A 72,089-nucleotide genomic window follows, 5' to 3' on the forward strand; every position below is an offset into this window, starting at 1 on the left:
TTAGAACGTTATTTCTACCCAATGTTATTGTACAACGCACACTACCCAGTACTCTCATGGGTTTTTCGGCTGCATGATTATCTCATGCTTTGCTCAAGATAGGAAAGATTAGGTCATACCATAGGATTTGGTATTAATTGTGCACTAAGTCATCTATTCCTGAAATCAATAAGGTAAAACATAAAGGAATTACAATGAGTAAAAGTGAAGAGGGAAGCTTTTAATTCTTTATACCTGTTTTTACTTATCATCGGATTTTTCTTCATTAACGCCATCAAGATAAAATAAAACTTGTGTTTTCATAGAACAAATTCACCAAGAATACGCTGGTGCTTTCAAATTTTAGATGTGTGTAATATGTGAAGAGAAAATGAAGAATATGTCTTATTATGTCGCATCTGTAAATGATTCAAGTTTGACGGTATTGCCGAGAGAATGAGAGCTGCAAGGCGCTGTTGCGAGTTTGTCTCAGCAAGAGATTTGAGTTGCCAATTAGTGATATAAGTGTTGCAGTTTTGACAATATTTTGCATGTTATATCATTACACATTCTGTAAATAAATAAACAGAATTCCCATTATAACTGCCGAACATTTTCAATCCAATATCATATAGTATGTCTGGACATATCTGATAACGAAAAAATAATAATAATCAGATGGATGCATCTGGTATCGTTAGCTCAGATCTAGACAGGGCGCGGGGAATTCAGTCCAGCAAAGAAGTTGAACTCTGTGGACAGACTTCGCATTCTTCAACTCAGCCTAAGCTTTTAGTCAGGTTGTTTCTGAATATTGTTTCTAATTTTATTTTATGAATTTATTTTCAAATGAAAGAGATATCAGAAACTTTTTTGAATGATATAAAATGATAATCTCATTGAAGTATTATACAACAAAGAGTTAAGAAAGATTGACTTCCTTTCAGGCTGAGTCAAGTATGGATGCAACATTTTCAGACATATTCTTCATTTTCTCTTTACATATTACACGCATCTAAAATCTGAAAGCACCAGCATATTCAGGGTGATTTTATTGTTTAAAAACACAAGATTTTATTTTCTCTTAATTGCATAAATTATGCAAAATCCGATGATAAGTAAAAACAGGTATAAAGAATGAAAATTTTCTCTCTTCACTTGTACTCGTAATTCCTTTGTTTTATCTTACTGATTTCAGGAAAAGATAATTTAGTTGTACATTTAATAACGAATCCTTTGGTATGACCAAAACTTTCCTATCTTTTGCAAAACGTGAGAAAATTGAAGAAATATAAACATATTGCTAGTTTTCTAAGCTACAAACTAAAATATGACACACTATGTGAGCGGCCCACCTCCTGGTACCAGCCAATCAGAGGCTGCCAAACAAACGTCTCGTAGGCACAAGAATCTACCTTATGTGAATCGACTTTAAATAGATAGGCAGAGTTACACCTACCACCTTGTTCAAGAATTTGATTGCCGTATTCCAGCTATGCTGAAAGTAATTCCTATTGTAAAGGACCGAAGGTTTGTATATTCAAGAGGAACAAATCTGTTTTATTCACATTCACCTTTAAGCCACCCCTCTCTAGAGGCTCCTGCCACTCTTCAACCCTTCCCTGTAGGTCTTTCTAATTTTCGACAGTAATCACCAGATCATAGGTGTACAACAACTCCCACAGCTCTTCATTCCTGATCTCTTCACTTGACATATTTATGACATCCACAAACAAAAATGGACTTAATGCAGACCCCTGTTGTAATCCAACACTAACTTCAAAGTTTTCTGCTTCCCCAACTGCTGTTATTACTTTTGTGCTCAATTCCCCAACTGCTGTTATTACTTTTGTGCTTGTACTTTGATATATCATCTTGACTAGCTTAACCAACTTTTCTGGGACTTTCCTCTTCCTCAAACACCAAAACATCACTTCTCTTGGGATTCTGTCATATGCTTTCTCCAGGTCTATAAATGTACAATAAGAGCTCCTGGTTTCTGTCTAGCCTCTTTTCCTGTACCCGTCTTACTATGAAGTTGGCATCCACCATCCCTCTTCCTCTCATGAATCCATTTTGCTGTTTCCCAATCTTTACACCTCTCTTAATCTCTCATCCAGTATCCTCTCTAATAACTTTCAATCCATGCTCTGTTAGTTTAATTCCCCAGTACGTACCACAGTCCATGAGATCTTCTCCCTTCTGCTTCTATATATATACCATTATACTCTCATCCCATTCCCTTGGAATTCCTTCCTCTTCCCATATTGTTTTCAATAAATCCCGCATCCATTTTCCCCCTTTGTACTTAGTAATTTGATAATTTCAATTTGGAACTCTGATGGACCATTCTTCATTTTAATTAATGCTCTCTTCACTTCTGTATCCTGTATCTCCATCACTGGTCTCTCTACCCTCTGTGCTTCCCTCATTTCCTCTCCATTTTCAGTATTTGCAAGTTGTTCAAAATTCTCTGTCTCTTCTTGATTTTATCCCTAAACAATATATTTCCATTTCTATCCTTGATGACATCCAATTTACCTAAATCCTGTCTCTGCCTTTTCCTCAAGTTTGAAGTCTTATATATATATATATATATATATATATATATATATATATATATATATATATATATATATATATACACACATAGGGGCCGGAGCTGGAACTCAAAGAAGATATATCCCGAAGGAAGTACTAGGGAAAGGCATCCTCATCTTTCAACAGTTTATTTTAATGCCGACGTTTCGCGACGAATTCCAGGTCGCATTTTCAAGGCTAAAAATATATATAAGTTTACGAACATTAATAATTGATCTAATTTAATTTATATTAAAAATGTCATGGCAACAGCTCTCAATAAAGTAAAAAGTAAAAAGTAAAAAGTAAAAAGTAAAAATTCAACAGCACCTCCAAAGTCAGACAATTTAAAAGTACAGGACTTCACTAACATTTCAGAAACACCTACCTATACAAAAGAAAGAGTAAAACTAACACAATATAGGTAAAAATACAGTGAGGCAGACTAGCTGCCCAAACTAGGCTATGAACAATTTTACAGAGGACGTTTGGGTATTTAACGACGGTACAGTCTTTTTAATAATTATAGATTCTAAAATTGTCAGGTTGTTGTTGTTCCGCAGTTGGCCCAAGATAGAAAAATCCTTGCTGTCAATATGTTTTACATGTTTTTGAGTGATTCCGTATATTGGATTGTTCTGGATTCTTTCTTTTGTATAGGTAGGTGTTTCTGAAATTTTAGTGAAGTCCTGTACTTTTAAATTGTCTGACTTTGGAGGTGCTGTTGAATTTTAACTTTTTACTTTATTGAGAGCTGTTGCCATGACATTTTTAATATAAATTAAATTAGATCAATTATTAATGTTCGTAAACTTATATATATTTTTAGCCTTGAAAATGCGACCTGGAATTCGTCGTGAAACGTCGGCATTAAAATAAACTGTTGAAAGATGAGGATGCCTTTCCCTACTACTTCCTTCGGGTATATATATAGGGATATATATATATATATATATATATATATATATATATATATATATATATATATGTATATATATATATATATATATATATATCCTTTTCTCCTCTTATTCGTAGCCTTTCATTCAAATGCTCTGCTGCCCTTCCAATAGCCAAACATACCCTCCTCGCATCTTGCACCTCTCCATTCTACTACCACTTTTCCATATCTACTAGTTTTTTCCACCAGTTCCTCTGCTTCCCCCACACATTTCTCTCATGTCTGCCCAGATAGAATTAATACCATTAACTAGTAAAGGAGCTAAAGAATGTGAAATCGCTGTCTTTGATAAGATATTTTGTAGATATTCTGCCCCCACAGCTCACTATCTCAGATAATGGGGACCGAGTTTAACAACTCATTAGTTCCAGAAATTGGTAACAGAAAAGTGCTAGATGCATTAAGGCTTACAGTCGGACAGGATCCTGACTGGGATGTCAATCTTTAGTCCAATTATCATTAAATGCTAAGTATCATACAATTACTCAAGCAACTATACAAGCTTTGATGAGATACAAGCCCCGATTACCTTATGTATGGCTGAATCAGCCAATACAGCTTAATTACGCTGAAGACATTATGAAGATAAGAATTGGAAATTTTAAGGTAATTCATAAGCAATTACGCAAGAATCTAGAAGCCCAGAAGAATATGATAGACAAGCATCAAGAAGGACTAAAGCCAATAGATTACAAGATAGCAGATGAAGTCTATATTAAGAAAGAAGTTAGAAGTTGTATTAATTATAAGTTAGCTGCTAAATTCACAGGGCCATACAAGGTCGTAAATGTACGAGTGACTAAGGTAGAGGTAAATACCTTCCACATATGCTAAATCATCATCAGAAGGATGATTTTGGGTAAATAAAGACAAAGTCAAGAGAACGGAAGAGGTTGAAGAATCTGAATTGACTGCAGTCAAAAGAAATTCCAGAAGGAAGGACTAGGTATAACCTAAGGAATAGAAGAGTCACATTTCAGTGAAATTAAGAAGAACCCCGTTAATGCATCCTATTATTTCCATTCACATATTTGGTTTCTTTATTTCTAAGTTTACCTCCTCCTGTCGGCTTAGGAATAATTTTTTTTATTGTTGCAGTTCTTACTTTGATTAGTCGGTTTTGCAGCAAAATTTTGGAGTTAAGTGCACTAACTACGAATTTACTTTTCTTTGACTAGAAAGGGAATATTTAGGAAATAAGGGTATGTAAGGAACAGGGCCGAATCCACAGCTGCGGGGGCCTCGGGGCACATCATTTGTGGGGGCCCTATATCCAGTTGATTTATTTATTTTATTTTTTTATTATTTTTTTTTTTAGTGAGGTGGAGGGGCGAGTACAGTGAGCATTTTCCACCTGGGCAATTTTGGGTTATACTGAGGACTATTATTGGCAAAAAATGAAGAACTCTTAGTATTCAGATTAAGCATTTTTGTACTTTCTGATAGGCAAAAGTTGTAATTATTGTCTGAAAATCTATTTCCCGAAGAATATAACTTTCAATAATTATAGCCAACCATGAAAGACGACTCTGGCTCATTGACGTTCTCAGTTGGTTTTTTATTATTTTCATCTTGGAAAATAAATAACCTTTCACCACTACAATTGGACACCATTAATACTAAATAGATTCTCAACAAGATTTCAACATTACGAAAAGTTGCCTGTAAGCCACGGTCAAGGAGAATTTTGTAGTAGAGTTCTTTTGGAATTTTTTTATTGTCTTTTCTGTCGAGGTTTACCAATTCAACAAATGAACGAGTTCATCTTTGAGACTGGGCTCTAGGTTACCTTTATAATAACTCACAAGACTAGCTGTGGCTGAATCCATATCTTTTAGGCGATTGAGGAATCCAAAGCACTCACATACAATCATAAGTAGCTATTCTGTCACTCAGAGATTGGACAATTTGTTCAATAACTGGAAGGAAGCTGTTTGCACGAAACTTTACCTTGCGACTCATCTGGGCATCCTCTGCTTTACCATATTCATGTGGATTAAGACGCTCGTTCCTCACACAATGGCCAACTTCAGCATACTCTTCTGTTCCAGACAGTCTGATTCCAGCTGCTTCATATTCCTCATGTTTTTCTCTCTTTGTTTCAATAAATGTTTTTAAAGACTTGAGTGCTTTCACTGCAGAACTGAGACCAATTTAGGATCTTGTAGAATATGGTTTGTTGCATTGAATTTTTCTAGGGTGTCATTCCAAAATGTAGCATAAATGGCTATTCCTAATTTACCCATTTTTTCATATAAATTACATGCTTCACTCCAAGCCATAGCCTTGTTTTCCTCATCAGTCATTATGTCATAAAGAGCCTCTTTCATCTCACTGTAACTGTGCACTATAGTCTTTGTTGCATCTGCTCTGTAAGACCAGCAAATTTCATTTAGTCGCTTGGGAACATACAGCTGCTTATCAGCGCTTGTTAATTTTTCTTTGAGCATAGCATAGCGTGCCGTGGATGCTGTGAAAAACACATAAATTTGTTGAACAAAGTCAAAGTAGTGAATAGCTGCAGAGCATGTATTAGCTGCTGCCTTTCCCACTAAATTAAGGGAATGTCCAAAGCATGGCACAAACTCTGATAATGGATTCTTGTCTTTAATGAGGGCTTGCATTCCTTTATACTTCCCGCTCATATTAGCAGCAATTTCATAGGACTGCCCTCTGCAATCTTGGAGATCAATATTGTGGCCCTCTAAAAACTGAAAAGGGCTTTGGCCATATCAGAAACATTGTGACCTCGATTGTCCATGAATGTCAGGAACCTTTCTTTTGGCAATGTCTCTTCCATATAGCGTATCACTAACGTTAGTTGATCAATGCGACCCTCATCTGGGATTGAGTCAAGAGAAATAGATTAATATTTTGACTTCCTGATTCTTGATATTATTTCTTGCAGTACATGTTCGCCCTTTATTCCAATTACTTCTTCACAAATTGTAGAGGAGAGATAATTTGTGTGACCTCGTCCTTTATTTGCATTTAGTTTGATGTGAGTTGCAAGAAATGAATCATACTCTGATAGGGGTTCCAGTATGCCAAGAAAATTCCCATTTGATGGAGAACCAATCAGTTCATCTGTGCCTCTGAATGCTAGTCCTCACTCAGCGATAAATTTAATTGTACTTACAAATCGTGTAAGAAGTTTACACCAATATTCTTGCAATTGAGCTACTTGCTTTGATAATTCTTGATCTATTCTGCCATGTTCTTTCTCTAGTTTGGCTACAGTAATGATGGAGTCTAGATGACACTTTGATTTCTCGTGATCAGCTATCCTGTCATTTCCATGCTTCCAGTCACAAAATCCATCAGTCGCATTTGCCCTTTTCAGATCCTGAATTGATAAGTTTACAGGGAAAACAATAAACTTTGCCAGTTGTTGGAGAGAAACAGAGCCATGAACGATTAATTATTTCATTATTCAGTGTTTTCCTGTGAAACAAACTTCGTGAACATTTACGCGAGTAATGTATACCACTTTTCCCTTTCATCTGATCTTCGAGTTTTGAAGCTTTATCCAGTAACTGTTCATCACAATGTTGTAATTCACTTGATCCCTTCTTTGCCCAAAAAGCTATCATTTCTTCTGTAGATGACTCAGGCCATAAACCAATATCATTCTCAAAACCTTGATTTTTCATACTGACCTTTTCCATAGCAAAATCTTCCTCATGTTCCTGTACGTCCTTATGTTCATGTTCACCCTAGAAAATTTTGTCGACTTCATACACTAATTTGGAGCTACTTGATGATATGTCCAAAGGCTCTGCCTTTCCTGAAGATGGTGTTTCAGTTTCTATAATTAATTTACTTGTTGATGCCTCTTCTGACGGCTCTGAAGCATTTTCAAAAGGCTGTTTTATGGCAGCAAGGTCGAAGTAGGTGCTTATTAGGGTACTTTTGACATTGCCTCAAGATGTTTTTTATCACGTGCTTGAGATATTTTGCGTTTCTTTGCACCACCTTCGTATATACGAGGAGTTTTATGTCTGTCATCTTTTTCCAGGAGGTCTTGACAGTCCAACAGACTGTCTTCCAGGCAATGCTCGTCAATTTTCTATAATTTACAGCCTCCTAAGGGAGTCAGGAGCAGACCACCTGGCTAGGAAAAAAGTTAAGGGGGGTGTAAACATCACAAAGGGTGGTTTGGGGGGTGAAGGCCCCCACTGATATAAGGGGGCATGAAGGGCGAAGCCCCCCATCTAGAAACTAACCAATTCAGAGAACAAGTTAGGCGGTTAGGTCAGTGCACATAAAAATGACTAAGGGGGTTGTGGTGGCGAAACTAGCCAATTCAGTGACAAGGTTAGGTTAGTTAATTTTTGGCTCACATCTCTTACATTTAGCCCTTTCAGTGAGGGAGGGGAAAAATTATATTCTCTTACTGTTGAATAAAGGATTCAGTCTAGGAATTAGCGTCTTACCACCTTCTATGTCAAAGTCATACCTCGCCAATCAAAGCTGTTGCCCCCCACCCCCACCCCTTTGGAGATAATGTTGGTCGAATCCCCAGCAACCTATGTATACCATATTATTATTATTACTATCAGTAGTAGTGGTGGTGGTGGTAGTGGTAGTGGTATTGTAGTGTAGTAGTAGTAGTGGTGGTGGTGGTAGTAGTAGTAGTAGTAGTAGTAGTAGTAGTAGTAGTAGTAGTAGTAGAACATATAATGAAGTTATAGCAACTTTTGGAACAGTATAAGTTAAAGATATTGTGGACTGCTTATTATTGTGATCAGGTATCATTTCTATTTGCCTCCAGCAATAACTACTTTTTAAGTCTACTTTTTAATGATAAAATAAAACGAATTTCCCATACCTATAAATGCATGTCAACAGGAAATCAATGGAAAAACAAGGGGGAGAATTGGAAATATTAATCGAAATAGAGTAGGCTATGCTAAAAAATTCCATTAGGCCTATTGGCCTACCATAATGTTGCTGCAACACCCCAAAGAACGTTATTGTTATTTGAAACAATTTCACAAAATAAAATTCAACTTCACACGCCCTTGTAATCACTGGATTCACGGCAATGTCGGACTCGACTGACAACAAGAAATAATAAACAAAAGCACTACGCATAGCGTAAGCTGACAGTGTATTTCTTTACGAATTTTCAACTTTCATTAAAGAAACTACTTCTTTCTCTCCTTCTGTTTTCTTAATTAAAATATAGCAGTTACTCCTTTCAATTTATGTAATTCTAAACTTCTAAACAATGTCAGCACAATAGTTCTATTAGCCTAACTATACTCTGTTTTTTTCCATGTCTGTGGTGTTTTCGCATGGTAACATTGCTTCCCGGGCTTTAAATAGTTACGCTATGTGTAAGTTTTAGGTAAATAAAAGGATATCTGGGTGTACATTTGCAACTGAAAAGCGTTCTAATAATTTACTGTATGCGAATTACACCGTTAATATTCGAAATAGGATATTGTTATTATTGTTGAATGTAAGCTGAATGTGACTATCAAAAGCCCGGGACGCAGTGTTACCATACCATACACCACAAGCGGGTGGACAGATGGAAAAAACCGAAAATAGTGGTCTAAAAGAATAATAGATAACATGAACAAAGTGATGTATCTTTACCAATACGTTTCGTTTTTATTTAAGTGAAAGAAAATACAAGATAAAGTGCAGAAAGAAATTAAAGAGGATTAAAAATGAAAAGATAACAGAAAAGAAAAGATCACTAAGGTGGTAAAAAGAAAATTAAAACCCAAAAAGTTAAAAAATGTATAATGGGTCGTGGAAATCACCTCTTTCTGTGGGTACCCCTTTTTGTGGGGGCACTGGGGTTATAGCCCCTGTTGCCCTCCCTTTAATCCGGCCCTGGTAAGGAACAGTTCGAAAGTGTAATGTAATCGTTTCAAGAAGTTTACTAGTTATATTCTAAACTCTAATCGTTTCATAAGAACATTTTTATAGACAGGAGAATAAAGACAAGTTAAGATAGATATAAAGTGTTTAAAAGAAAAGGAAGTTGTTTTAACAATGACTCAGACGTCGTTGTGTAACGACTCACTCACTTTTTTCAATCCTTAGAACGTTAATTAACGAAAACTTACTGATTGTTGTTACGGTGAATATAGAAAATCTACAAGTACTAACCACTAACCAGTTTCTTTAACAGTTGCCAATTTATTTTAGTGTCGAACAGTAAATGTACAAGAAGTTACTTAGCATCACAGTAAAGTCAAAAGAGATATTTTCCACTCTGTTACCCTGCCCTGATTCTACATTCCATCTTTCCACCAATCTCTCTCTGAAAGTTCTCTTAAGTTGTTCCCCCTTTTCTCCTTTAAGGTCCCAAATCTTAATTCTAGATCTCTTTCTCTTTTTGGGTTTCCTATCTCTCATTTTAAAATTCATCAACATCAACCTATGTTGTTTAGCACACGCTTCTCCCAAGATCATGTTGCAGTTCATCACATTGCTTTTGTCGGCTCCTCTAACCAGGATGTAATCTATTTGGCTTTGCACTCCTCCACTTTCATAAGTTATCAAGTCCTTATCCAACTTCTGAAACACAAATACACAAGAAACCACAAGGATTATGAACACCTGGAAGGATCAGCTGGCAGAGAATGGTCAAGGTCAAGAATATGGCTGAGCCTTACAGGAAAAGGACAGTGATAACAGGGATAAGGGCTTTAATCCTCTCCCCCACACAGATATAAATACAGCTGGACTACATGTCCAGTCATTCCACTGATACTTGACATTGAGGATTGTTAGTCCATGAAAGCTTGTAATTTTATTTTAAAATAAATATAACTGTTAGATACTATTCAGTTTCAATGAGGTCTTGTCAGTAATTGTATTGGTGCACAGGAAAATTGTGTACGTGATAAAGTTACCGTCCTGCATTCGGGTTTTGTTGGGGAAAAGAGACAAGTTATACATGACCACGAATGCAGAACTGACTTACAAGGTTTTCATGAACAAAAAAACATTACAAGAATTATCAAGTTCGTTGTCAAAAATAAATTCCAAATATAATAGTGTGCAACTTCAACATGTTTATTAATTGTAGTGAATTAATTGGGTGTGTCAATACAATTTTGGGCGATATCACGCCCATACAGTGTACTACGCACATACACGCACACACCCCTAGAGGGGCACGCAAAGGAGCGATCAGAGGGGCGAACTACTACCCTTCCTTTCTCCTCCCGATCTCTTGAGCTCTCCTAACGGCTTCTCTGGCGAGAGGCACAAACAAGACCCAATAACACCTTCAACTCTTACCATATATGATATGCGCAATACACTCACCAAGAGCAATTTCATAATATATTTATATTATATATATATATATATATATATATATATATATAAAGACGAAATCTTTTGACATAAACGTCAGTAGACGTTTTAGTAAACGAAGTATAATTACTATTTTAGTTATGATCAATCATTTGTCCTCCCTTATATATAATATATATATATATATATATATATATATATATATATATAAGGACAAATGATTGATCATAACTAAAATAGTAATTATACTTCGTTACTAAAACGTCTACTGACGTTTATGTCAAAAGATTTCGTCTTTGTGTAAAACCATCTTTTCGGTGCTAACCGCACCACAGATACTACGTACTAGAACATAGTAAAATCAGCTAAAATAATATTAAGTGTCATTCTCATATATTATATATATATATATATATATATATATATTTATATATATTATATATAGTTATATATATATATATATATATATATATATATATATATATTATATATATTATATATATATATATATATATATATATATTATATCTATATATATATATATTATATATATTATATTATATATATATATATATATATATATATATGAGATATAATATATATATATATATATATATATATATATAATATTATATATATAATATATATATGATATATATTATATATATACCATAATATTATATATATATATATAATTATACTATATATAGATTTATTATATATATATATACTATATATATATATATATATATATATGATATATCTATATATATATTACATATATATATTATATATAATATATCTATTATATATACTTATGAGACCTGATCTCGGTCATTTGTGGGTTCGGGATATGAAGGAAAAACAGGAGAGAGACAAGTTTACATGCATGCAATGTAGGACATGCAAAAAAAAAAAATAATAATAATCAATGAAATGTTTAACACAGGTGTATTCTTCTTAGCTACGCAGGTGGCCTTTACTAGTAATTATTACGTTAACTATGCTAGTTCACAACCGGACGGGAGGTTAGACTGTTATTGACACTCATGGTGACACACGTGTTTGTGTGGCGGCTGACGGGAATAGGACTGCAGGCACTGGGCACTCTGTGCTGTATGGGACCCGCTAACGAACTGATCTGACCACTGGTGCGGCCTGTTTCAAATGTCCCCTTTCAGATGGCATCGTTATACAAGCTGATTGGTTATTCTGGCTCCTAAGACACAAGGGCCAATCAAGAAGGGATATAGAGATGCGTGGCACTCTTTTGAACTGCCAAAGCCACGCCAACTTGTAATGTCTTTGGTGGTTGACTTGTTTTGTTACACATACACTCAGTATCACTTTTAACGGTTTCACGGGACTTCAGACTATCACAAAAAAGGCATATTCAAAACTGTATTGAATCAGCTCATCACTCCCTCCCCAGTTCTTGCGTCCCGCAAGACATACACTTATCTTATGATTTGCGCATTGTTGTTCTTCTTTGAGTGCTACACCACCTTTGAGTGCCATACCGCCTTTGAGTGTCATACCATCCAGTTTGTGCAAAATTTAAAACTATTAGGGTAGGGCCATTTGGCGTGTTACAAACACAAGTTACAGCAAATGAATCTCACGCCTCACAATGTGTCATACAGAAAAACAAATTTAGGTTCACATTCAATAATATCAATATAAAAATGGATAGTCACAGCTCCAGCTCAAAAAAGCTAAATTCATAAATAAAATTCACATAGCATGACTCAAAAATGAAACGTTGCTCATAAGAAATTTGGTATAAGTATAATAAAACTTACTGAATTCCTTCTGCAATACAATAAAAACAAGAAAATTAAAAATCAAATTTCAAAGATTACACACAAAAAATATTTTTTTTTTTTTCAAAATAATCCCACATTTCCACATCATCAATGGAAGATCACAACTTTCTGACAAAGCATAAACAGCATTGACAACGATATGAAATTTTGGACACAGTACATATAATTGGCATCAACAGAAATTTAAAAAAATTAGATGCATTGCAATAACGGGTTTAATATGACTTGAAATGGAATAAAAAACAATAAGGCAATAAAAAATAATACTATCATGAATACTTACTCACTCATTATATGCTTGGAACTGTAACAAAAGGAATTTTTTTTATTTTTATTAGACATCAATTTCTCAGCAATAACTGACATGAAACAAACGTGCATAAGCATGTTTTTATGATATTCTCTGTTCACTTTGTGACGAACACATTTATTCATGACTCACGCTGGTATGCTACATAAAGTAACTATACACACTTACAAATTATGTGGATGGTTAGCTTTATCGAAGAGGGAGGAAGGGCAGCACAACAAGTTACTCCTTTTTTTTTTTTTTTTTTTCCTTTCATGAAGAATTTATTTCGTGCATTTTCAGAAAACTGTGACTTGTCAGTCAACTCCCTTACACACTAGCAAACCCACATACACTCAACACATGCACACTCTCAGGGCACTACTCAACACGTTCACACAACAGCTGACTCACTTGCCTCTGTTTTCTGTGCTACTCACACACAGGTGTAACTGAATCATTTAACTGTATGCGTCGCAGTTCCTCTCTCTCTCTCTGTGGCTCAAGTCTTACAGTACTTTTGGGAAGAGCGTCTGCTCTTATTACTTTTTTCTTATGATATGATTAATCCCCATAATGTCGAACTCTATTAGTTGCACGATCCTACGATCTTGTTGGGAAATTAACATTCTAAGGGTATCTCTATATCAGGGATAAAAATACAATTTGTTCTCACTTCATCACCAAATTTGAAAATTACTTCTCTTCCAGAATGAAAATCTCACTACTCTTTCAACAAACATATCAGTTTCACTACTTTCTACTATCAGTGACAATTTTTAGCAATCACGACAGCTTCTAGGCGTGGCGGGGTCTCCCAACTCCAGGGGTGTGAAGGGTATCCTCTCATCACATCCCCATGTGTCCCAAGACACTATCCTGTACTGTCCCTCTCTCTCTGCCATACGGTTGAGATGTTCCCATTTTCTATGCAATTTGCTCACAGGTCAGCAGCTCTATTAGTGCCAGCAGCGGTGCTGGCGATCACTACTGATGCTATTAGTTTGCTTGTATCTTCTTCACATCGAGCTTGGATTCTCTTACTGGTTTCTGGCCGTCATCTGACGTCTATCAGCTATTCTTAATTCTAACATCGTGCCATCCTATCCATACCTTAGGCAGGTATCGTGACTTCCTTCACGGGTTGAGGTGGGTAAGGGAACTTCTGCACTATTCACCTTTTTAATACCATCCCTCTACTCTTCAATAGGTCGCGATTAGAAGTAGGAGGGACTTCCCCCTTCCCACTGGGTCAAGGGGGAGAGGCTCTGGTCGACCTCTCTCTTTCCCAGCATTCTTGACTCGTGGGTGGACAGGTTGTTCTCTACTCCCCTACTTCTCAAGGGTTGGGGATTTGGTATCCCGTCCCTCACAACAAGACAACAAGGCGTCCCTTGTTCCCGGGAACTGCATAACAGTCCCGCACGGCACTGGGGCTAACCAGGGGTACTACCTTCCCGGCATTACCTCCAGGCCATCTCCTGCTACTGCCAACCTCTGTCCTTCCTGGTGAGGTTGGACTGTTCGCCATTTCTCCGTTCAAAACGCGTTCGTTACTCCTCTACTTGGTCTGCTACACGAGTCAGTACTGGGGGGGTCACGAAGGGTGTTCGGGTGCCACCACCACAGCACCACCGTCGTTTGAATTTGGCGCTGTAACCGTCAATTTTGAATTCTCCCACAATAGTCTCAGTCTCGAACGGCTAATTTATTAACGATTTCTGCGATCGTACACTGTCTTTCTAGGTAGCACTGTGCATTTCGAAATCATATGGTGTGATTGTACACTTTCTTTCTGGTTAGCACTGTGCATTTCAAAATCGTATGGTGTGATTGTGCACTGTCTTTATGGTTAGCACTGCGCATTTCGAAATCGTAGGGTCACTCGATTTATTATTCCCGTTCTTAACACGGTTCGTATTTTTCTGCAGATTGCTTTAGCCATAACTGTTTTTATACAGTTTGTTTGTTTCACCATTTCCCTCGTTATCACCGTCCATTGAGCTTTCTCTCGTTTCCATGTTTATTTCACTTCATATCACTGTTTCTCGGCTAAAATGATTTAGCACTAACGTTTGTTTGACACCTCATTGGACCTCACAAGACCTTATATAAGATCTCACAGGACCTTACAGGACCCAAGAACACCACAGGACCCCACAGAACTTCACATCTGATACCAAAATTATATGACCTGATCTCGGTCATTTGTGGGTTCGGGATATGAAGGAAAAACAGGAGAGAGACAAGTTTACATGCATGCAATGTAGGGCATGCAAAAAAAAATAATAATCGATGAAACGTTTAACACAGGTGGCCTTTACTAGTAATTATTACGTTAACTATGCTAGTGCACAACCGGACAGCAGGTTAGACTTTATTTGTGTGGCGGCCGACGGGAATGGGACTGCAGGCACTGGGCACACTGTGATGTATGGGACCCGCTAACGAACTGATCTGACCACTGGTGCGGCCTGTTTCAAATGCCCCATTTCAGATTGCATCATTATACAAGAAGCTGATATGTTATTCTGGCTCCTAAGACACAAGGGCCAATCAAGAAGGGATATAGAGATGCGTGGCACTCTTTTGAACTGCCAAAGCCACGCCAACTTGTAATGTCTTTGGCGGTTGACTTGTTTTGTTACATTTACACTCAGTATCACTTATAACGGTTTCTCGGGACTTCAGACTATCACAGAAAAGGCATATTCAAAACTGTATTGAATCAGTCTCATATATATATATATCTATATCGATATATATATATATATATATATGTATTATACATACATACCATATATAATATATATAGATATATTAATATACATACATACAATACAATAATATATTATGTAATAATATCATATCTATATATATATATATATATAGACATATATATATATATATATATATATATATTATATATATATATATATACACAAAAACGTTAGTACATGTAGTATACCTATATTCTAAGTAAGTCTTCTGCACGGAGATATCGTTTGTTAATGAAATTCATTAACTGGATTATGTCTGTGTGTGAGGGTAATAACGGACTAATACATTGAATTCTGGGGCCGGATACTCAAAACAAGCCTTACGCAAAGGTGCCTTTTGACAAAAGGCGCCTTTCCCAACGGCTCGCCCAAGGCGCCTTTCGACGAATGCGGAATCGTATACACAAAGATTTTCAAAGGCGCCTTTGACGTGCCTTTGCACGAAAAGGCTGCCTTTTTGTCAAAGGCGCCTTTGGATAGTCCAGCCAATCACATCGCCCGTATCATAGCGTGCCTAGAGAATGAGAACCAATCACGATACAGCAGCATATCAGCTGATTGTTGATGGCAGAGCGATTAAAGAGCGGCACGATGGACCCTGTGACTAAGAAAAGGAAGCAACCTCCCTAATTTAGCATAGACTAATTGCTATACATACCTAGATTGAAGCGAGTTTTGGCTAGGCCTTGGCTTATGTTTTACTGTTAACTTCCTGCTAATTATGATATATTCCTAGTAGGCTATATGTTAGGCTATGCAAAAGTATCCTATGTTATCGCTTGGAAATGAATGTTTTAGCCTAAGCTGTGATGATATGCCTAGGCCTGTGGGTATTATTGCGTAAGTTGCCAATACCTATGCCTTGCCTAACCAGATCATTTTATTTTTATATATTTTACACAATACTAAGAGATTTTTCATGTATGGCATTTCTGCTGCAAATGAATGTTAACCATTTAATCTTAGGTTAGGTTAGGGTAAAAAGTTAGGGAGCTTTTGAAGAATAGCAGTCCCACAAGAACATGGGACCTGTTCAAAAGGATAAAACTGGGGTCCGTATTTTTAAAAGGGTCTTATCTACAAGACCAATTCTTAACCTAGCCTAACCTGAACTTAACCTAACCATGCCTAGTTGTGACTCAAGCAATTGTTATGTACTCTATCTGTGGTATCTGTCACTTTTTTTTTTCCTTTGATGAGGTAGAGATGTGGGAAGTCATTGATCATAATTACTGATAATAATTACACAATTACATTGATGTTTCTTTTCCAGAGTTATTGCAGTAGCTAATTTCTGTATTATAATCTTTTAGGTGGTGGTCCTCATGAAAGTTTAGCTCTAGAACCTTCAGAGGAAGCTTTGGTAAGATTGGGACTACTGGAGCAAGAAGCAGTTGAGGTGTTGGCAGATGTTTCTGATATTTTTCAGGATATATTGTCTAATCAAAAAGAATTAAATGAAACTGTAAAAGAATTAAATGGAAATGTAAGGGTAATAGCTGACAGCATGGTAACCATGACTGATATGCTTAAGAGACATTATGCATAATTTTTTTTTTTTTTAAAGTTGTAGTACTTTTAATATAGTCTATACAGTAGTAAAATATATATTTTTTTTTCATACCATGCCTTATATGTTCCTATACCAAGGGTGCCCATAATGTGATAAATGTCATATACCTCTTCATTATTGAGATTAGTTTTTTGTAAGTTTTTTTGTTTAAGAGTAATGTGATATACTACCTCATTGTCTTATGCTAATCACTCCATTATTTAATGAGGTTTATTTTTTATTTTTCCTCCATTTACTTTTATTATATCGTGCTTCTTGTGAGCTCGTGTTATTGTGATAAGTTTAGTACAGTTTTTGTTTATTTACAATGCTATATCATGTTATTTCTCTATTTTGGCTATAAAGCATGTTTTCTTATTTATAATAGTATAAAATGATACCTCTGTGATCTCAGTTACCTCTACCTTATTGTAAGTTTTTATTTTTTATTTACTTTAGTATGTTATTTCTTTCCTGGAGATAATGTACTATGGGATACACTGATATTGCTATTATTAAGGGTCATCCAGTGATACAGTAACCTGTTTGTATCTAGGTAATATGAACATCAAATTAATTTATTTCATAACTTATTTGAATCTAGGTGGCATTTATTTCATAATGTGAGTCACTGTATGTAGTACTGTACTTATCTCAGACCGTTTTAACCTATGTTTAATGTGACTTATGAGTACCAGATGAGAAGTGATAAGGCAGGGAAATTGCATACATATTTTCACCTTTGCACATAGTACATAGTATAAAGATATATTTTCTGTATTGAGATTTATTAAACAAGACAAAAAATACAGCTATTGTTTTACTAGCATTGATTATACATGAACATTTTATAAGATATACGATAACTAAAGGTCAAAACTATCAGATAATAATATAGGAATTTTTGATTGTATATAATGAAATAATTTTAAATAATGCACATCCAATAACTTTAAATCTAACGTCTGCAGAGGAAAATCACACTATTAAAAAGCAATTAGAGTAATCTGCAAAATAAAACTATGTATAATGGCGTTAATTGACGTATACAAGAGGTATGAGACCCTCTTCTTACTTGTAGTCAATCCCAAAGTTGCCTTTCCCGCCTCAAAGGCTGCTCTAACCAGCCCTAGCGCAAAGGCTCTCACGGCGCCATATTTCCAAGATGGCGGCGCACACTCGGTGTTTTGAGTATGAGCCTTTCGAGTAACGGCCGACAGGAACGGCGCCTTTGCCACAAAAGGCACCTTTGGAAGTTTTGAGTATGCGGCCCCTGTTGATTACCAAGTCAAGGCTGATAAACAGAGGTTTAGATGAAAACTCGTTTTCTATTATCATCAAATATCTAGAGAAAATAGTAAACACGATTTAGGTGGGTAACCTAAATATTCGCTAAATTTCCTGTCAATAGATAATTAAATCCTAGGCCACTACATGTATGTATAGTATCGCTAAATCTCTTGTCAACAGATAATTAAATCCTAAGCCACTACATGTATAGTATTATGGGAAGCTAGGATATCTTTGAGAATTTTAGAAGTTTTTATTGGAAATTTATGAACTAAATGAACTTTAATGAGAAATTTATGCTGCATTTAAAAGCAGTTTTTACATAAATGTGAATTCAGGACGTTGAATGGGAGAGAGATTACACATTACTATAGAGTAATAAGATTTCTTAGTATAATACTGAAGATCTAAGGTATATGAAGGTAATTCTAAGTCCGCATTCCGCGGTACAGTAGACTATGGCAGTTGACGTTTCCCTATGTTATTTAACCTGCTGAACAAGAATTTAAAGTAATATTTATTCGGTCGACTGTAATTAAACCGTAATTTACCTCTGAAGACTACATGACAGTACAAGAGGTACGATGTACCAACTATAGAGTTCAAAGGTAAATAACACATTAGTTACAGTCGACCGGAAAAATATTACCTTAAACTCTTGTAAAGTAAGCAAAATAACATAGGAAAACGTCAATTGCCATAGTCTACTTCGACTGAACAGTCTTCGAAGTGTTGGTTCGAGGCCATGAAACGTAAACAAACCGTCATATTTAAATGCTGGTAGGGGGTGTCTGATACGTAACTAATAGGGAGCCTTATGTCCGGTAAAAAGGGGGGGGGGGGGGGGGGGGGGGGGGCGTTACCGGAAGAAGAAGGCAGAGGTACGACCGTACGAGTTGGTAAAGCCACGCTGGGATATGGTGGTAAATAATTCCTACTAAATATCACCGACATCAAAAGCACTAAACCTTTGGAACACTAAAACACAATATAACAAAGTCCATAAAGATTAGGAACCTTACCTTAAAGAGGTGGAGGATAGAGTTCAGCAGCCGCTTTCATGAAGGCATGGAGCCTCGTCTTGGGGTCGTGGAAGTGGATTTTAAAGTACGCCACTGCCATGATCTTGGCAGTATATTACCAACCTTTCATACTGCCCTGAGTAATGGGCTGAAATGTCCTTATAACTAACGAAACAGTTAACACATGTACGGGGCAGAGTCGAGTTAGTAATGCGGCCCGGAGGAGGTGGAGGTGCCTGGGAGTGCTTCCGCCATCTGGCTGGTTGACACTGGCAAGTTTGTCAGGAGGAAGGAGGGGGGGGCTGGAGACCACGAAACAGGGTAGGGAGGATGGGGTGGGGGTAAATATTCACGTTTGTGAAAAAAAAAAGAAAAAAAACACGAACACTGTATTGCAATGGGTGGACAATATAGGAAATGAGGGAGGCCTGTTTGGGGGTAATTGAACTTAACAAATGTTGAGTGAAATCGTACAAACATAGCTTCTTTAATGTTTATGAAACCAAAGTTATCGTGTATTATTATTAAAGTAAAAAATATTGCAATGAAACCTTACAGTAGGGACACATATTTTACATAAGAGCTAATAATGCATACATACATGAAAATATATATTATATATCTATACACGTTTTTTTACATCTGGTATTTACACATCTGGTACTTGAGTATAAATTATCAAGTACAAGTCTAAGACCATTTTAGTGAATAATGAATAGAATATTCAAGTTTCAAGGATCAGGGGGTGATTGAACATAACAAGAAATGTTGAGGACAATTGTAAAAATTGTGTAACCTAACCAGTGGGCTCCCCCCATCCCCAAAGCCCACCTTGAAGGAAGGCAATCTTAGAAGTGTAACATATAGGTTAGAATCGTAACCTAACCTAACTTAACCTAGTAGAACATGTTGCCTGACCGGGCTGTACCCCCTTAAAGGAAGGTAATGTTAGAAATGCAACATATATAGGTTAGGATCGTAACCTAACAAACCTAACCTAGTAGAACATGTTGCCTGACCCCCCTTAAAGGAAGGTAATCTAAGGTGGGTACAATCTTGTATGTGTAACTGAGTTACGCATATATGGTTACAAGGTGTCAAAATGTTGAGGACGAACCGTAACCACGTTAAACACGTAACTTCATTACAATCCACTGCGATCATCAGTCTGTCTCTGTCCAGGTTGTTTACCGACGATGGCCACCATGCAAGTAGCAGCTGCCCCGTATATTTATACATATTATTTAACGAAGATGAAGCGAAATAAAAGAAGATGGTGGCAATCAAGGTTATATACTAGAAGGGTAGAATATACTAGAAGGGTAGAATACAGTGGTCGGGAATTACTCGCTGACATGAGATTCCAAGAAGTTTCTGGCCACAATAAAGTCTTTTCTTCATAATAACTAATAAATTGAAGGACCTCTTCCTCACTCCAATCAGCCATGGTAGACACATACGTACTGACTGACCAAAATAAGGGACTCTACTATGGATGGCCTTGTTCATAGTCGGTGTCAACAAGTTCAGCAACCTCTGTTGATACGCGCGTAATACAGGTCCTGTCCACACATTGCGTAACGTTTAAAGAGACCTCCCTTTGATTCGGGGCCCAAAAACCAACAATTGCCGGGACGGAGGGGCGAACGGAGGCCTCGAACCTGCGGCGGTTCGGGTTCGGGTTCGAGAAACCGTCCACACTTGCGTTTTTGTTACAAAAATCGGTTACAATACAAGGTTCGGTTTGCACGTGTGTACCCACCTTTAGAAATGTAACATATAAGTTAGGATCGTAACCTAACCAACCTTACCTAACCTAGTAGAACATGTTGCCTGACCCCCCTTAAAGGAAGGTAATCTTAGAAATGCAACATATAGGTTAGGATCGTAACCTAACAAACCTAACCTAACCTAACCTAGTAGAACATGTTGCCTGACCCCCCTTAAAGGAAGGTAATCTTAGAAATGTAACATATAGGTTAGGATCGTAACCTAACCTAACCTAGTAGAGCATGTTGCCTGACCCCCCTTAAAGGAAGGTAATCTTAGAAATGTAACATATAGGTTAGGATCGTAACTTAACAAACCTAACCTAACCTAACATAGTAGAACATGTTGCCTGACCTCCCTTAAAGGAAGGTAATCTTAGAAATGTAACACATAGGTTAGGATTGTAACCTAACCTAGTAGAACATGTTGCCTGACCGGGGGGCTCCAGCCCCCATACCCCCCTTAAAGGAAGGTAATCTTAGAAATGTAACATATAGGTTAGGATCGTAACCTAACCAACCTAACCTAACCTAACCTAGTAGAACATATTGCCTGACTCGGGCGGGGGCAACATGGACCAAATGACGAGATTCAGACTGGTGTACTCAATTCGTTGACATTATTGGACTCTATCATTTTTAAAGAACCATTTAATTTAATTTAAAAAGGCCTATTTTCCTCCTTTTGTTTTCGGAACCGTTGAAGATAGACAATTTCACAAAACTTCGAAATTTTAGGTTATTACCCGTTCCTTTACTGTTAATAATAAGTATTAATTCTGTGTTCAATTTTTCCAAACGAATACTTTCGAAGAGAGAGGAATTCCTACTGTCCTTAGGGTTAGACTTTTGCCTCCCCAACTATCGCCCAAATTATCAGCAATTCTTTTTACCTCTCGAGATACTTTTTCAGAGAATAATTAAACTTCCCTTTTGCAAAAATATAGAGTTTTTAAGATCACAATTCTCAGCCCTCGCCCACAGCTCTTTTAATAATCTTAAAACTAGATGGGCTCCTTTTTTTACCAAGAATGATTATGACATTTTGAAAAACCTAGCCAAAGATGAAAATGTAATAATTACTCGTCCAGACAAAGGTAAAGGTACAGTTATCCTTGACAGACATGACTACATACAAAAAATGAATGACATTTTAAACGACTCTTCAAAATTTACCAAAGTTGGTGACCCAGACCTTTACAATATTACTAAACCCGAAGATAAAATCAACAGATTTCTTAGAACCCTAAAACAAACCAAAGCAATAGATGAAAATACATATCAGGACCTTTTTGTAACAGGATCTACATATGGAATTATGTACGGACTGCCAAAGATACACAAGGAAGGAATTCCTTTGAGACCTACCCTTTCTTCCATTAACACTGCTAGCTATAAATAACTCGCCAAATTTCTTGTCCCTTTACTCCAACCACTGACTCACAATAAATACACATTAATAAACTCGGCCTCCTTTAAAGATGACATTATTACGCAGGACTCAGATCTGTTTACAAATGTTCCCGTTGTTGAGACTATCAACATCATTTTAGACAGGCTATTTCCCACTGACGATTGCTTGTTCAACAATTTTAATAGAACTCAATTCAAGTTGTTTTTAGAATTAGCCGTGCTGGATACGCCCTTTGTTTTTAATAAATACGGTTTTTAAGCAGACTGAGGGGATGGCCATGGGAAGCCCTCTGGGTCCTACTTTTGCTAACATATTTATGTGCTCCCTGGAGGAGCGAGCTCTAGATGTATGCCCACCTAATTTCCGCCCACTCTTTTATAGACGCTACATAGATGACACTTTCGCCTTGTTCAGATGTAATTACCATGCTGATACCTTTCTTGAGTATTTAAACAACCAACACCATAACATTAGATTTACGGTTGAAACAGAAACACAGAATTCACTTCCGTTCCTTGATGTGAGGATATCCAAGGACGAGTCTGGCTTTCATACTGGTATTTATAGAAAGAGCACCTTTACTGGCCTGGGGACCAATTTTTATAGTTCATGTTTTTTTAACTTTAAAATGAATTCCGTATCAACTCTCCTCCATAGAGCCATTAATCTGACATCAAGCTGGTCTACCTTTCATACTGAAGTGACTTTCCTTGCTGATTACTTTAAGGATAATTATTTCCCTCCAGCAATTTTTCATAGATCCCTTAATAGGCTACTTAATCTGAAATTCAATCCACCTCCAATAGTCCATAGTGTCCCCAAGCTCCGTATGTTTGCTAGATTTCCCTTTCTCCATAATAATAAATTTTAGGAAAAAATGCATCACCCTATTCAATGAGCAATTGCCTGCCCTTAATTTTGAAACTAATTCCCATTAAAAACCCCCGAACATCGGCTCACTCTTCCAAGTCAAGGATAAGATCAGCCCCCTGTTTGCCTCCGGTGTCGTTTATAAGTATAATTGTCCCAGATGTGATCTCGGCACTTACATCGGTTGCACCAGGAGCTGCTAAAAGTCCGAATTTCCTCTCATCAAGGAATTAGCCATAGAACGGGGTTGTCGACTATCAAACCCAGAACAATCTAACATAAGAAATCACAGTGAAAGTTGCAAAACACACATAGATGCCAGTCATTTTAATATTGTAGAAAGAACCCGACATATAGACGAACTAACCACCCTGAATCAATAATAATCAAGCTCACTGTACCTTCTCTTAACCACCAATCGTCTTCCACCCAACTGTTTATTGCCTAATTACCTGTTGTTTGTTTACACTCCCTTCCATAACAATTTTTCGTGTCAGTTCTCCTTCCGCTACCGCTGTGGTAGGCGTCTTGTTCGTTCTATATTATTAATTAATATTATTATTATTATATATATTTTTCTTATTATTATTATTATTTTTTAGCTAATTTGTTTCTCTGTATTCGCTCCTAGCCCTTTCACTGTTATTCTGTGTTTCTGTTTTTATTCTTAATTTATTAAAAGGTTTTTAATTTTGGTGTTGGTAAACATTGTGTGTATCTTTTTACTTATACGCAATTGATGTGTAATCGTTTCAGCCTGGAAAATGTATCAAGCTGATACGAAACGTCGGCGCTAATAAATGGATGAAAGACAGAACGCGTCTCCCTACTCCAATATGTATAATATATATATATATATATATATATATAATTATATAATATAGTATATATATATATATATATATATATATATATATATATATATTATATACTATATATATTATATTATACGTAGTATACCTATACTCTAAGTAAGTCTTCTGCACGGAGATATCGTTTGTTAATGAAATTTATTAACTGGATTATGTCTGTGTGTGAGGGTAATAAAGGACTAATACATTGAATTCTGTTGATTACCAAGTCAAGGCTGATAAACAGAGGTTTAGATGAGAACTCGTTTTCTATTATCATCAAATATCTAGAGAAAATAGTAGACACGATTTAGGTGGGTAACCTAAATATCCGCTAAATCTCTTGTCAACAGATAATTAGATCCTAAGCCACTACATGTATAGTATTATGGGAAGCTAGGATATCTTTGACAATTTTAGAAGTTTTTATAGGAAATTTATGAACTAAATGAACTTTAATGAGAAATTTATGCTACATTTAAACGCAATTATCACATAAAATGTGAATTCAGGACGTTGAATGGGTGAGAGATTACACGTTACTATAGAGGAATGAGATCTTAGTATAATACCGAAGATCTAAAGTATATGAATCCTAGTGGAGGCGTTCTGATCACATTTTATCATAAAATAGGTATGTGAAAATTCGAAAGCAAGGGGGAAGAACTGTATGTGACATACATGGATTTCGAAATCGAGTATACATAGAGCATATAGTTTGTTAGAATATAGGGTCTGAAAAGTGATTGGTGTTGTATAAAGTCTGTCCGTGACAAGGTTATGTATCGTTTCCATGACTATTCAATATCTTTATGGATGGAATAACACAAGAACAATGGCGACCACCCCTCCTCCCCCACACACAAAGGACAGTGGTCGTTGGTGTGGTGATAATGTGAGAACTGAGTAGGACGGGAAGAGTGAATAATTTCCTTCAGTCGTTGTTTGAGATTAAGCTGGCCTTATGCCAGCACGGGCTCTTGCTCCTAGAGCAGCCCGTAGTTTTATTTGGCAAATGAGGCTGTACATAAGGCAGCGTGCGGACAAACAAACATACAAACTAAAAGGGACAGGGTCCCCACTACGAATGTGTTTCTTCACAGACGAAAATACACGAATAATTTTACATAGAGGGAACGGATTCCCGACATATATACATCAAAAGAAAGGGCGTAAAATGCTCTACATTTTAGTTCCTGGAAGAAAAGAGAGGACATATGGATATACAGATTTTTAAAATGGATGGGCAAACATTCGCCCAAATGTCGTCCTTACAAATACTCCCCCCCACCCCAGGCCAATGATTACGTAGAATCGGATAACTAACAGAATCTTGTGGGGAGCTGAAGGAGTCCTCAGGTTCGTGATCGGTGCAGGCCCCAGTAGAGCATTGTCAAGGGCGGGCGGGCAGAACTGCTTCGTCCTGTCGACGTACGTCTCTCGGCAGGGAATCAACTTCTGGGCGGCTGCACGCAACCTAGCCAGGGGAATATCAGGATTGTCGCTGTTGGCCGGGAAGAATTCGCCTGTCACTGTCAGGGTCTCCCCGTACACCTTCTCTGTTGGGGAAGGGTCGCCGTTGGCTCTTGGGGCGGTACAGAGACCGAGGAGGACCCAGGGAAGCTGTGCTTTCCACCATGCCATTGGCTGCGGGATTGTAGTACGTCGTGGTGTGGTGCTTGGTCCCAATCAGGCATGCCAGGGAAGACCATAGCTCTGATGTGGAGGCGGGTCCTCGGTCTGTCGTGACATCGTCGGGCACTCCAAAGCGGCTGATCCAGCTGGTCAGGAGGGCTTTGGTATAGGCGTCTGCAGTGGCTTCTGACATCAAGGTGGCCTTGGGCTACCTGGTAGACCGGTCAATCACTGTCAAGAGGCATCTGGCAACGTCAGATGGAGGCAGAGGCCCGACGACATCGACGTGGATGTGTCCGAATCTTCGCCTAGGCTGGGGAAAAGAGCCTATCCCCGATTCGGTGTGCCTTCCCGTCTTGCTACTGTAGCACGCGATGCAGTTTCTGGCCACTTCCAAATGTCCTTCCTGATGCCGTGCCACACAAACTTCTCCATCAGCAGCCTGGTTGTTGTATGGGGCGACAGGTGCGAGAGGTCGTGAATGAAGTTATACACCTGTTTCCTGCGGGAGGCACGTATCAGGGGACGAGGGCGTCCTGTGCTGGTATCGCAGAGGAGCGTCATCCTGGAGGGGTCAAAGGGGATGTCAACCCTTGAGAGGGCGTCGGCTACAGGATTTCTTCTGCCGGAGACGTACTCGATGGAGCAACCGAATTCGGAGATGGACACGAGATGACGTTGCTGCCTTACAGACCAGGTGTCGCTAACCTTGACAAAGGTGTGGAGTGGCGGCTGGTGGCCCATCCTTATGGTGAAGGGGACGCCCTCCAGAAGATACTTGAGTGGCGGACGACCTGGTAGACAGCAAGATGCTTGCGGTCGAATGTGCTGTAGTGAGTCTCAGCCGAAGGTGCATTTGTCAAAACAGAGGACAAGTCCGTTATCCTGTAGGCGATTGAGGATGGCCCGGACGTGGTTCAGGTGCTCCTCCGGCGATCTGGAAAAGATAAGAATATTGTCCACATAGCAGACACAGAAGGGTAAGTCACTGAGGATGCTGTCCACGAGGTATTGAAAGGTGGCCCCAGTGTTCCGCAGGCCAAAGGTGGGGTGAAGGCGGACATGAAGGATCTGAAGGGCGTGATGATCGCCATTTTTGGAATGCCATCTGGATGGATGGGGGACTTGAAAATACCACTTTAATAAGTCGATCTTGGAGAAGACCTTGGTGCCGTGGAGGTCCTGCATGTTTGGCAGGGGGTGGCTGTTGGGTGTGGTGATCAGATTCAGGCACTGGTAGTCACCGCAGGCCCTCCACGTGCTGTCTGCCTCCTTCACCATGTGGAGGGGGGATGCCCACAGACTCTCTGCCTTTTAACAGATTCCCATCCTCTCCATTTCTTTGAACGCGGTCTTGGCACCTTGGAGGAGCTTCAGCGGGAGGCAGTGGAACTTGGCATGTGTTGGGGGGCCCTTGGTCTTAATATGGTGGAAGACACCGTGCTTGGGCACGGCCCCAGCCACCTGGCGAAGCTCAGGGCAGAAGACGTCAGGAAACTCCTGGAGAACGTAGACGTATCTGTGGTGGGGAAGGATGGAGCTGATGGTGGGCGCCCTTGGTCCTCTGGCAAGTGGGTGGGAGAGGAAGGTCTCGGTATTGAGAAGGCGCTGGCAGGCCACGTCCACCAAGAGGCTGTGGTGGGTGAGGAAACCCGCCTCCACGAGAGGGGTCCATACGTCGGCGAGGACGAAGGGCAGGTGTAGGTCCAGTCCAGGAACGTGATGATCAGGGCCCTGGTGCCATAGATGTGGATGGGCATCCCGTTTGCAGCTACAAGGGCAGTCAGATCGTTGGGGGAGCGGCTGCGATCCTCTGCAGATGAAGGGAACACTGACTGAATGGCACCAGTGTCAACCAGCATCCTAAGGCCGGAGATGCTGTCCTGGACATAGAAGCCCCTGGGTTGGGACTTCGTTACTGCCGCTGCCATGGGGGCTTGTTTTGGGCACTGCCTCTGTCGTTTTTTGAAGGGCAGATGATGCCTTTTGTTGAAACTTTGACAAGAGAGATTGTACTTTGCTGCAAGTTGTAATGAATCTTTGCATATATTTTCCTCATTTATGTAAGTGGAAATGCATATTGTATTTAAGGAAATTATGTTTTGTTATATTTGTACTTATTTATGTAAGTGGAAATGCGTATTGTATTTAAGGAAATTATGTTTTGTTATATTTGTACTTAGGTAGAAAAAGCATTGTATTTGGTTGCTTCATGTATTAGTTTCTAAGTGTACTTGTAATAGTTCTTTCTTACCGGCCGTCGACTATTTTGTCGTTTGGGTAGATGGCTGAATGTTTTGTTGTAGGCCAACGATGGTCAGTCAGGCAGTCTAGTCACAGCTCCGATAAAGTCGAGCAGAGTCAAGTCGTGTTAGCTCAAATCAAGTGGTCATATGGACCAGACAAAGTCCAGTGATCTCCAAGAAGTCATTGGATCTTTGTATCAAATCACTGAAGTATTCCTATCTTAAAAGTTCATTTAGGGAAATTCCTTTTTAGGATATGCATATCTAATGATAGGTAGGTGTTTCTTATAATGTTCTCTGGATGAGAAAAGTGAATGGGAGACCATGCTAATGCTGGATCTCAAACTATCTAGGCCGGGAATAGTGAATCCCACATTCATGATAATAATCCATCATTCACAATTACTGTAAGTTGGTATAAATTATGAACTCATTAATATACACACCACATATCTTGAATGTCGGTTAAAATGAATATAGTAATCTAGGTGTCATAGTGTAGAACTTAGGCTATGATTTGGTTACTCACGTTTCAATTCACTATAGGCTATACAATCCCTTACCTTGGTTTACCTTGGCTTTGTTTGTATTTTTAGGCCCAATTGATGGTTTTTTGGATTCCTAGACTGCCCTTGTTCTACTCGCTTAGTAAGAAGTAGAGCATTTCAAATCACAAGGGATCGTATAGCTTATAGTGAATACAAATGTCTATAACCAAATCGCAGCCTAAATGGAGGCACTGAAATTCATAGACTAAGTTCCTCTTTTACGAGTCTTCTAGCTGTAAGAAGCGAACCTAGGGCCCCTAATATATTGCCTGTCAAAACTAGTGTATAGCTGCCTAAATTAGACCTCAAACATTTTGATGGTGATGTATTGGAGTGGAATTCATATTGGGAACTGTTTGGAATATCAGTACACCAATGTACTGACTTTGAAAGTATACAATAGTTCTCTTATTTTAAGGGCTTATTGGAAGGTGAGGCTTTGGAACTGATACCTGGTTTTGAATCAGGAGATAATTATTTGTACGCAGGAAACTTGAAAGAACCCTATAGCAGGAAAGACGAAATTAAGCTGTGTGTAGTAAAAAAAAGGAAAAAAAAACTCCTCCAGACTGAGACTTCTAAGACTTCTAATGCAGATGCAGTACTACAAAGATTCAGAGCACAATTCGAATGCTGCATAAGATCATTGGAGAGTAAACAGTCAGAACTGAACGAGTTGTATACCATCTTGCTCTAAACCAAACTACCTACTATCTATTTCAAGGCCCATGACACCCTCCTTTTTTAATATAACTAATGAACTAGGCTTCTGATTAATGTGAAACCGAAACCACCAGAGTTTGAGACACCGACCTAATTAAGAAAAATGGATTCAAGCATCTACTCCGCATTATTGTCTTACTTTATATCGAGAAATGTCATCTCAATTTTGTGGAATGGTGAGAACGGAAATTAAGACCTGGCAACTAGGCGCAGAAAGACGTGTGTCGACCATAACGTGAGGCCCCGTGACGTTTACACCTGCCACGCCCCCGTTTCTGTATGGTTATGAAATAATATATAAGTTGCAGTGAATTATACTGTTCTTTAATGGAATCTAAAATACTGATTGGTTATTATGTTTGAATAAACTCATTTTTAGCTTCACTTGTGTTTATAATTTAATTAATATGTAATTCTTACGAAAAAGAAGACAGAAAATAAAAATCTCGGATGGCAGTCAGAGACTCAGAGAAAGTGATCGTGTTAGGGAAGGTACACGTCTGTTAGATACAGGCATTGACAAGGGCTCCTGCTGACACCTTGCTTACTGCCTACTATTGAAATTTTATTTCATGTCTAGAATGCTTCACCATTGTCCACAAGGTTGTCGTAATACTTTTGTGTTGCGGCTCTTAACATACTACAAGAGGGAAGAGGACAATAATAAACTGAAGATTGGATTGAATAGGTTGGTTTCATGTCATGTTTAATGGTGTACCATCACAGACATGTATAGTTGAATATTATGCATTATCAGATTCTCTCTCTCTCTCTTTATATATATATATATATATATATATATATATATATATATATATATATAATAAATATATATATATATGTATATATATATATATATATACATATATACATATATATATATATATATATATATATATATATATATATGTGTATATATATATATATGTATATATATATATATAATATATATATATATATATATATATATATATATATACGTATACGTATATATCGAAATCCCATCTTGTGAAATACTCTCCAAAACAAAGTTTCCGATGTGCCTTCAGGTAATATTCCTTCCTTCTTGAGTTCTCTTGACAGAGTAGTAATTGTAAAAGTATCCTTTTACAAGAACTTGCTGTGAACATATCGACGAATTGTACCGATGGTAAAAGAGTCGAACACATCTTCAGCTGGCTGTGTGGAATGAGACTGTACTGAATCTAATGAGGGCGGTGCTAATGGTGATGGCGAGGGAGCTCTTGATGGCGATGGAGCTCTTGATAGTGCTGGCGGTGAGGGTGTTGATGGTAATGGGACTGTGATGGTGGTGGAGTTGGTTGTCCTGCAATTGGCCTTGAATGTATGGTGCGCCTGAACATCTGACGAACGGCATTCCTTGTCATATCCGTGACATCAGCAACTCGGTCATGCGGTCTGTTTGGGTGAAAAAATATTTGTCCTCGTGTAATTATCTATCGAAAAACCTCTCTCTTTATCTCTTTATATATTTTTTACCCAAACAGACCGTATGACCGAGTTGCTGATGTCACGGATATCACAAGGAATGGCGTTTTCAGATGTTCAAGCGCACCATACATTCACGGCCAATTGCAGGACAACCAACTCCACCACCATCACAGTCCCATTACCATCACCACCCTCATCGCCAGCACTATCAAGACCTCCATCGCCATCACCACTAGCACCGCCCTCATCAGATTCAGTACAGTCTCATTCCACACAGCCAGCTGAAGATGTGTTCGACTCTTTTACCATCGGTACAATTCGTCGATATGTTCACAGCAAGTTCTTGTCAAAGGATACCTGTACAATTACTACTCTGTCAAGAGAACTCAAGAAGGAAGGAATATTACCTGAAGGCACATCGGAAACTTTGTTTTGGAGAGTATTTCACAAGATGGGATTTTCGATATATACGTATTATATAAATATATATATTATATATATAATATAATATTATATAATATATATAGATATATACATATATATAATATATATGTATATTATATATATGGTATATATTATAATATAATATATACATACATATATATATCATATACGTATATATATATAAGAGAGAGAGAGAGAGAATCTGATAATGCATAATATTCAACTATACATGTCCGTGATGGTACGTCATTAAACATGACATGATACCAACCTATTCAATCCAATCTTCAGTTTATTATTGTCTTCTTCCCTCTTGTAGTATGTTGAGAGTCGCAACACAAAAGTATTACGACAACCTTTTGGACAATGGTGAAGCATTCTAGACATGATATAAAATATCAATAGTAGGCAGTAAGCAAGGTGTCAGCAGGAGCCCTTGTCAATGTCTGTATCTAACAGACGTGTACCTGACTGCCATCCAAGATTTTTATTTTCGGTCTTCTTTTTCGTAAGAATTACATATTATTAAATAATAAACACAAGTGAAGCTAAAAATGAGTTTATTCAAACATAATAACCAATCGGTATTTTAGATTCCATTAAAGAACAGTATAATTCAGTATAACCATACAGAAACGGGGGCGTGGCAGGTGTAAACGTCACGGGGCCTCACGTCATGGTCGACACGTCTTTCTGCGCCTAGTTGCCAGGTCTTAATTTCCGTTCTCACCATGCCACAAAATTGAGATGACATTTCTCGATTTAAAGTAAGACAATAATGCGGAGTAGATGCTTGAATCCATTTTTCTTAATTAGGTCGGTGTCTCAAACTCTGGTGGTTTCGGTTTCACATTAATCAGAAGCCTAGTTCATTAGTTATATAAAAAAAGGAGGGTGTCATGGGCCTTGAAATAGATAGTAGTAGTTTGGTGAAACAATAAAACGTAGGTGTGGAGGAAGAATGGCTAAAATTTTACACTTTCAAAACGTATCTTGAAGAAAAAATAAACAATTTTAGGGCTTTTACACACACTGAAATGGTGAAAGCTAATCCCTTAACTACATTATCTACTTTTGCAGTAGAACAAGGGCATAAAACCTTAACTACATTATCTACTTTCACAGTAGAACAAAGGTAGTCTGTGAAAAAAAAACATCAATGGGGCCTAAAATCATGAACAAAGCCAAGGTAAAGCTGGTTAAAGGATGTGCACTTTGTGGGAGCAGTCATATATGGACACATTGTAAGACTCATGTAGCCAGAGGAAGAAAGATAGAAAACTTAAAACTCTGAGTCTGTGATTCGTATGTGGATCCAATAAACATTTCAGTTCTGATTGTAGTAGACAAGGCTGTAACAACAGTTGCACTGTTAGACATCATGAGGTTATATGCGACTGAAACCAACCAAAGACTAAGGAAGGTTGGGTATAAATTGGAACGCTCTCTGCCAAGAGATCTTTCGTTACGAGATCTGCTCTTGAAGGACTCCATTGTAAGAGCAAGGGAGTTGAGAACATATCATTGAGAGGTTATTTAACTTCAAAATCAGTTAAAGAATATGAAATGGTAAACATGGTTGTACCTCACTGGGGTAGATTGATTCATATGGATTATATAGTGGTGGATAAGCTATACAAATATACAAAGAAATTAGATGAAAAGAATTTAAGGCTGTTGTGTAAAACGAAACTCAGCTTGCCTGATAAAGATTTTGATCACCCCATAGAGACAATCACCTATCGAGTTGTTGATAGGGGTTGACAATGTGTATTACATCCAGGTTTTCGAAAATTCGAGAATTTGGTATTGCTACCAGCCATATGGTTATGCGGTAATCAGAACCTGTAGTTCTCTTCCCACCAAGGAGACATGTTTCTATTTTAAAACTGCCAGTGGAAACAAACGAGATCACTACCACTGAAGGGCTACTTATTTAAAAGAACCACAGGAAGATCTTAAAGCTTTATGGAGTTTAGACCACTTAAGTATTAACTGCAGTGAGATAACAGAACAGGAAAAGTGGGTTTTTGGAGAACTTTGAGAGTACTATAACCTGTTCCAAATACACAAACAGTACAGTATGTTGTGGCATTGCCTTGGAAAGGCAATAAAAGTAGATTAACCTCCAACTTTGGGTTCGCTTTGAATGGACTGAAGCAATAGTGTGTCAAGTTTTGGAAGGACACTCAATATCTTGGACACTATCAGAAAATACTGAGGGATTAGGAGGAGGAGGGGGGAGGTTCCTTACCTTATACACCTTACAGCTCATTTGGGTTGCCCCAGGTCCCTCAGTGTGAGGCACCTTTAATGTCTACCAGAGAATTGCTAATGCATCTTCCAGTATATTTTGCATATTCCAATCTTGGATGGTCTGGGAGGCAGCTCAGATATGTGTCAAGCTTATTCATAAACACATCTACGCTCACTCCTGATATGTTCCTCAGATGAACTGGCAATGCATTGAATAGACGCTGCATTGTCGATGCTGGTGCGTAGTGGATTAATGTCCTGTGTGCTTTCCTTAGTTTTCTTGGTATAGTTTTGGGCACTATTAATCTACCTCTGCGTGCTCTCTCTGATATTTTTATCTCCATGATGTTTTAGGCAATTCATTCTATCTGTTTCCATGCCTGCATTATCATGTAGCGTTCTCTTCTCCTTTCTAGACTATATAATTTTAAAAAATTGTAGTCTTTCCCAGAAGTCAAGATCCTTAACTTCTTTTATTCTAGCTGTAAAGGAACTTTGTACACTCTCTATTTGTGCAATATCCTTTTGGTAGTGTGGGTACCATATCATATTGCAATATTCAAGTGAACTATGTACATACGTTTCATAAAGCATAATCATGTGTTCGGCTTTTCTTGTTTTGAAGTGCCGTAACAACATTCCCATTTTTGCTTTGCATTTTGCCAGTAGTATTGCTATTTGATCACTGCACAACATGTTCCTATTCAACATCACACCAAGGTCTTTAACTGCTTCCTTATTTGTGATTGTCTCGTTATTAGTTCCCCTATATGCATATAGCTTTCCTTCTTTATTTCCATGATTCAAATTTATCAGCGTTAAATACCGCCCAATTTACCTCTGCCCATTCATATATTTTGTTAAGGTCTCTTTGTAGCGAGTTCCTATCTTCATCACAAGTAATTTCTCTACTTATTCTTAATGTCTCTACTTATTCTTGTGTCATCAGTGAAACTACTCACTACCGAGTCCTTAACATTACTGTCTATGTCTGCAAACATCATAACTATCAGCAATGCAGCTAGCACTGCACTTGTGGCACACTGGATATTACCTTTGCTTCATCCGATTTCTCATCGTTTGCAATAACTATCTGTTTTCTTTGTTGTGTAAAAATTCTTTTAACCATCTTCCTACTTTGTCCACTATATTATGGTTTTTAATTTTCTTTGCTAATATATTATGGTCTACCTTGTCAAAAGCTTTTGCAAAGTCTAGGTAAAACACATCTGTTTCTCTTGCGTTTATCATATCTTTATATATGTTCTCATGGTGGGCTAACAGTTGGGTTTGTGTACTTTTTCCTGGTACAAAACCATGTTGTACTATATTAAACAAATTATTTTTAATTAAATGTTTCATAATATTTTTCTTCATTACCCTTTCATAAGATGTGATGTTAGACTCACAGGCATATAATTTCTTACCTCTAGTCTTGACCAACTTTTGAAAGAAGGGGTAATATATGCTAATTTATGCTCATCATAAATCTTGCCTGTATCTACACTTTGCCTTAATAATATTGCAAGCGGCTTTGCGATAGAATGAACTACTTTCTTTAACAAAATGGCAGGGATGCGTTCTGGTCCAGCTGCTGATCCATTTTTAATTTCATTACTAACCTGCACAATATCAGCTTCATTGATATCTATGTCTGATTGATAAATATTCACTCTTTTCACCTCTTATTTCTGTATCATTATCTTCATTATCAATTCTAGGGGTAAATTCTCTCATATCTTTCTGCTAATATGTTGCATATTTCGTTTTTTTTCATTCGTTAATCTCCCTTCATTTCTTAGAGGGCCTATATCTATTCTTTTATTCAACTCTTTTGCATATGAGTACAATAGCTTGGGGTTTTGCTTGATATTTACTAGGGTCTTTACTTCCAAGTCCCATTTTTAATTTTCTTTTGATTGTATAATCTTTTGTTCTGCATTTTCTATCTTACTTTCTAGTTCCATCACTTTTCATGCATTTTTTCCCTTTGCATGACTTTTTTTCCATTTTCTAATTTTCTGGAACGAGATCCTTGTCTCTTGGTATGCATGATTAACGTTTAATGTTCTTCTTTGGTATATATTTATCCACTAATCTCTAATATTTTATATAATATACCCGTATTTACCTGTATATCATCACTTATGAATATGTTTTCCCAATCTTTGTTTATTTCTTCATTTTTTTCTGACCATTTTATATTCTTACTATTGAAATTGTATTTTCCATATCCTTTCCACTTTTTCATCTCTTGCTTACCTCTTTTTTCACATGAGAGAGGGTGGAATATTTTAAAACTGATGAAGACTGTTATTTCTTGTCACATCATGGTGTTAAAAATGGCAGTGCAACCACCCCTATGAGTTTAGAATTTGACTTTTTGGTAAGACAGGGGAAAAATAAGTTAAACTTGAATGATTGTTTGTAGACAGGACCACATATAACAGCTGATCTGCTCAAAGTTCTACTGCAGTTTTAGAACAAAATCATTTGTCTGTATTAGTGACATAGAGAATGTATTTTAAATGGTGCAACTAAGAAAAAAGGATAGAAATTATATAAGATTTTCATGGTTTGAAGATCCAACAGACCCTAGCAGTAGATTGCTGGTGTATAGTTTTTGAGTTGTTTTAATTGGACCTACATGTTCTCCTTTTCTGCTGAATGCAACAATTAAGAAACACTTGTCCATTTTGGAAGGTGATGTAGAAAGGATGAAGAGAGAGAGAACCAACAGTTCACCAGCAATGGTGATGAATTGGGAAATTTTCTTCTTTGAAGCAAATAAGATATTTGCACAGGCACATTTGTACCTAAAGGAATGCCCGAGTAATAATGACTCATTATAAACCATAGCCAAAGCATGTGGGATCACTGCCAAAGAGCAAACAACTGGTAAGGTCTAAGATCTAGATTATGACAAAAAGAGACACCCCTTGACATTACATCCTACTAGGATAAATAAGTCCAATCAGACTAAGAGAGAAGTGTTAAGAGCAGTTGCTCAAATTTATGAACCATTAGAATTACTTCCAATTGTTACTATTAGGGCAAGGATACACTTGCAGAATTTGTAGAAGCAACAGTTGGATTTCTTTTCCTGGGAATACCAGCTTAGGAGAGAGGGCCTCCTTACACCTATTCTGCAATGCCAGTGAGTCAGCATATGGTTGTGAAGCATATAGAGTTATGAACAAAAGCTCACATTTGATGATGTAAAAGGCAAGAGCAGCGTCCATTAAAAAACTGACTGTTCTAAAACTTCAATTTATGGCATAGCTGATGGCAGCAAGAATGGCTAAATTTATTAAAGATCCTTCAAGAAGGGTGAGTTTGTAAAACTGTTCATTTGGTAGGACAGTAAAGTCACCCTAAAGTTGGCTAGTATTGAAAAATGTTCTACCTGTATTTGTGAAAAATAGAATACAGGAAATAAACTCTAATTCCAGAGGCAGTCTTGTCCTATGTGCCTATGGATGATAATCCCAGTGACTGGTTGACAAGTGGGAAAATGATAGAAATGATCTTGGATAGTTCTTTCTGTTGGGAGGGAGCCCCTTGGTTATAAAAATTCCCCTAGGCCAATAGATAGGTCATAGGTATGTGAATCACTTATACAGGATAGGGAAGAGAGCAGTTTGGTCAATACTGTAGGGGACAACCTGAATTGATACTAAATTGCATAATTGGGAATGATTCTGCAAGGATAAAAAGGTCTATAGGACCACAGCAGGGATCCTAGAGTTTTTAAATAATTGTAGGAGTTCAACCAATATAAAATTAACTGGTGAATTGACTTTGGAAGAACTGCAAGAGGCAAAGAATAGGACTATTGTCCTCATGCAGAAGGAATTTTCCCAAGCGGAATATGAGAGTTTGCTGAAGGGGGTAAGAAAACTAAGACTAGCTCTAGTACACCACTTGAATCTTTACCTGGACAATGGGGTAACAAGATGTAAGGATAGACCAGAAAGCACAGTTACCCGAAGCTTCTAAATCTACAATACTATTGCTGAAGTGTTGCTGTTACTCTGGTAATTATTAAAGAACGTAATGATGCTAACACAACACTCATATGGGTGTAAATGCAACTGTGGCGAGTGTCAAGCAGAAATTCTGGATCCCAGAGATCAGGCAACTAACTAAGATTACATTACACCATTGTGTAGGACAACGCAAGGAAGGCCATATGGATCAATGTGATTCCTCCATTACCTGAGTTCAGGGTGCAATGCAAGCAACTTTTTAATACCAAAGGCGTGGATTACAGCAGTGCATTATGGGTTAAGGGAAATGGACAGAGCCCTGAGAAGGTTTATATGATTCTATTTACATGCCCAACAACCAGAGGCATACATGTGGAACTAGTTGACAACCAGTCCTGTGACTCGTTCCTTATGAGTTTTAAAAAATTCAGCAGCAGAAGAGGTTTCCCAGCTCTCATGTTGAGTGACAATGCCAATGTCAGAGAATCCTAGTGTAATGATGGAAATCATTCATTAAGCATTTATGACAGTACTCATGGAAATTGGTGGACTGGAAAACCGAATTTTTTTCATTTTATCAAGATGTTAAGCTAGCCACTCGAAGTTGAGATTGTCTATGATTGAGTGTATGTACGTAAGTACGTAACTGTAACCAAGTGCGCAGTTGCAAAAGCTGAAATCTCTCTGTTCGAGACGAGTACAGCAACGCTGAGGGGAAATGAATGTCTCTCCCCTTATATTCATTTGAAATGACTTATTTCTCCCTTGTAAAAGGGAACCAGTATAGGGGTCCTGTGTAAGAACCAGTATAGGGGTCCAGTGTAAGAACCTGAATAGGGGTCCAATGTAGGAACCAGTGTAAGAATCGGTGTTGGTTCTAACTGGTATTGAAGGAGTACAGTTAGGAATAAGCTGCTTTTACAAATGTACCAACCTACTGTTAAGAAGAAATATTAAAAAACCCCCGGGAGCCAGTCTTTCCCTCAACCCTTATTACAACCATGAAGATTCGACCGTCTCCGACATCAAGTACCTGTTCCAGCTAAGGATAGGCCAAGAAGTATAGTAGCCTAGGCCTATGAGGTACCTTTATAGTAGCCTATGGTTTGAATTGTTATGTATAGGCTAGTCTGAGTTAATTGTCCTAAAATGTATGGTAGCCTCCGAATGTTTAAGTCGGGACAATTAACAAATCAATACTGTATACATATGCAGTATAGTAAATACATGAGTCATAAAGAGATTTCAGCTTTTGCAACTGCGCACTTGGTTACAGTTACGTACTTACGTACATACACTCAATCATAGACAATCTCAACTTCGAGTGGCTAGCTTAACATCTTGATAAGATGGAAACCAATTCGGTTTTCCAGTCCACCAATTTCCATGAGTACTGTCATAAATGCTTAATGAATGATTTCCATCATTACACTAGAGCAAAGGAACATCTGTTGGAGATACAGTATAACTGGAAGTTCATTCCAGCAAGACCATGGTTTGGTGCAATATGGGAAAGGTTGATAGGACTTCTAAAGTCATACCAAAAAAGATCTTAGGCCAGTCCTTACTCCGTTTTGAAGAAATTACCTGTGTATTAGTGGAGCTGGAAGGGATCATTAATGTCAGACCATTCATTAAGTTACACACCTGGGGACTTGCATCAATTGGAAATTTTGACCCCTAACCATTTGGTTGGAAAATAGGGAAGAAATCTCTGGTGACTCTACCTATGGAGAGAGAGTTCACTGAGAAAAGATTCCTGTGTGTCCGGGTGGTAGCACAACCTGTGGAAAAGATAAGGGAGGGAGTATCTGACAATGCTGAGATAGACCCATCGAGTAGGAAAGATGCATAGCTCTTGCCCCAGGATAGGGGAAGTAGTCCTTACTCATGATGAGGGACCAAGAAGCAAGTGGAAGTTGGGCCAAGTGGTTGCGTTATATATGGAGCTTGACAGGGTCTCTAGAGTGGTTACTCTAAGAACGGCTCATAGCCAGCTCATGAGACCTAAAATTAAGTTATACCTCCTAGAACTGTGGCAGGAGATAGAAAAGGTTGATCCTCCATGGAAGCATTGATAAAAACAGGATTATTGTCAATACTGTAGATATGAGTTTTTCTTGCTGGGGATTATGTCAAAACATTGACAAGAGATTGTACTTTGCTGCAAGTTGTATTGAATCTTTGCATATATTTTCCTCATTTATGGAAGTGGAAATGCGTATTGTATGAAAGGAAATTAGTATCTTTTGTTACATTTGTATTTAGTTAGGAAAAGCATTGTGTTTGGTTGCTTCATGTATTAGTTTGTAAGCGTATGTGTAATAGCTCTTAATTACCGGCTATCAGTTGTTTTGTTGTTCAGGTAGTTGGCTGAATGTTTTGGTGTCAGCCAAGGATGGTCAGTCAGGCAGTCTAGTTACAGCTTCAACAGAGTTGATTCTAGTCTAATTAGCTCAAATCAAGTGGTCATATGGACAACTCCAAGTCCTGCGATCTTCAAGAAGTCATTGGGTCTTTGTATCAAAATTACTGAAGTATTTTGATCTTAAAGTTCATTTGGGGAAATTCCTTTTTAGGATATGCATATCTAATGATAGTGAATCTGTCATTCGTGCTGACAAACTCATCATTCCCAATTACAGTAAGTTGGTATCATTTGCGCACTCAATAAACAACAGGACCTGTCTCATGCAGAAAAGTCAGTCCTCTGTGCCACAACTGGTTGTGGATCCCCTCTTTAGGTTGTCAACAGGATTGCAGTCGGTTGGTACAAACTTCAGCTGGATGTCACATTCCTGCTGAATATAATTAATCTCCCCCTGCTGAATATAATTAATCTCCTTCTCAACTTTAATGTATCAGTATGGGCAAATTTTTCTAGTATTTGGCTATCTTTTTCTTGTCTCTCCTTATCTAAGATGTCATCCCAACCTATGCCTGCCTCCCACAATTCCTGCAAAAGCAACTTCCCTTTTATGAAAATTGGACTAACTAGGCCTAAGGGGTCAAAGTTGGATACCAACAGAGAGAGTAACCTAAGTTTTATGAGAGCATTAGGCCCTGTCGTCTCCCTTATCTCCTTACAAGGCATCAAGCTCAAACAGTCTTCTTCCCTATTCTATATAATTCCTAGGATAGTGATTTCTGCTGGCTCTTCTGGGCCAATTCGTTCATCGAAGGCATGGTTGTTGCTAGCCCACCCTGTTAATGGCATTTGAGTCATCTAACAATGACTTACATTTACATAATCTTCCCACTTTTTTTCTTCTATCTCGTGTGTTCAGATAATTGTCCACATAAAGGATTTAATAATTTCCCCCTGCCCTTTCTCCCTAAGGCACATCCTAAGGACCTGTTGAGGAAGGTAAGGGCTTGTGGTGATGCCAAAAACCACGACTCGAAAGGCAAAGGTGGCCGCTTGTTTTGATGTCTTGTGCCAAAGAAATCGCTTGTACTTGGAATTACTGGGGTCAAGCAAGACTGAAATGCTTTTAAAATATCAGGGTGCGAGGGTTGGTCAGAATTTCATTAGTAAATCATACAACATTTTAACCATATTCGGCCCTAGGTACAAACAACTGTTCAATGAGTGTTTGCCATTTGATTTTGATGATGCGTTGAACATAGTGTAGGGGAGTAGTTAGGCTTTGTTTTTTAACTCCAAAACATGGCATGTAATAGCCTTCAATTTGAGCATTAAGGATTTCTTCTCTAAATCCGGATTTCTTCTCTAAATCCTGATTCCAAATAAGTCGGAAGGACTTTCTGGTAAGCGGTTTTGTACTCGGTCTTTCTGAAATTGTTTCTCTAGCAACCTTAACTAGGCAATGGCATTGTGGTAGTTAACATTTGGGCTCTCAGGCCCACGGAATGGCAGACTTACTAGCTACCCTTGGTCCGTTTTTATTACACTGTTTCACTTTCCCCATTGCCTCGTTCATGGATGTCATAAACTGCTCATGCAGAGCAATACCAATACTATGTAATTTCCACCAAACATCCACATCGGTCTCTGGTTCACCCATTCTACAGACATGTGGTGTTCAGACAGTCAACAACCCCTGGAGAGCCCACTGGGGTACCTTCTCATATTGGAAAACCCCACGATGTGTCACAAACAGACTGATCTCATGAATTTTATACATTCCAATCTACGAAGAAATTAAAGTAATCTGCTCCTATCAACAAATTAACATTCTTTAATACATCCCCTTTTATATCAAAAGGCCATTTCACATCCTTTGCCTTACAAGAGTTGCTTCACATTACTTAGGCCTACAAAGTAAATTACTCTCTTGCCCATATGAATTTTGCATGCTACTACCTCATATTCCCCATTCACTACTTGCAAGCCAAAGTTGAAATGAAACTGCGCTGGCTCCCCGTATCCAATAATATCCTCATCTGGACTTCTTGATTTCACGCAAACAAGATGGCTGTTGCTGTGGGGAGCAGTGTGGCCAGCAATTCAACTGAATGCTTGGTTTTCACTACTTCAGCATTTATGCAAGGTTTCTCCTGACCCTCCTTTGAATTATTTACTTGACTAATGCTAGAATTTACTGGAGGACAAGTTTTGCTATGATTTTTAACGAGTTTCGAAGTGGCATGAGCAGGTGAACGATTTGGTGGTTGGACAATGGAGCTTGGTGCAGGTAACGGACTCGACCAGAATTTGCTGCTATCTCCATTTTTGCATGAGGCTATGAAGCCACTCATTACACAATTTACAGTTACATTAACTAGTACTCTGTCAACTATTATGACCTTGACTGAAACAATTAAAGCACCTCTGAGACAACACAAGTTGGTGCTTTTTCGCCACAGCGGTGTCGTGTTTCACATAATTATAAGCAGAATGTTTGCTGGTGCAAAAAGGGACATGCAAAGCAAGATGTACGATGCTCTACTACTTTTTGCTGTGGAGATTGGGAAATGTCTTGCCCTTTTTGCAACACATCATCTTCTGGATACCTAATCAAGATATTTAGGGCATCAAAGAATTAATCTAAGCTATAATCACATTTCTGCAAATGTTCTACAATTTTTTGAAGAATGTTACCCACTGTCGAACCAAGACAAAAATATTAGCTGGTTGCCAATGTAGAAAGACCAACATCTGATGTTGGTTATCATAATATTTTTCTAACAGACCTAAAGTGACATTGTAATTTGCTGCGGTCATGCTCAAGGCTCTTACAACCTTCAGCAGCACCCCTCTAGAGCACCCAACAAATATGGAATTTTCATTGTCAAATAAAATTTTATTGCATACTTACCGAACAATTATACAGCTGTAGGTTCCCTATGAATGGCAGACAATAGATTCAAATCTTCCGCGGTGACGCCGCCAGCGCTGATGTAGGTGACATTATTTCCCTCCACTCAAGGGAGCTACAGGTACAACTGCCCAGGTAACATCAATTCGTTCTGCCCAGCCATCCACCTGTGGGGAGGAAGGAGGGCTTTGATTAATAATTGTGCGGTAAATATGCAATAAAATTTTATTTTACAATGAAAATTCCATTTTTATTGCAGTGTCTTACTGAACAATTGTACAGTTGATTACCTATTGCAAGGACGGGGGGCTGTGGATGTAAGTTTTAATTAAAAAATAACATATGATTCTTGAAAAAAATACCCAAAAGCACTGTTACTAGTGCCTGTTGTACCTTACCTTACAAGAGAGCTACTGCAGGAGAATACTGCTTCTGGTCGGTGCTCATCTTACTTAGTAGAAGGCTTGGAATATGACCAATGGGTGCTTCTACATGGAGTGGAAGATCCTCGTAGTCATGGTGTTCACCGCTGACTCAACGAAGAAACAACAAAATATTGACCTTGCCCAGGGCTAAGACCAGAAATAACCAACATGAAAAAGCTGTCACCTACACCTAATTAAAAACCTTTACCCACCAAAACTATAACTAAAATGACTGGTGAGTACTCCAGGTACATTGTACCCCCAGACTTCCCTTTAACTCGTCAACCTTGATACAAGGCGAAAGATAGGAGAACAGAGGGAGCAACCCCCTGTGTCGTTTCTCCCAACACCATGCCAGCTACCGAAAGCGGACCAAGAGACTTACAATTTTTTAACACTGTCTCGGTTTCTTTCAAAAAATGCGTAGCAAACACCGAATGAGATCCCCAAAAGGTACTTTGGAAAATCGCGGATAGCGACAAGTTGTGTCGAAACGCGAGGGAAGTCGCTACTGCCCGAACTTTGTGCGCTTTCACTCTTAGCAAAGTAAACACTGAATCGTTCGCTTGCGTGTGCGCTTCCACAATTAACTTTCTCAGAAAAAAGGAGATAGCGTTTTTTGAGAGAGGGCGTGAGGGGTTTTTCACAGAGCACCACAGATGATTTGATTGACCTCTAATTCTTTCTGTTCTGCGGAGGTAATATTTTAATGCCCGCATGGGACGTAAGAGTTGTTCTTCTTCTTCCTGGCCTACAAAGCCTGTCAGGTTCTTGAGAAGAAAGTTACGTGGCCAAGGATTAGAAGGGTTCTCGTTTTTCGCGAGAAAATTGAGCTCCACGGAGCAAACTGCGTTGCCTTGAGAAAAACCCACCTTCTTGTCCATCGCGTGTAGTTTGCTAACTCGTCTAGCTGAAGCTAACGCAACTAAAAATAACGTCTTCTTGGTGAGATTCCTCATAGATGAAGAAAGTAGCGGTTCAAAGGGAGGACCCGAAAGCCATTTAAGAACTATATCGAGATTCCATGCTATTGAATCTTTAGACGATTTGGAAGTTTCAAACGATTTAATTAGATCGGAAAGATCACTATTTGTAGATAGGTCTAGTCCTCTGTGTTTAAAAACTGAAGCCAGCATCGCTCTGTATCCCCTAATCGTCGAAGGTGCTAAACGCGTAATGTCTCTTAGGAATAAAAGGAAATCTGCTATTTCGTTCACAAATGTTTCAGAAGAAGAGACTTTAGTTTGCTTACACCACTTTCGAAACACTCCCCATTTAGACTGGTATAGTCTGTTAGAGGAATCTCGTCTGCAGTTAGCGATAGCTTCTGCTGCTCGTCTCGAAAAACCTTTCGCTCTGACAAGACTCCTGACAGTCTGAATCCTGTCAGTGCCAGAGCGGATAACCCTTGGTGGAACCTTGCGTAGTGCGGTTGTCTGAGTAGACATCTCTTTAACGGAAGAAGCCTGGGGAAATATACAAGCAAGTCAAGATCTGGGAACCATTCTTTCCTTGGCCAGAACGGAGCGACTAGAGTCAGAGAGACTTTTTCGTAAAATGACACTTTGTTCAGCACCTGTCTTATCAGGCCGAATGGGGGAAAGGTGTATGCATCCACGCCCGACCAGTCTAGTAACATTGCATCGACTGACCATGCAAGAGGGTCCGGGACTGGAGCAAAACAGTGGAAGACGGTTGTTCCTCAAAGTAGCAAAGAGGTCTATCGTCGGCTTTCCCCAGTTTCCATAGGTCTAGGCAGACCTTCGTATCAAGAGTCCATTCCAACGGCAGTACTTGGTGACGTTGACTTAGTTCGTCCGCCAGCACGTTCATTTTCCCTTGAACAAACCGAGGGATTAGCAAAATGATATTGTTATGATACAATAAAGTTTCATACATACTTACCTGGCAGATATATACTTAGCTAAGACTCCGTCGTCCCTGACAGAAATTCAAATTTCGCGCCACTCGCTACAGGTAGGTCAGGTGATCTACCGGCCTGCCCTGGGTGGCAGGACTAGGAACCATTCCCGTTTTCTATCATATTTTCTCTCTTCCACCTGTCTCCTGCGGGGAGGCTGGGTGGCCATTAATCGTATATATCTGCCAGGTAAGTATGTATGAAACTTTATTGTATCATAACAATATCATTTTCATACAATCAACTTACCTGTCAGATATATACTTAGCTGATTGGCACCCTTTGGTGGAGGGTAAGAGACAGCTAATATGGAATAGACAGGTAAACAACATATGTTGTAGGTATAAAAGAAAAACCTTGGTTCCTACCTGATAGGTGGTAGACTTCGTGGCTGTTGCCCGGGAGTCTGCATCACCTCAAGAAACTTTAGCGAGATATGTGATCTATGGCCAAGAGTTTCTGTGGGTCTGCCGATGGGGTATTATCCGCTTACTCGGCAGAACCTGAAAGGACTTTATCAATGGGTGCTGATCCACTTATATGACAATACACCTTGAGAAGGAGCACACAACCAATCCCGACCACCTGATCCTAACCACCATGTTAGTATAAAAGATTGTTCTGAGTTATCCCCAAACTCTTCACAACAACCATAACTCGAAAACACAATACGCACACATACATAAATTAAAAAAAAAAAAAATAATAATAATACTCTTCTAAAAAGATATCCAAGAGTTCCTTACTGAATAACAGTGACTGGCCACCAGTGCGGCATCTAGCCCTTTTTGTCAGCAGAAAATCTAGAACATATCTAGTAGAAGTTATGCACAAAATTAAGGATTGGTGTTAGCTCCCATACCCAGGATCGTATCCGCAGACACGAATGGACCCAGGAGAAAAGCATTTCTCTTAGGTCACGCGAACGTCTTTCAGGTAGTGAGATGCAAATACAGAGTTGCACCTCCAATATGTCGCTTCAAGGATTTTCTTTAGCGACATATTCTTTTGAAAAGCGAGAGACGTCGCCACTGCTCTTACCTCATGAGCTTTCACTCTCAAGAGTCGAAAAGAGTCGTCAGGACAGATCTTGTGAGCATCTGTAATGACGTTTCTTACAAAGAAAGCTAGAGCATTCTTTGACATAGGTCTTGTGGGGTCTTTAATCGAGCACCAAAGACCTTGTCTAGAGCCTCCCATCTGTTTCTTCCTCTGCAAGTAGAATTTTACCGCTCTTACAGGGCAAAGAGACCTTTCTGCTTCTCTACCGACGAGACTCGATAAGCCTTTAACCTCGAATTTCTTGGGCCAGGGATTCGAGGGGTTTTCGTTTTTGGCTAGAAATAGTGTTCTAAACGAGCAGATGGCCGAGTCTCTGTTGAATCCCACTTCATCTTCTAGGGCATGAAGCTCACTAATTCTTTTGGCTGTAGCTAGTGATAAGAGAAACAAGCATTTCCTTGTTAAATCTCGAAACGAAGCTAGATGAGGAGGCTCGAATCTTTCAGATGACAGGAACCTGAGGACCACATCCAGGTTCCAGCTAGGAGGAGCTGGTTCCCTAGACTTTGTAGTCTCAAATGATCTTATAAGATCGTGTAGATCCTTATTATCAGCAAGCTGTAGGCCTCTATTTCTGAAGACTGCCGACAGCATGCTCCTGTATCCTTTTATTGTGGATACAGACAGGTGAGAGTCCTCTCTAAGGAACAACAAGAAATCAGCGATTTCGGTCACAGAGGTACTGGAGGAGGACAACTTCTTCGACTTACACCACCTTCTAAAAACCTCCCACTTAGACTGATAGACTCGTCTAGTGGAAGCTCTGCGGGCTCTAGCGATCGCGCTTGCAGCCTTGCGAGAAAACCCTCTCGCTCTGACAAGTCTTTCGATAGTCGAAAGGCAGTCAGAGCGAGAGCGGGGAGGTTTTGATGATACCTCTCGAAGTGTGGCTGTCTGAGAAGATCTATCCTTCTTGGGAGGGATCTGGGGAAGTCTACTGTCCACTCCACTACCTCTGTGAACCAATCTTGTGCTGGCCAAAAGGGGGCTATCAGGGTCATCCTTGTCCCGTTCGAAGCTACGAACTTCTTCAGTACTTGTCCCAGAATCTTGAAAGGGGGGAAAGCGTATATGTCTACATGAGACCAATCTAGCAGGAAGGCGTCGATAATGAGAGCTCTGGGGTCTTCTACCACTGAAATAAAGACTTCCAGTCTTTTGGAGAGGAATGTGGCGAACAGGTCCACATGAGGAGTGCCCCAAAGAGACCAGAGACTCTGACACACTTCTGAGTGGAGGGTCCACTCTGTGTGAAGGACCTGGCTTCTCCTGCTCAGCCTGTCTGCCCTGACGTTCCTTGCTCCCTGAACAAATCTCGTTAGGAGGGAGATGTTCCTCTGGGAGGCCCAAAGTAGCAGATCTCTTGCTATTTCGTAAAGGAAAAAGGAGTGTGTCCCTCCTTGTTTCCAAATGTAGGCAAGAGCGGTGGTGTTGTCCACGTTCACTTGGACTACACTGTTCGTCACAAATGGTTCGAAGAACTTTAAGCCAAGTGTACGCTAAGGTCGGTTGTTGTGACTCCCCTCCTCATTGGAGTATCCTGGATTTCGATGATAAGTCTAAGTTCATTCAGTATCTTCTTTCTGATGCGAGGTTCTAGTGTTTGAAACAGAGTACGAAAATATATGTATTCTCTAAGTCTACATCGTGAAGATCAGATAAAATTGGACAGGTCTTCCAATGAAGCTGGCTAAATGAAGTCTGACATACAATCTGGTTTACAAATCATAAAGTGAGCAGACAGTAGCTCGAACATACGAACATACACACAGATGACATAGATTACAAGTCATGTAGGCCGGTCTGGGTTATAGGTCACTGTGGTTGTTTCTCAAGCAGGAAGCTTTGTCAATAGTTTACAAAACAATAGATTTGATGACCACAGATGACGACAAACCAGACACTGACTGAAACAACACGTCACCTTAGCCTACATTAACTTATCTGGTCCGATCACACTCCTGCAAGCAAACTGGTTGACCTCTTGGGTCACTGGTTTTAATTAATCATAGTTTTAGTTTTTATATATGGAATAAAATTCCATATATTTTATTATGTAACACTTACATAATTGCTCGGTCAGCTACAAAACCAAACACTGAACATTACTTATAGGAGTGTGATACAGACACTAATGTGAATATATAATTAACTCATAATTACCAGCAAGTGGTTAAGGAATGATATTCAATTAGTTATATGTAAAAAATCAGATATATAGAAAATACTTATAAGTTAAAAAAAAATAATTCATGGTGTACACAAATACAGATTCATGTAATAAGATATAAGACATATGCATATGATAATATTCGTAAATAATAATGATCACGTGATATATAATGATACAGTTTTATACTTCAACTCATGAAGATACATATGCTACAGAAAATACTAATACTCCTGATAATTGCATAACATAAAAATTTACATGATAAAAATATTTTAACTAATAAAAATCATATATGAATTGATAAAAATCATATATTAACTGATACATTAACTCATATACTAACTGATATACTAACTGTTACAAGGTAAAAGATTGATTATAGGCTAGCTGATTTATTTATTTACACATACATACATATATATATATATATATATATATATATATATATATATATATATATATAAAATCTATTTAGAGTACACCTAGATTAATCACTTAGATTAGTCATTTATGTTAATCATTTGTATTAAGTTCACATATATTGATCATAATTATATGAATCATATATATATATATATATATATATATATATATATATATATATATATATATATATATATATATATATATAAATATATTATGACGGAACGTCAATATTATTTGTAAAAAATAAAATCTCTGTAAATAATTTTGTGTAACTATGAAATTATCGGGTGTTTAATGTTCAACGCCATCTATTATCAGTTATGTTAACTATTCTACATTATCCTTGGTTTCTTTTCCTTAACTTAGTCATACAGATATTTGCATTCCTTAGCTTTCGTTACACTTGTAAATTCTATTTTTCGTTAGAGAACTATTCAGTGCAGTGTTGAAAATATCTTTTTCTTTTGCTTATTATAATTAGTGTTTTTGTGATATTACGTGTGAAAGTAATTATATTGGAATTTAAGTTTTTTTATTTTAGTATTAAATTAACGATTGTCTTTAGTGTTTAATTAAGATCCTGCTGGATTGGAGAGGTAATCAAAAGTGGTTAAAATAGAGGTGGTTTAAAATAGAGGTGAAAATAAATGATAAGTGAAGCAGACAAAAAGAATATTTTTGTTGGTGGTGATATTTTAAATTTATGAGGGATAATTGAGTGATTACAGACCAGCAACATCCCCACACCTAGCCACCAGGTAAGATTCACTCAAGTCCCGTCATAAAATATATATATATATATATATATATTATATATTATATATAGTATATTTTTATATAGGTTATATAATAACATATAATATTATATATATATTATAATTATATAATATAATTAATTATAATATATTATTATATATAATTATATAATATATATATATATATTATATATATATATATAAATTATAATATATCTTATGTATATATATATATATATATACATATAGTAATAACATGTATATTATATATAATATATATATTATATATAAATATAGTCAATTTATATATTAGTATATATATATTATATATATTTTATATATATATATATATTATTATATTTGTATATACTATATATATATATATATATTATATATATTGATTCATATAATTATGATCAATATATGTGAACTTAATACAAATGATTAACATGAATGACTAATCTAAGTGATTAATCTAGTTGTACTCTAAATAGATTCCTTGTGCGTACACCCACAGATATATAGTGATTTATTGATTAACTTCTATATTCTTCAAATAAGCATGCTAATAGATATATAATGATTGTGATACTGTACGGATTCTGTTATTTACTGATACTTTATATATGATACTTATATAGATATTGATCCTTTACTGATACTTTATATATGGAATACATAGCCAAGGAGATACCTACTACACATTTAACTAGCGTTTCGAACAACTTTTCGCCCATTACACAGTTCCAGACAACCACCCAGAGCCAAATGAAATGGCCAATTCCAGATGGTTAAAAACAAGGGGAAATTGCCTGGGCAGGGTCTGACGTTCTATTTTGCGCCCATACTTGTTCTCTGCATCCTATGCCCTACAAATACATTCGCGATGAATAAAATCATCCCCAACACTAGTCCTGCGCCAGCAAACGTAGAGTTGAATACCCTCCTTGGGTTGTGATTGTCGGAAGTATGTCCTTTTGTAGTCAATTCCAACAGCTGCTGGACCATTCCACATTAAAAACGAAATTAACGCTGGGATACGGGTGACGTTCCAGGAAATCCACGAAATAAGCCTGTTCACTTATGATGGTGCTTATTCCCCTCACATTGTAGGCGGTCGTTACTCCACTGCAGTTGTCTGCAGCGATGAACGGGTTTTAAAGTTGTAGACGATCTGTCCGGGCATGCGACGTGACACTCTCCTATTGCAAGGTGTAACCAGGTTCCGTTAATCAGCCTGTCAGTGAAATTATACTTGTCACAAGGGCAAAGCAAATTCAGACAACGTTCAAATATGGGAGGGAGAAAGCCGTTAAGGACTAGACTTAACCCACATGAATTCGCTGATATATTATGGAATTCAAAAGAGTCAGCTGTACAAACTTTTTTATCCATGACATTATAACAATGAGTGAACCTATCCAGGTCTCTGAGGACTGTAAAAATATTCATATTAACAGATATCAATACGAACCCCAAAGAAAATTCGATATTACTGGTAGTAAGCTACTAGGCAAAGAAGTGGGAAACAGAGCTATTTGTAAGATTGCCAGGCAACATAAGAATCGAAGAGGATATTAATCATGATTCTGTAATTCTCTACGCTTACTGAAATTAAGCTGTGATAAAATCCGATCCTGTGTGCCCCTAACAAAAGGGTTCATATTCAAGTTTCTCGCGTGCTTCCTCTAAGGTTAATGTTAAAACTTTAATAGGCAGGAGATGCAATGAAAGAACCCACTATGTAACTCATTTCTATATAAACTTTGGGTTTTTCAAGAAAATGTGACATTTTCCCATGAATGTGATCTACTTGAATTGTAATATGCTAATGTTGCAAGTAAATATTTCATATCCATGACCTAATACTTCTAAAATGCCCGTTTACCAATGCCAAAAGGTGATTTATTGACTCTAATTGTCTGTGAATTTCAGAAAAAAATTCATTCATTTTGATGTTATAGAAATTCTATTCGCTTATTTTGTTCATTAATTTTAAAATGTTTGCAATTCTTTAACTAAACTTGCATTGATCACCACGGATAAGAATAGGATAGGACACTTGTGCCTAACGACCTGCGTTGCCCAGGAGAACTTCACGAGCTAAACATTCCACTCCAGCTGGCTTGTTTTTTGCAAACACAAGACAACAACAGATGAAGCCTGTGCAAGGGGGTTATCAGGGTTAAAAGGAACAATGATGCATGTGCGATTTATACGATGATTCAGCAAAACGCGCTAGGCACCTTTACGACTGATGACATCATCACTTGGCAGGAGACTGCGCTCAAGCCAGCTTTAAGTTACGTTACTCGCTGTAATAAATACGACTTTAGTACTTTCAAATGATAGCCATGTCTAAATTGGATATCTTTTTTTTTTGTTTTAACACACCACCCACACGAGAAGAATGCCTGAAAAAACAGTACCAAAATTGAACAATATTAGTTTCATGTTGGAAACCTGCAAGATTGTAAAATATATGTAATTACTTATGTTAAATTAGATATTCCTTATTCAAAACTAATGAAAAAGGTTTCCATACAAATTTTATATATATTATTTACTCTGAAAGATCCATATAAGATTATTCACATAGGTATACATTTTCACTTCTAGACTTCCTGACTTTAAAATCCTTTTTTTTCTATTTTTTTTTTCATTGACTACAAATATAAACCATCGGAACAGACAGTATGCCAGTAGGTTTTGATATGTGTTTGAACTTTTAGCTTATTTGTCGTTAATATCCCTAGAATACTGAATGGGCTACTAAACTTAGGCGTTAAGTTAGAGTTCGAACCTTTATGCATATATATTTGGATATTTTATAAACACCTACTGCATATGGTTACGTTTTGTTTATTGATTTTATCGTGATTACTTTTCATTATAATTTGTAACCCTTCCAACTTCTTACGGAGTATATTATATCGACTCACACTTGTAGCCATACTTCTTTATATTTGATAAATTAATGGTTGGCCTGAATATGTGGAAAAGTGTTCTAGCGGGCGTACCGTATAAGGCTACTTGCGGTATCATTTCTATAGATACATGATACGAATGATAAAAGTATTTAAAACCGCGAGAACCGCTATAATCCAGTTCGGATCCAATACCCTGAGTGTAACTTGTAGGACATTGACACTTTCTTATTTGTCCGTTCTACCAAACTGATTGACTCTGGGTGATAAAATATGGTATTGATTTTCTTAATGCAAAGGAATTCACACAACGAGTTAAGGAAATTATTATTGATTTACACCACCCAAGTCAGAGATTATCATGTGTTGAATTCTGTGTTTACTGATGTAGCACTCATAAATATTCCTAGCGCACTCAATTGCGGTGTTTGTTTTTAGTGCTATTAATTCTATATAACGTGTCATTAATTCTATATAACGTGTCAAGGCAACTATTAACACTAAGAGGTGTTTATTTCCTCTGTCAGACTCGTAGAACCCTGTTAATAAATCTACGTGTACTCTTTCAAAAGGTTGATTTGGCACGGGATAGGCCCCTAAACTGACAGGCGTCTTAGTGTCACCCTTGTCTTCATGACACATGTGACAATTAGTTATGTGCTTTTTATATATGTAAGCATTGTAGGCCAGTAAAATAGTGATTTGGCTTTCTGTGACATAATAGAGAACCCTGGAATGACCGTGTAATGGATTGGAATGCAACCAGTATAGGACGATTGGTATAAAAAGATTGGTGCAACTACCTGGTCGTTAGTCGCCTGCTGTGTTCCTCAGGTTTTCCTTGTCACGGACCTACATATAATATTACCTTTGATTACATAATTCTGCTACACATATACTTTAGATATACTTTTGCTTTAGGATTTCCGCTCGAAGCATTTATTGTTTTGCTTAACTGCTGACCCTTGCTTTGTTCAGTTTGTAACAGTTCAGCGCTCCAACCCAGGTCTTCAATGTTCACGATCTCTTGGGTTAATGAATTTTCTTGTTCAGATACGGTCCTAACAATAGGCACGGATGTTTCTATATCTTTTAGGCCAACTAATGGTTCTTTGCAGTATGGTGCGGGATTGCGGGATAATGCGTCAGCTATGATATTTGCTTTCCCAGGTAGATATCCTATTTTGGCTCCAAAGACCTGAATGATCATATGCCACCGAGTTCCTTTGGGACTGTGATTAAAGCCTTTGAAAAACTCGGTAAGGGGCTTATGGTCAGTAAGGACCTTAACAGGATAGCCGTAGATTATGAACTTAAAATGTAATAGTGAGTTAACAGTACCTAGCCTTTCCTTGTCTATTACTGCATATTTACTTTCAGAGGACTTCAGTTTACGTGAATAAAAAGCTATAAGAAAGAACTGTTTATCATATTGCTGAAGTAGTACCCCTCCTACCCCTTGGTCTGAGGCGACTGTTACAATAAAAAAAAATTCCTTATTTAAATCAGGGAATTTTAAGATAGGTGAACTGCATAATTCCAATTTTAAGATATCAAACGCCTGTTGATGCTTTTCAGACCATAATAAATCTATGCCCTTCTTCGTAAGATCTGTTAAAGGAGCTGCTGTGATTACATATAAACTTACGATAGCAATACCCACTACAGCGCAAAAGTGCTTTATCCCCCTTTACGTTAATAGGCACCGGAAAGTTACAAATAGCCGACTCCTTACCATGGACTACTTTAAGACCTTGACTAGACACATAAAACCTAAATAAACATGTTCGGTTTTTAAAACTCACATTTAGATATTTTACTCTGAGATTATTTGTCTTAGTCTCTGTAGCACTAGCTCTAGTTTATGCGAATGTACTTCTAAGGTATAAGAAAAGATTACAAGACCAACCATACAGGCATGTAGGGTATCCCCTAAAAAGTCTCCAAACACTATATTAATCATTCTGGTGAATGTAATTGGGGTGTAACGTAAACCAGAAGCATACGTAAAAATTGATAATATCCCCTGAGTGTGCTGAAGGCGGTGTATGAGGTACACTCTCATAGCTAATGGTATATGGTGAAAGCTTTTAAGTAAGTCTAAGCTGGTGAAAAATTTATTCTAACCTAACAAAGATAAGATATCGTCGGTACATGGCCTTGGAAAATGATCGGGAATCGTTTCCTCGTTTAAGTGACAGAAATCTACGCAGATACGCCAAGACTGATGTTTTTTAGGCATGACGTTTAAGGGAAAAATCATATGGGCTATTTGATTTCCTAATGACTCCTATTACTAACATTTTTTCAACTTCGTCATTTATCTCTATTTTGAAATTTCATTGGGAGTCTATACGAAGGTACGTATATAGCTTTATGTTGGTCCTTCGACCGTACTTTGTGTTCAATGACATTCGTTTTCCCCAGAGATCACTCGCTAGTGGAGAAACATCATGATATTCAGATAAAAGATAAAAAATTTCTGCTGAATCACCTTTCCTTGAATGACTTTACTGATTTTACTTTAGATAGAGTATAAGAGGGATTCATCTACAACTGGTTGGGAGTGATTAAATTTAGCAACAGTAAAAAATGCGATATTTTTAACTTCCATATCCACGACATATATATAGGTTTTGTGGATTACTAGATTGGTATTCGGATGGTTACAGACTTCAATATTAACTTGCTGCTGTGAGTCAACAGTGTATAGTGCTTTGTTTGTGGAAACTGTTATGTTTCAGAGTGTCGGGAAGGGATTAAAATTTTCAGATCCCAGCAAAGTCTTTTTACACGCACCAAGACATTCGAGGGTGCATGCTTCTCGAGATTTTGCGTGCAAACTGCGACTGCGGGTGTGGGAGAATTCTGTTGGGTTGCTTGAACAATGTCACGATTTATGAGACAAGTGATTGGTTCCTCTATATAAGTTATTATTTGATTACCTGTCTCTTTTTGTCCAAAACAGATTTTAATGTGTTAGAAGGTTTATAGAATTTTCCTTTGATAAACACACCTTATTTGGCAGGAAGTAAGATAATGTTTTGTATACCCATAGATGGATATCTTACAATTACATTAGATACAGATCAATATTTTTTATAACTATAACGGTATCTGTAAGCGTGCGCTTATCCGCCCTGTACTGAGTCTGAGTTACGCTACGACAATTAACTCATTATTGCCAATTACTGAAAGCCGTACTCCGAACTTCTCAATAGGGAAGTTCGAACAACAACGGTGAGTCCATAAATACAGGATATTACGTGGACTAAAGGAATAAAAAACAATGTAAATGGCTGATATTCTAATTTTACGGCATGTAAAGTCGGGCGTAATACCCACTACTTATAATAGCTTATTATATTAAAACTACAGGAACCTGCTCTGATTACTTGATACGGTCGTGTGATTCATGGGAAAATTCCTTTTTCATTCAAAAAGGTGTTAGCATGAATGATCCAACATCACTCTCCCCCCTCCACTAGAGTCGCTTATGTGGAATGTGCTTTGCTTTCAACACTCAGAAGGTTTTGACTGACCCTGACCGTTTTACTAGATGGCAAAGTAACCAAGTTTACTGAAGAACAATTTGTTTGTTTCTGATTTTTAGCAGAGTTACTGTTTACCTGTTTCTTTTTATAATAATGAGGATTCTTCTCTTTATTATCATCGGTAATGTTTAGTGTGTTTTTAGTGTTATGTTGCTGTTGGTTATGCAAAAAGCAACGAACATAAGAATGACTTGAACTATTATGAATTGAGTGATTACTATTAAAACAAGTTATCCCTACTGCGTTATTATTAACTATATGTACTTGCTGTGGTTTACTTTCATTCTTTGCTAAAATTTGAAATAGTGAGGGATCCAGGTCAGCGCATTTAGACATATTTTTGTTAATTTGTTTATATGAATGTTAAGTATGTTAACCTAAAGAAATCCTTTACAGACGTGTTATTCCTTGCAATCCAGCTGTATTTTTTAAAGTTAAGTTGAGTCATAGAGATTGGATTTTTAAGCATATAACTCAAAAAACTCGATTCTAAAACTTCCATCGGGACCTTGCACAGGAGCCTTTATTGTCCTGACCCGAAATAGTGTTTCCTCTAATTTATCCAGATTTGTATGGGTGTTCCATTTGTTTTTGTGTGTTTTCTTATCACTACGGTGCCTAACGACCCTATCCATGTATCTGTATAAATACAGACGTCCACTGCATAAATGCATATTCAATGTTTAATATGATTTGTTACATACAGAATTAATAGAGTACCCCAAAATGATAAGATTAACACAGAATATATGATTATAATATTTCAGGAGAACTTCTGGAAACAGAAACTCAAAGATAAAAACTCGCAGTAGCGAAGTCCCAATGATGTAGATAATTTCTGTAAAAAAGTAAGATTAAGAATGTCTCGTAACTTCAGCCACAGGAACAACGAAATTCGACCTGCAAAGGAAACACTCAAAGTTACTCCAAATGAATAAAAAAAATTGTACTTAGCTTGATTTTAGTGGGAAGTCACGGCGTTTTGATAACGACACAGCCTTGGTCCTCCTTCTCTGTTTAGCGGATGACCCTGGTTCTTAGCTTGGGTTTCCCCCGTGTGCATTGTTTGTTTGTTGAATGATTCGTTTCCTCTTGCTGGTCCTTGAAGATCCGATGCTGCAGACGCGTCCTGCTCAGCGGGTGACCCGGTTTCTCTAAGATATCCAGTGTTGAAGACACTCACTAAACGATGACACAATCTCTTGAATGATTCTAAATGAGAGACATCTCTTACGGTTAGGACGAAGCTTGCGTTGCCGTAGGAAGCAGACACATCCGGTTTGTTTCTTGAAGATATGCACTGTTGAAGACGCTCAATAAACGATGATACAACCTCTTGAATGATTCTTAATGTAAGACATTTCTTACGTTGCCATAAGAGACACTAAGTTGCTTGAAGAATCTCTTGCTTTCACCGTCGTTGACTTCTGTTATGATACATTATTCGTTATTCTTTGGATGACGTTGAACCGCTGGAGCTGCCACCAAATATGTAGGGCTGATACCTTTGTATAACAAGGCGCCCTGTGAGGTTATTAAGACCTGCGATAATTTACGCTAAGGTCGGTTGTTGTGACTCCCATCCTCATTGGAGTATCCTGGATTTCGATGATAAGTCTAAGTTCATTCAGTACCTTCTTTCTGATGTGAGGTTAAAAATTGGACAGGTCTTCCAATGAAGCTAGCTAAATGAAGTCTGACATACAATCTGGTTTACAAATCATAAAGTGAGCAGACAGTAGCTCGAACATACGAACATACACACAGATGACATAGATTACAAGTCATGTAGGCCGGTCTGGGTTATAGGTCACTGTGGTTGTTTCTCAAGCAGGAAGCTTTGTCAATAGTTTACAAAACAATAGATTTGATGACCACAGATGACGACAAACCAGACACTGACTGAAACAACACGTCACCTTAGCCTACAGTAACTTATCTGGTCCGATCACACTCCTGCAAACAAACTGGTTGATCTCTTGGGTCACTGGTTTTAATTAATCATAGTTTTAGTTTTTATATATGGAATAACATTCCATATATTTTATTATTTAACACTTACACATATGCATGTGTAAGTGTTACATAATAAAATATATACACACAAGTTACTGAAGCATATGTGTTTATATTTTCACCAAATCGAAATGCTAGAGCGATGAAAAGGGATTTGACTTGATGAACCTGTGCATGAAATATGATATGGTAAAGAAAGGTAGAGATGCTTTCTCGAACAGTCCACGTCAAGTCGAAATACTTGATCAAATGATTGATTTTGCTAGTAATGCTAAAGTGAAAGACAAAATGTCTCCATTCCAGAACGGTGTTATTATTTCAACTAAATCAGTAAAAGGATTGTATAACATGTTGCATGAACTGTGTTGATTAGAGTGCTTGTTGACAATTCGGCTATATCAAGACACAGTCGAACATTTCTTCTTTCATACGACAAATTAGTCATTGTCATGATCATCCGTCACCTTTAGTAAAAATATAAACGTATTTGCTTCAGTAACTTGTGCATGTATGTATGTATGTAATAATATATATATATATATATATATATATATATATATATATATATATATATATATATATATATACACAAGTTACTGTGTATGTAACTTGCGTTTATATTTTCACCAATTCGAAATGCCAGAGCGATGAAAAGTTTATATATTATATTATTTATATATATCAATCTTATATATTTATAGATATATTTATATTATATATATATATAATATATATATATCAAACTTATAAACATACATACATTTTTCGTAGCTTATCCATATGAAAGCAGGACGTATTTCGAGCAACCAAACCTTTTTAATATAATTTAAAGCTCTAGAAATAGTGTTTAAACACACGAAAACATTTTGTAAAATTCTCTCTCTCTCCATCCGATCTTCACAGACATTCTTCCGATCGTGGCTAAAGATTTACTTTCATGAGAAATATAATTGATATATTCATAATACGCTTATTCATATACAGTCGCTTAGTTGACCAAAATGCTACATGAAACATACTTATGCCTAGTAAAGCAAACTAAAGTGACGAAATATTAGTGATAGGCTTACCTGAAGCAACAGTAACATTATTATAAAGATTTTGTGTCGTTATGGGATCTTCTTTGAGACTTCGGGCAGCCTTAGGGCAGTAATATCGAAAAATTGATACTATTAATTTCAACTTCAAAAATAATGAAATATTCATTAAAATGAATAATGGGGAACTGATATGAGGGATGACGTTTGATCTGATTTTGGAATGAACTTTGCAGTCCAAGATGCATCATGAAACTCACAAATGATTTGAGTTTTAACAATATTTGTTTCCTTCAGTCTAGCCCAGGGAAGGATCCCTCCAGGTGAGGACGTTCCATGGCTTAAGTAACACCTTTTATTGCAGCTTCAAAAACATCATTGTATGTAATCAAGCTTCAAGAGAGAAAATGGTACAAAATATATTCAATTGTAAACAGAGAGAGAGAGAGAGAAGGGGGGAGGGGGAAGGCAAAATGTACTCTGAAGTTAATGAAACAGAGCGAAATTTTGTTTGGAACGCTAGCTTAATTAAGGCATCGATGCCGTGTCCATAAGTCATAACATCGTTGTTGAGATCTTCCCAGCACCGCAGCACGTTGCATGATACTGTGCACTTGATCGCGCTAACAGATCCTTCCCTTTTGCGTGTTTCTTCATCGTGTGCTCTCATTCCTTTGTGATATGTTTATTTACTGGCGTTGACACCGATCCAACTCTTATTAAGTTTTTTTCATTTTTTAAATATTTTTTATTATTTTTTTTTGATAGAACTATGCAGATAGAGTTATAAGTCTGAATTATAGTGTTTGTATTAACGATGCCAATATTACAAGTCTTTTTTTTTTTTTTTTTTGTCGCATTATTTACCTAATATCCATAATAATAATAATAATGTTTGATAGTAATGATAAAATTGATGATGATGATGATGATGATGATTAAATGGATAATTATAAGATTAATAACAGGCCGAATGATGATAATAATCGGCGGGGAGGGGAAAAGGACAGCAAGTACAAAAATTAATGACAGCACCCAAATTTCCGTGTTTGACGACACACTGCAGGTAGTACTACTACTCGTGGTATGTGGCCAATTGCGCGTAAAGAGTTCATGACTTATTCCACTTCCTGCTTCGCTCCACGGTGGAAAGGTCACTGTATCACCGTGGCCCGGAAAAATCTTAAGCTTCTCATAATATGAGCTACTGTAGGAAATTGCTTGCACCAAGCAAGCGTGCAAGCATGACTTGTCATCGTTTGGAAGAGTGTTGCCCGCAATCCCTAATGGATCTCTCTCGCTCTCGACTTTGCCGCGAAAGTGAGGTGCCATAGTAAAATTCGGTTGTTATGACGCTAGCCCCTCGACTTGACGCTTCTAATAAACGACCGTTCAGAGATGTCATAAATTCTCTCCGGGAGGCTCTGACGCTGTTTCCTCAGCCATGCGGTTAGTAATGAGGTGGCAGGTTACGACGTCGGGCGGACTCAAGTCTTCCCGCTTTGAGCAGATTTTTGTTCCTTTTTTTTCTAGTACAGAAGTTTTTATTGTTTTTTTCCAAGTTTTCGATTCATTATTTTCCTATGAGAATTGTATGTGTTTGTGCAAATATGATTCTGGATCAGTAGCTCATACAAATTCTATATTCATCAACCAACCTTGGCTATATAGTTCGCAAGGAAATATTGATATCAATAAACAATCGGTAGGAAGGCATAGCTAGAGGGTAGGTACTTACTCATTCATGGAATTATACGAACCTATCAAGAACATTGCATAAACTACAGACAAAGAGAAAAGAATGATAATGGCGCTAAAATCTTAATGAATGAACTTCCTTTGACACTGACTTGACACAGTGGTTCTCAAAAGAAAAAAAAAAAAAAAGTCTGAACACAGACTTAATGAATGATGTCTCAACTTTTTTTTCTTTCAGTATGAAGCTTTTCTGTACAATGAATGACATTGAAAAAGCAAAGTGTTTGATTCCAATTTCTATTTTTCAATCATTATTTTTTTAAAGACAATTTCCCAAACCTCATGTTTTCCTTTCCTTCATTGCTCATATTGCCATTTGCTGCATCTAATTCTTAGTTAATAAACTTTTTTATCCTTTCACCTTCTTTTATTGTTATTATTCAGGATAATTATGTGATTACCCCTCTGCTCTATCAAAAAGTATGAATTTCTTAATTAAACGATTCACTTGATGCAAATAAAAAAAATCGATAGACTCCAGTTGAATTTGAATAGGTTTGATCATTTATGTGTGTGTGTGTGTGTGTGTGTGAAATATGAGGCCTAAGCGCGTCTTCCAAGTCCAGAACATCCAGGAAATTGGAAGACAAAGAAGTCTTCTTCCAGCGTCCTCCACCGTCCTTCCTTCAACGTCTTCCCAAACTGTGAATGGCTTTGTTCCACACATCATTCTATTATTTCTGGAGGTAAAGTTCTGTCCTTCACTGCCAATAATGACCATTAGGATGTGAAGGTAATTTTTGAAACCCATCATAAGTTTGGGGAATATGGAAGCTTCGAAAATTCCATTTCAAGTTTTGGATTTTATGAGATGGATGGGAGGCAGAGGGGTGGGTGGAGGGAAGGGGAGGGTGTTGACATGAGGGTGGTAGTGGGTGGGAGGCCAGGCCGATCAGAAGAACGAATATTAGATTGTTAGAGGGAGATATAACATTAAAAATGCAGGGATGAAATATTCCTTATCTAGTAGTTTACCATTTCTCTTGCAGAATTTTGTTGGTTTACTTACTGTAACCGAATCTTTGGTTTCAAGATGGACGAGGAACCTCGCCACCCTTAAAAAGCCATTTGGAAACACTGTCAACGAGAGATTTCACCTTTCGTAAAACAGTCTAGGTCGAGTTCTCTTTAAGTGACGTAAACGTCCGTGACATAATAAGCGTAAGTAACACAGGAGAAAAAGAATTTAAGGACTTCTCCCTTCCGTAGAACGCCGAAATATAAAATTTCTTTGGCCAATCAACGACCTGAGTTTGGGAAAATTTTTGTGTAACTTTGCTCATTTATCAACGCTGAGTTAAGCAGTTCTAATTAGAGAGAGAGAGAGAGAGAGAGAGAGAGAGAGAGAGAGAGAGAGAGACTGGGGTCCCATAAATCCTAACCGTGCACATTTTAAGCCCCATGATATTAGGGTGTTCGTAACACCCTAATTTGTATACGGATTAACATCAAATGAACAGCTTCCATTTGCAGGCACCTGTAGACCAAGCTCTTTCGGTGAAGGTCCAGCGATAACTTCACTGCAAGAGGCTTTAAACGCACCTTTGGCCAGTCTGATGCCATATGGTGCAAAGACACTATAATCTGTTATCTGAAACAGGTTTCTGATTAACATGTTTACATTCATTAGAAGATCAACTAAAATAAGGTCTTCCTATAGCAGTGAATGTGTTTAATGTCTCTAAATATTTGCCTTTAAGATATATAATATGAACAATCCATATTAGCCCATGGTCAAAGATTAATCCTAAGAAGCGGATCTATTGCGCACATGGAATCCTTTGACATTGAGAGTCGAAAGGGCCATTTTCCATTTGATTTCATTAGGCACTTTACAATTTTGACAATTTATACGTGAGCGCTAGCACACGAGTTAACCGAATCAGTCAGTCTAGCAGGCAGACTTCAGCGACCGCGAATGAGGTCAGAGCGTGGGTCAGACCTGAACTACTTCAAACCGCCCTTATTCCATCAGAACGCTAATCATAAAAGCCAGTGATCAACTTAAAATACGTGGATGCCGAGAGGCTCCGATTTCATAACCATAAGAAACAAAAATCACGTAACAAATGACATGAAAAGACTTCAAAAAATCAAGAAGCTCATAAACTGTGCAAAGGTGTCTTAAGGTGTACCCAGGTCATATAAATACATCTATATACTGATATATATATATATATATATATATATATATATATATAATATATATATATATATATATATATATTATCTCAGTGTGTACTACTCGTAAACGGAAGAATGCAAAATAACGGTTAACCTTGCCAATCTAATTATTTAATGTATTGTCACCTCGTTTCCCTTTCATGCGATCGACAAGAGGAGGCAACAGTACCCTTCCGTTGGGCAGGCACAGAGAAGCATGGTAAAGGAGAGAGGTGCAGTTGTGGGATACAAAGATAAAGAATAAGTTTAATTCCTGAAGAAGCGATGGACTCCGTGCACATATAGGAAACGAGGAAAACATAAGAATGTAGGGGATTCTAAAGTTTGGAAGCGTACGGAAACAAAACATCGCCGAACTGGTCAATATTCAAAGATTGCTTAACTCAACAGAGATCGGGTGGCAAGACGGGCTACGGAGTCTTTTGGAAGGACTGACTATCTTATTCGTCGTAGTAGAGGAGCGCTAGAAAAGTTACCTTTAGCAGGCGGTCAGAAGTTGGATGCACCTCTGAGTGGTAGATAGGACGAACTGCTTTTTGATCGTCCTGTTGAGAAGGGAAAGGAAAGCAGCAGCACCAAAGACGTTGTATTATGTTGCAAACAGGGACAAAAGATGCCAATGCAAACTTTTATTCTTACGGATGAAGGGAAAATGTATTATAAAACACAACGTCTACAGTTTTCGAGGCAGAGTTAAGTCATTTGGGCTACATGACTTCTCGAAGATAAGTTTGGAGTAATCTAGATGATAAGAATTAGTAGAAGCGAGACGCCCAATTTCATTTGTGTAAAGTGGAATTGAGCAAAGTGAATGCAAGAGTAATGAAAGGAATCAGGTGAAAACTACCTTGAATGTTATGAATGGATATTATGGGAAAGAGATGTGTGGCTGTGTCATTGGAAGTAGCATAAATGTCCCTGAGATGAAGGCTATACGAAATAGCACTGAACATCACTATGTGGAGCACCGCCAAAAATTGGGAGATGAATATAATGAACAAATTATAATAGGTATAAAAACGTTGCTTGAAAAAATTAAATTAGTTCACAGACAGAAGAACACCAGCAAGAAAATTGGCTCAGTATAGCCGTTATTGGATTGTCAAATGCCTTAGAATATATATATATATATATATATATATATATATATATATATATATATATATAATATATATATATATATATATATATATATATATATATATACACACATATATATATAGATAGATAGATAGATACTACTAGCAAAATTTAACATAAGTCTGGCTACGGAGTGAACCGAGCATCACCCCTAAAAGGTAGGTCCCTTATTGGATATTGCGTAGCTGCATCCATAATGGGGTTCCTGAAGCAGAATTGTTCTTGCACTTCGTGTGCGCAGCTACAGGGAATTGAAGGATTTTTAATGAATATTGTCCATTTTACCTTCTGGGCTTATGAAACATTCATTGAAAATTAACACTAAGTGTTCAATACAAACTAATATGTGGAAAGATGATAATTTCAGAAGAGCATTTTAATCTTATGTAAGTCGGAGAAATTCCTTAAACAATCTTAGTTCCGTTTAATTTAGACCTAGAGAGGATCCCATCAGGAAGAAAAATGACAAAAACTCTCTAACACCTTTCATGGCCAGCTTCAGAAATCAAATGAATACATTTCTATAAAACAGAGAGAGAGAGAGAGAGAGAGAGAGAGAGCGAGAAGAGAAACAGAAGGTTACTGGCAGGATAAAATGTGCTCCGAAGAATTTAATGAAACGGAACAAAATGTTTTTTGGGAGACCGACTTAATTAAGGAGCCGATGCCGTGCACCGAAGTCGTAAAGGCGATGTTGAAATCATTCTAACACCGCAGCAAGTTGCGTGATAGCAATGCAGTGTATCACAACAAGAAATCATTCACGTTTTGCATGTTTTAGCAGCGTGAGGTCTCATTCTTTTGTGATATATTTATGTGCTGTCGTTGAATATATCTTTCTCTTATTATGGTCTTGATTTTTTAACAGATCTATACAGGTGCAATTATTGTAAGTGTGATTACAGTATATTTGTGAATTACAGCATATTTGCATTAACACTACAAATATTAGCAGTCTATTTGGCGATTTGTCATTTGCCTAATGATGATAAAACTGTGCGTGTGAAAGGGTTGGTGACAAACGACATCGAATACCCAAATGTACCCGTTCCCAAGATACATGGCAGGCATATGAAAGTTCATAAAACTTAGCGTCTCATCGCATGAACTACTGTAACTTACTGCTTACAAGAAGCAAGCATGACTTGTCATCTTATGGATTGCCATAGAAAAGTGCGGTTATTATGATGCTGGCTGGCCCTGTGACCTGACGCGTCTAACAAATGGCTGTCGGCAGTCTTTCTAAATACCTTTCGGGAGACCTGCAAGGCTCTGCAATGAAGCGGGAAGGAATGGCGTCACTCAGACTGAAAAGTTTGGGTTTTTGAAAGAGATTGAATTCTGTTGGAGGGGAATTTATTTATTCTTACTTAGTATTCAATTCCGTCTATTTCAGTTGGTCATCCCCCAAGTTCGTTTCTATCACGACTTCTACTTAAATCCTCCTACAAAGTCAACATAAGATTTTTCAAATTCAAAATTTATAATTGTCAAGATACGTGAAAGTGCTTCAGTGTGAAACTGTGAATGCTAACTTAGTATGAAACCAATAAACTTCCTTTGACATTTCCTGAAAATAATGGAAGTTTTATTTTAAAAAAAACATCTTTGTCTGGAAGCAAACATAATGATTTTTGTTAGTTACAAAAATTCTTGAATTTCAAGAGCCTTTTTATTCCAAAGTGTAAATAGCACTGAGAGTAATTACTCTTGCCTTTTTCCGGTGTAATGATATACTATGGTGAAATATGGAGGTCGCTGTATAAGTCCGAAGTAATAAACATTTCTTTTTATCGTCACCGGAATATAAGTTAATTCACAAATTCCTAGCAACCATTTCAACAGAAAGTTTTTTTTTTTTTTTTTTTTTTTTTTAGTGAAATGATTGTGATGTAATCGAGACAGACTACATTTCAAGAGTGTCATAAAATGATGTTTGTATATTTTGCATTGTATTGTTGTTCATTTTGCTGAAATTGGTTGACATATGTTCTTGAAGTCTCCAACTGGGTTGAAATTGGTCAAAATACACTGTGGGAGTGAGGTGTAAGCGAAAGTGCAGGTCAGGGTACAAATGATTTATTAATCCAAAATTCACATAAGTCATAAACCCTTGCAGGCTGCAAAGTAGTCCCGACCTTTGACAGATAGGAAAAAGGTATGAACTCTTACAATTAAACAGATGTAGAACAGATGATACATAGATTGGTATAATATCAGTAAGGTGACAATAACGCTGTCGGAAATATATTCGCCGAAACATCGTCTTGAGATTTTTTGTTCTCTCCAGACTAGTTTTGGCCGCATGGTGCTTTCTCTCAGGTTAGAGTTGATTCATCTGCGGGAAAGCCACGAGGTTGAAAACGTGTGTTTACGGTACTTACACACCCCCCCTCCCCCAAAGGAGAAAGCCTACATCTGTGGGATGGTGTTCAGCACATAGGCTGGTTTCAACCTGGTGACTGAAACCAATGTTGTTCTTCCGTCAACCAGCATCTGGAATGTTTTTGGTCGTCGTTGAAGAATTCTGTGTGGGCCAGAGTATGTTGGGGAGAAGGGGGGATTGTGTGCGTCAGCCTGGATGAAGGAGTAGTTTACATTCATTAAGTCTTTGGGGACAAACACTTTTCTGTTTGGTTGGTACATTGTTCTTGTTGGTGACAGTATTCCTATTGCCTTTCTTGTTTCAGATGTCATTATCGGGCTTTTGTTTTCTGAGAACACATCTGCTGGTATTGTCAACGCTTGGCTGTACAGGACTTCGGCCAGTGATGTACTGAATGCTTCGTGCGGTGTCACTCTTAATCCCAGCAGGGCCAATGGTAATTCTTATCTCCAATTGCCTCCCTGACATCTGGCTTTTAATGATCTGTTCATCCTCTTGATGATTCCGTTTGCTTTGGGGTTGTAGGAGGTGATATGCGTTATTTTGGTTCCCAAACTTTTGGGGAGGCCGTTCCAAAGGAAGGCGGCGAAGTTTGTGCCTCTATTTCTGAGGAATGCTGTGCTTACTGACCCAGTTGGTAAGGGTTTTAATGCAGCTTTCTGCCATCTGTTGACGAATCAGGATTGCTTCTTGCCATCTTGTATTTCTGTCTATTATTGTACAGATACTTGCACCCCTCTGATAGGGGTAGCGGTCCCACTATGGTGATGTGTATGTGGCAAGGTGGCGGGAAGTCAACTTGTATTCCTTTCTGCCTGCTCTCCATGTGCCTCATGATTTTTTACATTTGGCCATGTCTTGGCGTCCTTTCTCATGCCCCACCATATATGCCACTCTGCTATCATTCTGGTAGTCAATCGGCCCAAAGGGTGGGACACATTGTGGGTGAGGCTTGGGATATGGGATCCCAAGCTGGATGGTATTGGTGAAGTTTCTGTATAGGCCGGCGGCCGCCATGGTGTTTGATGATCCCTTCAAGTACTTGATGGTCCAGGAGTACCCTGCGATCGTTAATAGGTGTCATTGTTGTCACACTGACACCTCATCTACTGATTTCGTGAAGGAATGAACCAGGGGTTGTTGGTCTGTCTGGACCACGAATTCTCGTCCCTCGAGCATGCGGCGGAAGTGTCAGACTGCTTTGTAGACTACAAGAAGTTCCTTATCAAATGTCGAGTGTTTCCGCTTTGCTGTTGTTAGCTTCTTGCTGTAGAAAGCTAATGGGTGGCGACAGTCATCAGTCTCCTGCTTGAGTATGGTGCCCATCACAGTATTGCCTGCATTGGTTGTCAACATGAGGGATCTGTTGGGTAAAGGAAATAAATATTAGTGTTGTTGCATTTGTTATTGCTTCTTTTGCTAATTTAAATGCATTGTCTTGTTCATTTCACCAAGTTAAATCTTTTTCCTTTCCTTTCAAACACTGATATATAGGGCTCATGATTTTAGGTATGTAAGGGATGAATCGTTGATAAAAATTATGAGTTCCGAGAATTCTTGCACTGTTTTCACCATTGTTGGTTTGGGGAATTCTACTATTGCTTTTATTTTTTCGTGTAGTGGTTTTATGCAGTCTTGGGATCACTTTATGTCCTAAAAAGTCCACTGTCTTCTTTCCCCACTTGCACCATTAGCCCGTTTTCTTTTAGTTTTTCAGAACTACTCTCACATGTTTAAGATGTTTCAGGTTCGGACTGAATATTAGATTGTCATCCATGTATATTACACATAATGGAAGGTCCCTGAATATCTCGTCCATCAGTCTCTAGAATGTTGCCCCTGAGTTGCAGAGCCAAAGCAGCAGGTGTGATTATTGCTGTTTTTTCAATGTCTTCTTTCGCAACCAGTACTTGAAAGTATGGTGAATATTCTTGCTCTACTCATTTCATTTGCTATGTCTCCTATATTTGGTAGTGGGTATCTTTCTGGCTTTGTCTTGACAATCAACCATCGGTAATCTTCACAGGGGCACCATGTTCCGTCTGCTTTTGGCACCATGTGTAGGGGTGATGCCCAAGGGCTGGAGGCTTTCTGGTATATTATAGCTTCTTCCATTTCTTTGAAGACTTCTTTCATGTAGGTTAACTTCTCTCGAGCCAGCCATCTAAATTTTGAATTGATCGGGGACCATCTGTTTGAATGTGATGTTTGATTCTGTGCTTTGCTGGTTTCATGAGGTCGTGTCTGAGGTCGTCCCTTAAAACATCTTTGTATTAGTACAACAATTCACTCATTTCTGCTGATGGTATATCTAGTGCGACAGGACATATCTTCTGCTTCTTGTCTGCTGCTGTTGTTGCTGTACATTTGCTTGGCTGTTGAGGAGATGAATTCTTTTTGTTTCTTGTGACTAGTTCCTTTCTTGCTACATTCACTAGAAGGTTATGTGTTGTTAGGAATTCTACCCCTAACAATACCATTGTTGTGTCTGTCGTTATGAAGGACCAGACATAGTCTTGTCTGTTGAACTTAACCTTCATCTCCTGCCTTCTGTATATCATTAGTGGTGCGTCACTGTTGGCTATGATCTGCAGTTGGGGGTGGGTTGGGGCTCATCCACTCTCTTGGTCTTTCTGGGATGAACAACTTGCAGGCTCTGGTATTGAAAAAAAAAATTCATGTCAAATATTTTGTCACTTAAGAATAAGCACGGCTCTTGTTGTCTCTCGTACCTGGAAGACAGCGGTGGGCAGGTGCAATTTCTCTCATTAGGCAACCTTCTGCCCCACTGACATTAGTACTGGTGGGTTGCTTGTGTGCCCCTACCGGGTGGTTTTGGAGACTATGCAGCCTTTGTTTCACTTTCTTGCTTTGTTCCAAATCTCCAATGGAAGAAAAAGACTCCTTCTGGGAGGTTCTGTCTCCTCTGCGATTGCTATCCCTTATGTGCTTACCTGAGAAAACACTTCTTGTAAATGGGGGCAGCTGCTTCATATTCATTACTGTCGCCTTCACAGTTGGATGACTGCTCAGAGAGATGTGCTGCTGGTGCTAGCGGCGAGAGGTCTGCTGCTGTGTGTGCAGTATGCACCTAGTCCACAATGACTAAAAATTCTTCTATGGGCTTAATGGAGGCTATTGGCATTGCAGCTATTTTGGGGGGGAGGCAAAGGGGGGGGGGGTTTAATTTGGTGAGAAGTACTTCCCCCACCCGGTCCAAGGATGACTTGGCTTCTCTGTTCTTGTCGGTAGGGTGAAGAGCTGCTTATGCATGTGCGTTGGCTTCTCATCACCTATCAGTGTCCCCACATGGTTCAGGAAGTTCTTTGCCGTCTGGGGTGATGGCATACTGAAGGATGACTCCAGCTGGTCCTTAAGGATGTCATAGGTTACTGGAGCATCTACATCCTTTAGCCATGCTACTATCTGCTCAAACACATCATCCAGCAGGAATTCAAGGATGGCATTTCCTCTAAATGTCGATGAAGTGATCTAATTTGTGCGGAAAATCATCTCCGCCCTAAAATACCATGCTTCTGGGTGGTGGGGCTTAAAGGGCAGCAATAAGATGGGGGCAGCTGTGTGGCAATCACTGATGGTGTGGGGGTCTATTGCATAGTCGGTCATCTCCCGTGTCTGATTAATCCAAAATTCACACATGTCATAAACCCTTGCGGGCAGCAGAGTAGTCCCAGTCTTTGGCAGGTAGGAAAAAGGGATTAACTCTAGGCCTCATAGAGGCTAAAATGCGATTATACAGATGTAGAACATATGAGTATCAAATAGGTATACATAGTTGAACAAACGACGTTTTGATACATAAGTTACCCGCACTTAAACGGTAGTTAGGACTTTTGAATATAGAGAGGAACGAACTTGATTGTGTTGTGGAAAAAGCTTCGGAATGTCAAACTGTGGATCAACTAATAGTTTGGGTGGATGTCTGGCAAATGCCGAAGTAGTAAAACATATCGAATCATGGAGACGTGAGTGTATGTGCGCAAATCTGACCCAGCGGGTGGACCTAGTGACGATTATTGCCTGATCATGACGTAACCAAGGGATGCGAGCAGGAAACATAGTAACGCTAACGTTAGTGCGTTTGTATTTCAGGGCGTGTGCAAAAGAACCTTCTAGAAGGATTTGGTGCATTTGTATGAACGAACTTCAAGACCTGTGAGAAGGAAATATAATGAGATAACCGGTGAGAAACCATTCATTATGCAGCAGACCATTTTAAGTGACTTTTCAGTGAGGGGAGCCATAGGAAGATGCACGGGGAGATCCGCACAAGCTAAAACTGTGGAAAGACTTTTGTTGAACATTAAATATTTTACAGGTGCCCCGAGAAGCCGTAGTGCAGAGAAAAAAAACATTGAGTTCCTAATCAGTTTTTCTCCCATGTTTACAGAAACATTTAATTTTCATTCCCGTTATTTTATGATCATCCATTTTTATTTCTATTTCTGAAGGTTACAATTTCTTTTCATTCAGGTGGATTCAAAGTCGCCATAATGGGAACTCTGACTTTTATTTACCGACATGCTTACATTTCTGAATTTGGGAAAATAGTGATAATAATGTGAATTAATTTATCTTGGTGGGAAATGGCGTGTGGCATTCATTTGAGATGACTTCTTTTTGCAGAAGTGATTGCACTTATGCTTGGGCTTTTTCCAATTCATTTCTTTTTTATTATGTTAGCTTTTTTTCAGGTGGGAGGTGAGGGGGAATAAAGGTCCAATTTTTGTATCTTGAAGTTTGGTCTAGCCCAGATCTTATGGTTTGAGATAGTAGCAGAGGTGTCGGTTGCAGTTTTCTTTCTAAGGTAGATTACCAATCGCCCATTGGGCTCATGTTACCAAGTTTTTTTCATTATTATTATTTAGACAAGGCCAAACTAGGCCTTGTTACACATTGATTGGTACAATAACATCGTCTTGAGATTTTGTTTTCTCTCCTGACCTCGTGTTGGCTGAATGGTGCTTTCTCCAAGGTGAGAGTTGATTATCATCTGCGAGAAAACCACATGTGCTTTTAACAATATGGCATCGTGATTTTGCTTTACCTGAGAGATTGCTGTCGCAACTTTAGTTGTATTCAAGTTGTATACAGCAAGTGCTGGTCTTGGATGAATAACACTGAAACCAATTGGTGAATACAATAACAGGTCAAGTTGTGGTGAAAATGGTTCACATTTTCTAAAGTCTAGCATGCCGGTGGCAGCTGGGTAAATCACATTCTGAAGTCACTTTTAAAGAATGAACGCATTAATGACTG

Source organism: Macrobrachium nipponense, chromosome 4 (assembly GCF_015104395.2).
Source record: "Macrobrachium nipponense isolate FS-2020 chromosome 4, ASM1510439v2, whole genome shotgun sequence".
NCBI lineage: Eukaryota > Metazoa > Arthropoda > Malacostraca > Decapoda > Palaemonidae > Macrobrachium > Macrobrachium nipponense.